At 33.3% G+C, this 72,089-nt stretch overlaps 2 protein-coding genes and 4 long non-coding RNA genes across 8 annotated transcripts in view; 4 read left to right on the top strand and 2 right to left on the bottom strand.

The window, feature by feature from the left end:
- Positions 1-1,877, bottom strand: part of LOC109183312 (xyloglucan endotransglucosylase/hydrolase protein 31-like) — a 3,757-nt gene extending 1,880 nt beyond the window's left edge. The window contains exons 1-3 of the mRNA XM_019333400.1: positions 1,610-1,877; positions 263-363; positions 1-84 (exon numbers count right to left, since the gene is read on the bottom strand). The exon at positions 1-84 is cut by the window's left edge and continues 137 nt beyond it. Coding sequence (XP_019188945.1) covers positions 1-84; positions 263-363; positions 1,610-1,871 — 447 coding nt within the window. The 5' untranslated portion in view covers positions 1,872-1,877. The remainder of the gene's footprint in view (positions 85-262; positions 364-1,609) is intronic.
- Positions 1,878-21,295: 19,418 nt separating this feature from the next.
- LOC109183313 lies at positions 21,296-23,629 on the top strand. 2 transcript variants are annotated; one of them, XR_002054516.1, is made up of 3 exons: positions 21,296-21,509; positions 22,082-22,438; positions 23,396-23,629. It is a non-coding gene; the product is annotated as an uncharacterized LOC109183313 (long non-coding RNA). The 2 variants fall into 2 exon arrangements; XR_002054515.1 differs by having other exon boundaries at positions 22,069-22,438.
- A 2,292-nt stretch (positions 23,630-25,921) lies between these two features.
- LOC109183347 lies at positions 25,922-42,768 on the top strand. Its single transcript, XR_002054523.1, has 3 exons — positions 25,922-25,932; positions 31,457-31,458; positions 42,527-42,768. It is a non-coding gene; the product is annotated as an uncharacterized LOC109183347 (long non-coding RNA).
- Positions 42,769-48,171: 5,403 nt separating this feature from the next.
- Positions 48,172-48,822, top strand: LOC109183331 (protein starmaker-like). Its single transcript, XM_019333417.1, has one exon. The coding sequence runs from the start codon at positions 48,172-48,174 to the stop codon at positions 48,820-48,822; it is 651 nt and encodes a 216-aa protein (XP_019188962.1).
- A 5,488-nt stretch (positions 48,823-54,310) lies between these two features.
- On the bottom strand, positions 54,311-54,827 carry LOC109183351. The gene is made up of 3 exons (XR_002054527.1): positions 54,705-54,827; positions 54,484-54,564; positions 54,311-54,322 (listed from the first exon to the last, which is right to left on the bottom strand). It is a non-coding gene; the product is annotated as an uncharacterized LOC109183351 (long non-coding RNA).
- Positions 54,828-63,259: 8,432 nt separating this feature from the next.
- LOC109183319 lies at positions 63,260-65,616 on the top strand. 2 transcript variants are annotated; one of them, XR_002054518.1, is made up of 3 exons: positions 63,260-63,362; positions 63,616-63,695; positions 65,364-65,616. It is a non-coding gene; the product is annotated as an uncharacterized LOC109183319 (long non-coding RNA). The 2 variants fall into 2 exon arrangements; XR_002054519.1 differs by having other exon boundaries at positions 63,260-63,386.
- Positions 65,617-72,089: the final 6,473 nt, after the last annotated feature.

The following is a 72,089-nucleotide window of genomic DNA, read 5'->3' as shown; positions in this document are numbered from 1 at the left end:
GGTGTATGGCTTACCCGGCGTCGTTCCCAGGAACTCAATGTCTATTTCGTCATGCTCTTTTGGATGTTGTTCTATGTTCGAAAGCTGATCATGTTCAATTCGGCCACCATAAATATATGCATCATATATCATGTATGTATGTATGTATGTATTGCAAAAAGAAAATAATACATGCATGCATGCCTCACATGAATTGAAGGCGAATACAAATAGAAAAACTTTAATTTGAGTGGTACGGTCAAATTCTTTCTCACATACGTACATAGAGACATGTAATGACTCCAGCAGTATAACCAGCTTGGAGCTTGATGGAGGCACCAATATAACCAGAGCCATATGATTTGAGAGATTTAAAGCCACTCCCTGATCCAATTATTTATATTGTCAAAACAAAATAAAAATGATTATTATCATTATATAAAAGTGCTTATATATAATAATACAATTCGTCATTGTTGCCTACTGTAAACTTAAATGGATTAGTCCCATATTGCTAGTGCAGATAACGGCGCAATATGTAAAAAAAGAAGAGTAACAAAAGACTGGGCAAAACGTAAATGGATTAACCTCATCTCATGAGTGTAGATACCGATGTGATATGTAAAAAGAATAGGATAATAATGTATGACAGGACAAAACTTAAATGGATTAATCTTATTGTAAATGTACAAATGATACACATGTTTCTTGTATTAGATTGGCTAATTATTTATCAAAACATACTTTGGTTTATTTAGATTGTTTTAGGATCTGTCTTACAGTTTGGACCTACAACAGAAGCTGTGTGCTATGGTTAAGTCTGGATTTACATCAGTCTCTGAGTCAATGTGTACATCAGTTTGGGCGAAATTTTCTAACACATTTTAGTTAAGTGGATAAAATTTTCAGGCAGTTTTTAAATTGAATGGCAGTTCATTTTATGAGGATTTTCAGCAGCTAAAGTTTAGAGTTGATGGTTACAACTCTTATACATTATATAAAGGCGTGAAGAAGGAAGCTCAAATTGAACACACTTGCTCTAAATTATTCTACCTTCTACGAGTACTCTATGAAGGTTTTATATGATCATTACTTACTCTATTATTGGTGATATATGTTTATGGTGACTGAAGCTTGAAGGCTTATTGGCTTGCAATGTAGCAATTCAAGGGAGATGATGAAGATTGAGTTGGTTTAGGGCCATAGTGTGTATGGACGTGTTATTTCAACGTGTGTAATCTTTAGTGATCATCTAGTGGATTGGGTATACATTGAGTAGCCCGTTAACGTAGGAGAATTTTTCCGAACTGTGTGATCAATTCTTGTGTCCTAGTTCCTTTCTTTACTTGTCATTATTGTTATTATATTTTATCTCTGATACTGTCCATAAACCAGAATCTAATCCACATAACGAATTGAACTAAAATTGAGTAGGAACCTTTAAGGTAATCACTTGCATTCAAGATCCACAATCTTTTTCACTTATCTCGTAGGTACATATATATAATTGTGCCACATGTAAAAAAGAATATAATAACAAATGGCCGATTGAGACTTAATTGAATTAGTCTTACCTTGCAGATACAAATACCAGTATAATATGCAAAAAGAAGAGTAACATCAAACCAACCTCCATGAGTTTTATCAAGCCAGATTGACAATGTTCCTTGGTCGAGAGATTGATGCTCAGGACCCCAGAGGTTCCTAAAACCCTGGTTGAATCCTAGGGAACCAACCTTGGTGCTGGGGTAGTAGCCAGGTGAAGGTGGAGCTTGAGCATTATTGCTTGAAGTGAACAAGAAAATGATGGCAAGAGAAAGAAGAAGATGATGATGAAGATCCATATATGTTGAATAATGGTGGAAATTGAAAAGATGGAGAGCAGTGTACATGCAGTATAGTAGTGGATGGATATGATGATCAGGGCAAAAGAACAAAGGGTGTATAAATAAGAAGATTTGAGGGTCCCCATGGAGAAATGAATTGATCCATCGACAGAGACGTTGATGGGCGTTGGACATATGACCAAACTAACAAGAAACGGTTTGAAATCAAGTGTTCGTTGTTTGTGGGGCTTTACTTTATTCACTGTGAAAATTAAACTTTAGACACGTTAAAGATCAGAGCCCTTAGGAATAATATTAGAAAGATTCTTTAAGTTATGGATTCATAATAACTTAAATTGCCTCTAAATTAATCATTCAATGGAATTACGAAATACTGCAAATCCTCTCACAATAATACTACCAAAAGAATAGTTGATCAATAATTATTGATTTCTATTCTATTCTATTTCGAAAATGCTCTTTTTTGCCTTCTGATTTTCCATTTTTAAACTTTCTCATTAGACTTTCATTTATTGGGTGCCAATAAATTGGTTGACTATACTACTAATTCAAAAAAAAAAAAAAAAAACTTAACTACTAATAAAATAATACCACATCAAATAGAGAAATTTTTAGAGAAAATACTGGAAGGATTTATAGCCTTGTTTGTTTTATTTTATTTTTGTTTTCTTAACCGCAAAACCAGGCCTAACTTGTTTGGTGAAAAAAACTAGCCTTTAGACAAGTCATTGTGGAGTGTGATTCGGCGGCCATGGTCATTCGGTGGGTTTTGGGAGGTATGATGCCACGAAGTCGTATTATGAATTTATTGGAGGGATGCAAATTAAATGTACTATAATACTTAAGTTTGAAGGGTCAAGTCTAACATTATATCATCAAAATGTGATAATATTTTACCTTCTATAAAAGTATAAGAAATAAAGTTGTGTTTTTGTAATTAGTTATAACTTTTGACGTAGTAATAAATATTTAATTTAACAATTAGTACTAGAGTAGATCATGGGTTTATAAGTGTTGGAAGGGAGATTGTTGGATAGAGGAAAATCGGAAAGACCAAATCTAGTATCCAACTATATATCGAAAATCAACTTTGGCTATTATGTAAGTATGAAAAATAAAAATAAAATTGCGCTTATAATTTTCCGTGTAGTGATAAGGGCAAACTGAAGCATGTAATAGAAAATGAGAAAAAGTGATGTGGGTTAGATGAGCCTAGCTTCCTTCTCCCTTTACCAAATTTTAATGGAAGATTGAATGCGGCTCCTGCAATCAAGACAAGCATGTCACATGTGATGCGTAATTAAGTGTTCTGTTTTACCATAATCTATATATGCTATATATTGTATGTCTTGTATCTCATAAATACAAATTTTATATTAGGTCCAAAGTCTGATTAACTAACAACTTCTAATTATTTCGTTTAATCAAACAACTTAAGGTAACACTTGTGTGAAACCGTCTCACGGGTTTCAATTCGTGAGACGGGTCGGATCTTTGATTAATGAGTTGGATCTTTGACCTCATTAATCAAAGATCCGACCTGTCTCACGATCACTGATCTCACACAAATTTTTGCCAACAACTTAATAAGCTTAGTCAATTTACATCATTAAATTAAAACCTTTATATAATATATATTATACGAGAAAATCCAACAACACATACATGCGATGCATAATTAATTAGGCGTTTTTGTTTTGAGTTAGGCTCCTTCTTTCCTTTACCAAATTTTAACGGAAGATAGAATGGGACACCCACAACCAAGACATGCATGTGATGCACAATTAGGTGTTATTTTCTACTTTTAAAAAAAGAGAGTTGAATCAAGTCAAAATTTTTAAGACAAGCGGATAAAAATTACTATAAATTATTAATCATTTGACTACTATAAGGTATTTTTGTGGCGGGACGTATTTAAAAAGGAAGGTCATACAAAAGTGTATTACTATCTCATTAATAAACGTAACCTCAATCTTACACGCTTCACCTTTTTGGAAGCTGACCCCAGCGTTTCAATGATTTTGTTGAAAGATAGACAAAAAATGGTCATACCATAATAATATTAAGATAAAAAAGAAAAGAAAATACTACATAGTACATATACTCCCATCCTTTACTTCAAACTTTTACCAATTGTTATACCGTGCACCACGGCGCACATAGCACTGTGCGTCCCGCGCCTCCCAAAACAACGTCGTTTTGTTAAGTTAAAAAAAATTCTCAGTTTCGAATGCACATAAACTCATAACAAAATACACATAAACTCATAACAGAATACACATAATCTATCATAATACATAATACACATAAACTTTTAACTGAATGCACATAATGGAGTTTGGTTAACATAATACACATAAACTCTTACTGAATACACATAAACTCATAACACAATACACATAAACTTTTAACTGAATACAGATAATGGGGTTTAGTTAACATAACACACATAAACTCTTAACTGAATACACATTCATAACACAATACACATAAATTTTTAACTGAATACACATAATGGGATTTGGTCTGTTCGGACGAACGAAGTGACGTTAGCATGAAACGCGCCCGTTTTGTGCTTGGACACACATTGCTATGTGCGCCGTGGTGCACGATATAAATTGCCAACTTTTACTCCCACACATTGATGTAGACACTTTTACAGGGGCCCACATGAAGAAAACAGCCTATCAGAGCCCGCCACATCAGGGAGTAAATTTGAGAGAGTAAGATTTGGGAGTACATGTAGTAGAACTCAAAAAGAAATGTTCTAAAAAAAAAGACTAAAATTAAACTAGTGTCACCTATAAATTTAGAACAAAAAATAAAATTAACTCAATTACAACTGTAACGGTCTGACGAGAATTAATCACACATGTAATAGAACGAGAATTAATCACACATGTAACAGAACAAGGGAAAAGATTCCCTACCAATTATTTTATTTCATAAGTTTGAATTTCAAATTTAAAGACTTATACCGTTTTTTTTACCCGAGATTGATTGATAGAAGAGGTATTTAAGATCGTCCTGAATCAGGTGCGATATCATAAATATATTTGATACCACAACCCTTCAATTGTATAAAAAATAAATTGATTATGATTTTTTTAAAAAAAGAAGTGGTGGGTTAGTTTATAATATATTATTACAATTCATTAATATAATATAATATAGCCATAAATATATTTGATGCCATTAAAAAGAAAGGAAGAAACAAAGATATTCTCAAAAGAAAACTAAATACCGCACTAAAATTATTATACTTTTTGTCAAGGATCAAAACTTTGCCAAGTAGGACTTCGTAAAAGAAGAAATTAGGATTCAAAAAAGTAGTAATATAAGTTTATTGTTTGAAATGATAACTGTAAGTTAAAAGGTGTTAACTCAATTAGAAAGGCATTGAGTCGTTAAAGTATAAAATCGAAAATTTGAACTCGTGAACGTAAATGTGGATATCAATATATTTAGCATAAAAAATGATAATTATGTTGAAAAATAGCATAAAATGACATTATAAGTAGTTATTTTGTAGTACAAATATATGTGGATCTACTTCTAATTTGGGTGGATCAAAGTGAATTCGGGTTCTTCATAAAATGAAGAGATTGATATATTGTACTCTCAAATTGGATAATGGATAAATAAGAAATTGATTCTGAAAGTAGACACATATTGATGGGGATATGGGACCCTAGGGGTCCATTTTAATGGGAAAGTATTGACCCAAGTGGGGGTGGTGAAAGAAGGAGGTTGGACCAAGTCTTGTTGGGCTAGGAAGACAAGCACGCATGGTGGGCCAGGGTGAAGAACATGGACCGGAAGGCGGGAGGAAGTAGGTGCGGGAGGTAGGTACGACGTGAGGGGGGAGGTAGGTACGATATGAGGGGGGGAGGTAGGTACGGCGTGAGGGGGGAGGTAGGTACGGCATGAGGGGGTAGGTACGGCGTGAGGGGGTAAGTAGGTACGATATGAGGGGGGGAGGTAGGTACGGCGTGAGGGGGGAGGTAGGTACGACGTGAGGGGGGAGGTAGGTACGGCGTGAGGGGGTAGGTAGGTACGATATGAGGGGGGGAGGTAAGTACGACGTGAGGGGGGGAGGTAGGTACGGCGTGAGGGGGGAGGTAGGTACGGCGTGAGAGGGTAGGTAGGTACGGCTGAGGGGGGGAGGTAGGTGCGGCGTGCATGGTGGAGGATGCGGGAGTTGCGGGGATAGTGGCGACGTGACATGCATGGCGACAAACAAGCGGAGTGGGGGAGGAGCAACGTGGGACACGCGGACGCCAGAGGAGGAGGGGGGCTTGCTATAAATAGGGGCCCTGGATCTTTGGCTAAGGGGCAACTCAGACACGATAAGCACTACAGTCTAGTGGTTTTGGTCTTGTACTCTCAATCCAGTCATCTGGGTTCTATTCCTACCAGTAGCATAGTTCGTTATAGCCCATCCTGTGGGCCTTGTTCTTTGTAATTCGGCTGCCATTCTGGGCCTGTACCTCGGGCTTTTGTACGCATTGTTCTGGGCCTAGCACCCTACCCCCCGTCCTATGTTCCTATACCCTGTTTATGGTGGACCCGGTCCCAATAAAACCATCACATATTAATTGAAAAATGAAGGTAGAAAGGCTTGAAACAAACACTTGTCCACATTGGAAAAAGAAGAGGATTTACACCATTATATATACAAAAACACTTGTCCACATTGAAAAAAGAAGAGAATTTACACTATTATATATACAAAAACTTTTTACAAAAATATTGAATTGTAGAGCATACAGACTCTCTTTTGCACCCAAGAGGTAGGTGCAAATCAAATCAAATCTCAAAATAAACTATGATTCGTAGTACGCGTTGTTTTCTCAAAATTGTTATTTTTGTAGTAATCTTTCCAAGTTGTACCACTAAGAATGGACTAATTATTTCAATGAATAAGTAAATTCCTTTTTTCTCATGATGAAATTGGTCATGAGTTGCAACGAGGTGATCACACCGAGAGGTAAATTTAAGGAGAAAAATAACATTTTCAATGATAAATTGTTCGAGTATATCAATTAATTACAATATTACTGTATAATAAATGAACTACTTAACTATATATATAATGTGTATATGTAAAGTTTTTTGTTTTTTGTTATTTGTTATTTGTTATTTTTTTTTTTTTGGGTAAGATTTAAAAAACTATACTATATATGTTAATGAGATTTTCTAGCACCACCCTAGATTTAGGGTGTATTCAAGACTTTTGTAGAGTTTTAAAATTTTTTAAAATGATAGATTTTAATGATTGGAAAAGGTTTTCGTTAATGATCGTAACATCAGGATTACAGAGTATATCTAACTCTAACTAATCCTATCAAATAGCTAAACTAAGTCAAGCTATCTAAGCCACATAATATAAAACATACAAAGAAAATAATAATAATAATAACATTGAGCGACAACATTGAGCTTGTCACGCATGGCAGCAAACCGCGGAGCAGGTAGTGATTTCGTCAAGATATCTGCAAGCTGATCTGTCGTAGAAACATAATTAACGAGGAAGTCACCCGAAGCAACCTTGTCACGAATGAAATGGTAATCTATCTCCACATGTTTTGTACGAGCATGGAACACCGGATTGGCACATAGATACGTAGCCCCTAGATTGTCACACCAGAGCGTTGCAGGCTTCCCGGAATGTAACCCAAGCTCGCGCAGCAACGAAACGACCCAAGTGACCTCAGCGGAGACATCAGCTAAGGCCTTGTATTCAGCCTCAGTGGCGGACCTAGCTACAGTGTGCTGCTTCTTCGAGAGCCAAGAGATTAAATTATCACTTAGGTAGACAGCAAACCCGCTTGTGCTTTTCCTGTCCATAGGACAACCAGCCCAATCAGAGTCTGAATAAGTGTGAATATCAGATGATTGGAAAAGGTTTTCGTTAATGATCGTAACATCAGGATTACAGAGTATATCTAACCCTAACTAATCCTATCAAATAGCTAAACTAAGTCAAGCTATCTAAGCCACATAATATAAAACATACAAAGGAAATAATAATAATAATAACTTATACTAACATTAATAAACTTTGATTCACTTTCATAGAGTCGTTCAAGATTTTTTAAAACTTTATAAGACTCAAAGTCTATATAAAAAACATTCATACACTTTTATAACTTTTTGTTTTAAAAAGTTTACAAAAGTCATTGAAATTCTAAATTGAATACACCCTTACAAACTTTCAATGATTTAGATTCTTATCATTTTTAATTTTCTTACAAAACATTTATAATATATCATAAAATTCTTCTTATTATATAGTTCTTTCACTCACATCAGCATTCTCAACATTATTATTTTTATCCATAGTATGCTGAGACTTATATGTTAATTACTTTTATATATATATATATATATATATATATATATATATATATATATATATATATATATATATATATATATAAAATAAACAGCAACAAACAAATTATTTCATTAGAAATTCATAACAATATTGAACAATAAAATTTATAATAAAAGAATTGATCAAATAATGTATTTAAAAATATAATTACAAGTTGCAAAAAATAAAAAAATAAAAATCAAATATTAATAATATATATAAAAAATTATACTTTTATTGTTAGACATCACGCAAAGAAATATTATTTGCAATAGCAATTTGAGACTGTGAACAACAACAAGGTGGTACTATTTGCAACCCCAAATTGCTATTCTTAGTAACCTATTGTTAAAAAAAATGAAAAATATATATTACGAATATAAACATAAAAAGAATAAAAATCAAAATATATAAGTATTTATATGAATATTATAAAACATATACTAAAATTTGAGGATAAAAAAATTACTTTGTTCATGTATTTAGAGAGAATTAGAGAAAGTTAGGGATAAAAAAATCATAGAAAAAATAAAAATCAATATAAACAAACAATAATGAAGTAAAAATAATATTATTTCGAATTTTTAGATGAAGATTGTAAAGTGTAGGAGTGATAGAAAAATTTGTAGAGTTTAGGTATGATGAAAATATAGGATAATGAAGAAAAAAAATAATTTTATTGAATTTAGATACGTTTATAAATTTTAAATAGGGAGAAAAAATAGAGTTTAAATAGAGAGAGAAAATATTCAAAGTTGTTAGAAAGAAAATTTTGAAATCTTGGGGTTGATGATTGGATTTCAACTATTTATATTTGAGAAGGAAAAGTCTACAAAAGTCTTAAAATTAAAAAGTCTACAAAAGTTTATAACTTTTTGAATACCACACGACTTTTAAAGACTTTTTAAAAGTCTTAATCGAATACCACACGACTTTTAAAGACACTTTAAAAATCTTGATTAAATACCGCCTGACTTTTAAAGACTCTCTAAAAGTTTGAATTGAATACCTCCAAACTTTTAAAGTTCATCAAAGTCTTTAAAACTCTATGAAACTTATAATTGAATACACCCGGCCCCTTAATTACCTCAAAACAAACCAAAGAAAAGCCTTATATGAAACTATATATAATAAAAATAATAAATTACAACTTCACTAGTAACAATTACTTTTGGTGTAATAATAAACGCTTACATCCAACAACTAGTATTAGAGAGATGTTGTGGGTTTGGAATCTCCAAAACTGGTAGAGCTTATAGCTTATTTAATTTTAAGCTACAAATAAACTATAAAGTTCTGTTTTGTAAAATATGTGAAGCTTATAATATTAGTTTATTTTGAAACACTATCCAGGTAGCGTTTCAAAATAAGTTCTGGACTTTTTAATTTTTTTTTCTTTTTCTATCTTTATTAATTTACAAAAATGACATCATCTACTCTCCATTAATTAAAATCCTAATATCTTAGTTTATCCTTTTATGTCTTTTTATACTTATCAGTTAATTTAACAATTAATTTTACTAAACACTTTAATTTCAATTAGTTAGCTTATTAGCTACTAATTGTTCAGCTTTCAACTTTTAGTTAGACGTGCCCAATAGAGCCATTATGTGGCACAAAGATGCGGTAAACACTTAAAAATAGGTCAAAATATTACATGCCGGTACAATATTAATCATGCACTCAACATTTGTCATTAATTTTCAACACGCTATAAACTTATTTCTCTCTATGCCTATGTCAAATTATGATTTGTTGATGAGAAAAATGGGCACATATATATATATATATATATATATATATATATATATATATATATATATTATTGATCAATTAGATTAATTATGTTGGTCCATGACTTTGTTAATTATATTGATCTGAACGAAATGTACGTTTGAGACCAGGATTGATGACAACTCGTTCTCATCCTGAGGCACCATACACATCAGCTGCAACTACACACACACACACTATATATATATATATATATATATATATATATATATATATATATTTATTTATTTATTTATTGATCAATTAGATTAATTATGTTGGTCCATGACTTTGTTAATTATATTGATCTGAACGAAATGTACGTTTGAGACCAGGATTGATGACAACTCGTTCTCATCCTGAGGCACCATACACATCAGCTGCAACTACACACACACACACTCTCTATATATATATATATATATAGGCTTCGAATCCGGTGCACCCCCTATTATACATGAGTCCATGAGCTCTCATGATATCCATTGATTAATTTTCCATAAACGGTTAAGATTATAAGATATTTTGAAATTATTTAAGGACATATAGATGATGACAACTCGTTCTCATCCTGAGGCACCATACACATCAGCTGCAACTACACACACACACACACACACACACACACACACACACACATATATATATATATAGAAGAGCGCTCATATGCGGCGGGGTCTTACGGTGCGGCGGTGCGGTCAAATTCCAGAATACACCAACAGTGTTAACAATATGCACCAACAGTGTAATAAAAACACACCCCAATGAAATGTAATAAAACATAACAAAATACACCACAGACTCAAAAAAACACACCATATAACTCACCACGCCCAATGGTGTATTTCCGAACAGTGTATAGTGTTTTTTACTCACACCTAATGGTGTGTGTTTGGTGATGTAGTGCTCTGTTTACTCTGTTTTGTGTGGTGTATTTCCTAACGTTGATGGTGCATATTTGGTGAACTATTGGTGTTGCCGCACCGTAAGAAATAACCGCACCGTAAGACACTGCCGCACCTGAACCCGCCTATATATATATATATATATATATATATATATATATATATATATATATATATATATATATATATATATATATATATATATATATATATTAGGCTTCGAATCCGGTGCACCCCCTATTATACATGAGTCCATGAGCTCTCATGATATCCATTGATTAATTTCCCATAAACGGTTAAGATTATAAGAGCTTTTGAAATTAATTTCCCCCCGCCACACTACATCGAACCACAAACACACTCCCCCTGGCCACACCAACCTAAAAACAAAAACCCACCTAAAACTAAGAAGAAATAAGCAAAGGAGAAGAAAATACCTTGAGCAGCACCAGACGAAGAACCCTTCGGATGCTTCGACCGCCTGGACGAAGAGCCGGCCATGGAGAAACAAGAGCTGCAGTGACGAGATGAAGGAATGAAGATTGGTTCCAGAGTTCTTCTCTGCCGCGATGCTTCCAAGGAGATGAGAGTGCGTGACTCCAAATAAACCACACGCATTATGAAAAGAATCAATTTTAAACGGAAAGAAAATAAATGCATATTAGAAATTACAGCCTTACCCCCAATAGTATATCGGAATGGGTCTAATTACAACACCATCTGAAGCGTTAAAAAATCAAAATCAACAATCAGGGAGTGTGCTCACGGGCTCGACTTACTAGGGGGTGTGCACCAGATTCAAAATCTATATATATATATATATATATATATATATATATATATATATAAAATAGGTTAATGGATGAGATTTGATGCCACACTAGTGTATACTCCATGTTCAATCCCATCGGACGTTCAATTATGAGGTTACTTCCACTATATTTGCTTAAGTAATTCAAGGAATTCAATTCGAGTACAATAATTTCAATATACAAAAATAGCAGAGCAATATAATGGTCGGTTAAGTTGGCAAGAAATTGGCTCCCTGTCCCTGTCCAATACAAATTAGGATCTATTATTTATACACTAGTATTCTACCCGTGCGATGCACGGATTAAATATTTAAAATAGTATAGTTATGTTATATTATTAAAAATTAGTAATGTTAATAAATTTTATATAGAATTAATACCCAAAATTGTCCTCGACTATAGTGATTTTTCTCAATTTTGTCCTAAACGACTTTGGTGACCTAATATAGTCTCAGACTTTTGTGTTTCGCTCAATTTAGTCCTCCGTTTGTTATTCTGTCAAATTAGTGTTAAATAAAGGGACAATTCAATAATATCAATATTGACCTCTCTTTACTTTCAACCTGCGAAGTGAGAAATCTCTCTTTCTTACACGAATTACACCTAGAGTTACTCTCGAACCTACGAATCAAATTTTATATTCGCAGCTTTAGAAGTGATTCTGGGATTAATTCGTAAAAAAAGAGGGATTTCGTACTTCACATGTCTATGAATAAAGATATGCCAATGTTAAAATTACTGAATTGTCTATTTATTTAACAACAAATGGACGGAATAACAAATGGGGGACTAAATTGAACAAAAACACAAAAGTCTGGGACGAAATTGAGTAAAAACACAAAACTCTGGGACTACGTTAAGTCACCAAAGTCGTTTAGGACAAAATTGAGAAAAACCACTATAGTCGAAGACGATTTTGGGTATTAACTCATTATATATATAAAAAGTCAATATGAAGTTTGTTTTTTTCTTAAATACTTTATACATCTTTGTTGACTTGCTATAATAAAAATATGACCATAAAAATTTACAATTAAAATAAGAATTGATATTTAAGGTGCGTAATGATATTATGGGAGCACATATATCCACATTCTTGGTTATTAATATAAGTACTTAGTAAAAAAAAAATTACACAACATAGTATAAACATATATTCAATTCATATATTACAAAAATCATTAAAATATATTTGATTTAAAGTTTACGAAAAGTCAAAATATTAATACTTAAATTTATAAATTGTTAAAAATTTATTTGTGGACCACATTTTAGTTAAAGAAGAGTACTCTCTATTTTGACATGCAATAACAATTTTAGGGTTGCTAATTGTAGATAGAGTCACATAGAATTATTCATATACAAAGACAGATTTCTTTAAAAATAATTTTAGATTAAAAAGGCTTTGACCTTAGCTTTTATTTATTTTCATTACATAAGATAACATTTGAGAGAATTACCACATTCGTAAATTAATATACAAATGCATTACTCTTAATAATAATAATAATAATAATAATAATAATAATAATAATTGGCCAAGCCCAATTGAATTTGCAGCCCAAAATAAGAATGAAACCAATAATAATAATAATAATAATAATAATAATAATAATAATAATAATATTTGATCAAAATTATCAGGCCTCATTTAATGAAGCCTATTACAAAACTTTATTTAACTACAACCCAACAAAATTATGGCCCAAACTAACCAAACCCAACGCCCAACCTATATAAATTCTAAAATCTGAAAACCCTAATCCTCCATTCCTTCTTACTTCCACCCGTCTTCTTTCTTTTCATCAGCAGCGCACTACTTCCACCCCTTCATATGTTATCAACCAGAAATCCTAAAGTACCATTCATAAACCATTCTTCTGATTCTAATGCTTCTTTGTAAGCATCCTCCTTCATTATGTGACTATCTCAGGAAACATGAATAAAATTTATTATCTATAATTTATTATCTATAATAATATCCAAATTGGAAATAAACCTAATTCTAATAATTAGATTAGAATTATTACTATTGAAGATTCACGGTCATTAAGATTGTCAATAAAATATTTGAATATAATATAAAAATACAAATATTAAAAAAACAAAATAAAAATAAATGAATTACATTAATAAAAAACAAATTGTTAGGGATTTACAAATTACTAAAAATTCATTTATATACGATATTTTAGTTGTATTTAGAGACTATACATTATCTCCCCATATCAACCCTTTTAAATTCGTAGGATGACTTACCCTTGAAATTATTACGTACATTTAACCATTATTAAAAGTAATTCTAGTATTCCGCACTTGCGATGCACAATAATGCTTATAAAATATATGTTGTTCATCACAAATAAATGATCAAATCTATATACCTAAGTTTTGTTCAACATTCACAATCTTATGAGACTTAAATTCTATACTATATGTTCCATCATTTTTTAAAATTGTAAAAAGAAATATCAATTTAACCATATAGTCAAATGAAAATTTATCATATTGAACTAATAACACGAATATTGACATAATAATAATAATAATTATTAATAATAATAATAATAATTAAAAAGTTTATAACAATAATCTATATCTATATATATATATAAAAGTAAAATCCTCCTATTTCATTTTCCCGCCCAAATTTTTGTAGTCAAATTAATTAAATATTTTATATTTTATTGGTCAAATACTTAATAAAGCTTATTTGGTAAGCAAATAAAAAATGGAAATTTAGTAATATCAATATTATGAATTAATTAGGAATAAGATTAATTAGGAATATTAATATAATGAATTCATTAGGAATATCAATAAAATGAATTGATTAGGGCAATACCTTAAATAAATAAATACACTTTCTTTTTGAAAAAAAAAATTATAAATTTATGATTCTCATATTTTTCACCTATAAATACAATGAGTTGATGACTACAAAAATTATAAGTCTTCATTTTATATTGCATCCCTTTTTTCTCACTAGGTCTTCAGCCTTGATCATTCAGTTTAGCCGCGTTTCAAAATTAACGGTAGGTTTAGCATCCAAGTAGTTTGATTGGATTAGATACAATACGTTTTTCATGGTTGTATTGTCCAAATTTAATACTTTTTTTAGCGAAAAGCTATTCATATCATATGCCTAGATTATGATTTATTTTGAATATTTCTACGGTTACTCCAAGTCCATTTCATATATTGATTTTTTGTTTCTATTGAAGTTTCATTATCATTGATGAAAGGCAGCCTCATGTGAATCTCGCTTTGAGTGGTGCCTACTCCTGCCCGTTTAAAGGGATGCTGAGTGCTGACTCATCTAATCTCTCTCTTCATTTTTTTGCTATATTGTTATTGGTCAAGAATTTAAAGTGCCACAAAATAAAATGTGTGACTCACGGGTGATTGGAGAATGTGGAGTGGTTAAGTGTTTCTGTTGTAATATACACGACAAGATATAGCATGAATCGCCTTTAATACACCAATTGACTATTATTATATTCTTCTTAGTTCTTTGCATTGATTATTGAAGTAATCGGTTCTGAAGTTCTGATTTGTTAAGTTGTTTTATTCTCATGGTGTCGATTTTGAAAGTTATGAAGTCCATGCTCAATTCCTCATTGTATAGGTCAAAAGTGTATTTATTTTTTGGTGTAATTATGGGATTGCCATAATTACTCCGTAGTAGTAGTAGTAGTAGTAGTAGTAATAATAATAATAATAATAATAATAATAATAATAATAATAATAATAATAATAATAATAATAATAATAATAATAATAATAATAATAATAATAATAATAATAATAATAATATAATAATAATAATAATAATAATAATAATAATAATTGGTAATACTATTGTTCAAATATAATATTTAAAAAAAAAACCTAATTTTAATTGATAATCTATATTCTATATTAATCTATATTTATATTCTATATCTATATTAATTAATAAAAACAAATCCTCCTTTATAAGTTCCCGCCTAAACAATTAATAATAATATGAAAAAAATGAAAAAGAATGGAAGGAAGCCGTACGCCCAAACAATTAATAATAATATTGGGAGAAAATTAATAATAATATGGAAATACAGAAAATAATGGAAGGAAATATTAGCCATGTGAATGTTTTCTACACTCTGAAAAATGGAAAAGAATCAATAAGCCGTATAAGGAAAATAATCATTAAGATATTTTACTATTAAACTTTTATGGAAGATTTTGCATAAAAAATAGAATAGAATTGGTTATTAATAATTTAACCTTATTTTACTATTAACCTTTAAGAAAAATTCTGCGTAAAAAATGTAATAAAATCGGTTATTAATAATTTAGCTTTATTTTACTATATTAATCTTTAAGAAATATTCTGCGTAAAAAAATGTAATAGAATCGATTATTAATAATTTAGCTTTATTTTACTATTAATCTTTAAGGAAGATTTTGTTAAAAAAATAAAATAGAATTAATTATTAATAATTTAAATTTAAATTAAAGTACATATATTTTCCTATCCGTAATATAATTTTTACTTATTATTTTACAAAATATTCAAATAATAATTAGTAATATTATTGGTCAATTATAATAAAAACTTTAATTTTAATTGGTAATCTGTATCTATATTCTATATTAATTAATAAAAACAATATCTTCCTTTACAAGTTCCCGCCTAAACAATTAATAATAATATGAAAAAATAAAAATGAATGGAAGGAAGTCGTACGCCAAAACAATATAGAATAATATTGGGAAGGAAATTAATAATAATATGAAAAAATGGAAATGAATGGAAGGAAATGTTAGCCATGTGAAACTTTTCTACACTCTGACAAATGGAAAAGAATCAATAAGCAGTATAAGAAAAAGAATCATTAAGATTTTTACTATTAATCTTTTAGGAAAGATTTTGCATTAAAAATAGAATACAATTGGTTATTAATAATTTAGCCTTACTTTACTATTAATCTTTAAGAAAAATGCTGCGTAAAAAAATGTAATAGAATCGGTTATTAATAAGTTAGCTTTATTTTACTATTAATCTTTACGGAAGATTTTGCTTAAAAAATGAAATAGAATCAATCTATATATATATATATATATATATAATTAAAAACAAAATCATCCTAATTCATTTTCCCGTCCAAACTTTTGTAGTAAAGCTTATTTGGTAAGTAAATCTCAAATGGAAATTAAATAAAATCTATTAATTCGTAAATAATAATAATAACAACAACAATAATAATTCAAACAAAACTATGTAAAAATTAAAATTAAAATTAAAAAAAAAAAAAAAAAAAAAAAAAAAAAAAAAGAAGACAAAGGTGGCTCCCCTTTGTAAATGATGTGGGATCATTTTGATCCCACATTAAAAATATTTGGAAAGAGGAGCTCTTGAGCTCCTCTATATAAGAGGATCATTGCTCACCTTACAAATGTATAATTGCTTGCCCATCAATGTGGGCAAGTATTGAGAAGTCCAAAGATTTTATTTTATTTTATTTTATTTTATTTTATTATTTTTTTTTTTAGTACTATTGACCCGACAAATTATGTTGTGGCACCGTGTCCACCTTGCAAAGTAGACACCGTTCAAAAATTGTTCATAATTATAAATATATAGTTCTATAATTATAAACATAGTGTTGTGAACATAATTATAAACATATAGTTATGTAATTATGAATATAGAGATTCAATAATTGTGAATATGAAATTAAAAAATTATGAATATATATCCAAACAAAATGATATACAAACATTTATTACAACAACAACAACAACAACAACAACAACAACAACAACAATAATAATAATAATAATAATAATAATAATAATAATAATAATAATAATAATAATAATAATAATCCAAACAAAACGATATACAAAATAAAATTAAAATTAAAAGAAAAATAATAAGAAGATAAAAAGGAGCCATGGGCTCTCCTACATTGAAAATGTTTGGAAAATGAGCTTTTGAGTTCCTCTGTATAAGATGAGCAATTCTCTTCTTACAAATATAATTGTTTGTCCATCAATGTGGACAAGTATTGAGAAGTCCAAAGACAAATATTTTATTTTTTTTGAGTACTATTGATACGTCAAATTATGCTGTGGAATCGTGTCCACCTAGCAAGGTAGACACGATTCTAAAATTGCTCATAATTATGAATATATAGTTCAAAAATTATGAATATATAGTTCTAAAATTATGAACATAGTGTTGTGAACATAATTATGAACATATAATTATGTAATTATGAATATAGAGATTCAATAATTGTGAATATGAAGTTTAAAAATTATGAATATATAGCTTTATAATTATGAACATATAGTTTAGTAATTATGAACATAGAGTTTTGTAGTTGTGAATATAGAGTTCAATAATTATGAATATGAAGTTCAAAGATTATGAATATTTAGCTTTATAATTATGAACATGTAGTACAGTAATTATGAACATAGAACTGTGTCTACCTTGCAAAGTGGACACGGTTCCACAGCATAACTATTCGATTCACCGTGTTACATGTAGTATCTGTTCATAGAAACTTTCTCAACCTATTGAAGCTCAATGTTTCAAAAGGCTCTTATTTAAGAAACCTTATTTTAATGGCTTCTTATTTTAGTTTTTTTTTTTAAAAAAAAATTATTAGGGGGTTTGGCTAAGATTAACCCAAAATGTATATGTGTTGTTTTAGTTTTTAGCAGTTTGGAGCAAATTGCTAAATTATTAAATAATATTTTTGATGTTTTGATTAAATATAAAATGTTAAAAGATGAATTTTTTAAAATTTTGGAGAATTCTCCAAATAATCAAATAACAACAACAACAACAACAATAACAACAACAACAACAACAACAACAACAACAATAATAATAATAATAATAATAATAATAATAATAATAATAATAATAATCCAAACAAAATTATATTCAAAATAAAATTAATTTAAAAAAAAAAAAAAAAAAAAAAAAAAAAAAACAAAGAGGAGTCACAGACTCTTTTTGTAAATGATATGGGATCATTTTTATCACACATTGAAAATGTTTGAAAAGAGTGCTCCTCTTACAAACATAATTACTTGCACATCAATGTGCGCGAGTATTGAGAAGTCAAAAGGTTCTTATTTAAGAAACCTTAGCTTTGTCTTATTATTTTAGTTTTATTTATTTATTATTTATTATTTATTAGTGGGGTTAGGAAAGATTAACCCAAAATGTATGTGTTGTTTTAGTTTTTAGTAGTTTGGAGCAAATTACTTAGTTATTAAATAATATTTTTGGTGTTTTGACTAAAGATATATTGTTAAAATGGCGAATTTGTCAATAATCAAATAATAATAATAATAATAATAATAATAATAATAATAATAATAATAATAATAATAATAATAATAATAATAATAATAATAATAATAATAATAATAATAATCCAAACAAAATGATATACAAAATAAATTTATAATTTAAAAAAAAATAAGAAGAAGACAAAATGGAGTCACGGGCTCCCTTTGTAAATGATGTGGGATCATTTTGATCTCACATTGAAAATGTTTGAAAACAGGAGCAATGCTCCTCTTACAAACATAATTGCTTTCCCATCAATGTAGGCAAGTAACTTGGAGGGTGTGGTTGAGTATAAGGGACTCATTTATCCTTAACCAAAGGTCAAGGGTTCGATCCTTGGATTTGGGAATGGAGCAGCCTTAAATCTTTAAGTCAATTTAGCGAGGGGAGTAGTCACCGTGTCCGACAGTGAAAACCCTTTGTTTACGCGGAAAATTAAAAATGGAAAGAAAATATTTCAATAATAATATTTTACATCATCAAATAGTAAAGACATATTTTAAAAAATAGTAAAGATAAATTAAAAATGAAACGAAAATATTTCATTAATAATATTCGAGCAGCCTTAAATCTTTAAAAGTCAATTTAGCGAGGGGATTAGTCACCGTGTCCGACAGTGAAAACCCTGTGTTTATCCGGAAAATTAAAAATGGAAAGAAAATATTTCAATAATAATATTTTACATCATCAAATAGTAAAGACATATTTTAAAAAATAGTAAAGATAAATTAAAAATGAAACGAAAATATTTCATTAATAATATTCTACATCATCAAATTAAAATGGAACGAAAATTAGGTAAAAATATCAGTGCATATATATTCTAATTGACTAATTGATGGGAAATAAAAAAGAATATTTTTAAAAAATAGTAAAGATAAATTAAAAATGAAACGAAAATATTTCATTAATAATATTCTACATCATCAAATTAAAATGGAACGAAAATTAGGTAAAAATATCACTGCATATATATTCTAATTGACTAATTGATTGGAAATAAAAAAAGAATAATTGACTGAAAATGAATATAATATTACTAATTGACTGAAAATATAAAAGGAAATGAATATTAATAATTGACTGCAAATAAAAAATGATCTATAATTGACTAAAAAATGTCAGAAAATTGCATTTTAATTAAAAAATGGCGAGCACATTTGTCTAATTATGAAAATACTAAACAATGATAAATAAAATTTTCAAAATTATAGGACTGCATGCGTACATCTAGACATTAGTTATTAATTTGAGTAATTATTTGCACAAATTCAAGCAATGATAACATCAAAAAAAAAAAAAAAAAAAAAAAAAAATATATATATATATATATATATATATATATATATATATATATATATATATATATATATATATATATATATATATATATATATATATATATATAAACGATTCAAATCATATCTTTAATTGCACTATATAATATTTGATGTTCTAATTTAAATAATTATATATCGATTTATATATTTTTAATATATTACAACAAATCCATTCTGTGCATCGCACGGGTGCAAATACTAGTAATAATAATAATAATATACTTGTTTCAACGCAATCTTTGTAAGTAGTCCAATACCCATCTATAGCCAAAGTATAAATAATCCCCAACGTGTTTCAACCCAAACCATTTTACTTATTTCATTTCTCTTCTTTCTCTCGCCTTCCAAAATAATCTTTCCCCCTCCCACCATTTTAGACTGCGAACTTCGTTTGCTACACTGAAAAAAACTTCAAAGAAAACCACTCAACAATAGCATAGAGGTGAAAATAGTCCAAAAATACATATATAAAATAACCCTTTTTTTTTTTTATATTTTGTTAAGACTACATATAAATACCTAAGTTTAAATTAATAATATCAAGTTTATTACATTTGTTAAACCCAAACAAAAACATTTTTCCAACATGATACATGTATATGTAATTTATTGAAATAAATTAGAAATTGGATTTTTTATATCATACAAAAATTAAATTCATACAATAAATAAATAAATAAATGTGTGTGTGTATTATATATATATATATATATATATATATATATATATATATATATATTAAAATGATAACCCAATAGACATTCAATCTGTTAAGTTAAATCCACAAAAGGCCTCAAATTCCATTTACAATGCTTAGCCCAACCCATCTTATTATCTTGGCCTACGTATAAAAACTCATACCAAAATCCAACTTCCGACATCTAGTCATCCAAACCACTCTTCTCTCTCTCTCTCTCTCTTCTTTCTGGAAGCGACGCTTACATCTCCGACCAACACAATGAACAAAGCTTCGATTATCCGGCCATCTCCCTCCAAATCGCCGCCAAAATAAACATGAAGGAGCTCCTTTCATACTCGTCTTCCTAATAATCTAACCTTCGAAGGTTGTCCGAAAACTCAAATCGACGATCCATACACCGCAATGACGGAATTGGTGAGACGAATACGTACTACAAAGGTACCGTAATTTTCATTTTTCTTTTATGTAATCTTCAGTTTTCTCCGTGTAAATAGATTGGGTTTCATTTGTATATACACAACCTACAAAGTGGCCAAAAACCGAAGCCCAAACACCCGCCATATAAAAACCAAAACCACCAGATTCAATCCGACTCCCTTCTCCCATTTTTCCGTCGATCGCTCTGGTGCCCAAAACCCTATCTCCCTCTACAGACATGGAAGCCAAGATCTCAATCCCAATCCATGCTCCATAACACCAAAACTACTTAGAATATGTTTGAAATTCCCTGATTTCAACATCGCAAAGCCATCACAGAACATATCCATATCGTTCTAGCAGTAAACTGTTCGATTAACAGATATCATCTTCTATGGCTACGGATGATAGATTCTACAGTATTAGGTAATTTACACTCTACCAAATATAATTACACTTTTACCTCATTAGCTAGAAACCCTAACTAACTTGTTTATATATCAGATCCAACTATAACTAAATATCAAGAGAGGAATATAACTGTAGAAAAATATAGAGAGAAAATCCAGGTGTGCATGCATAGAGATTTTGAAGAGTACAAACCAATTTCAAAGGGATATGAACGATCTGATAAAGATAAGTACCCTATTAGCCCAAAATTATAGGAGTCTAGCTAAAACACTAATGAGATTAATTGTGAAAATCATAGAATTAGAAAAAAAAAACATGCTTTAATATTTCCATACTATTTATCCTCCAAAGTATATATACTGATTAATGTTTATATACCACTTGAAATTTTTAATCCCATTAACTTTGAAGGCTTAACATTTTTTTTTCTGAATATGATTGGCACATATTGAAAGAAAAGCACAAAATTATGGAAAAAGACCTGCATTATAAGAAGTTTAAAGCATGAACAACAGGTATTGAATGGTACCTCTATCTTCAACAGTTTATTTTCTTTTGCCTCCGACCCCTTCAACTTTCTCATTGTTCTTTACTCTGTTAAGTATTATCTTCAAAAAGTTCATCCTTTAGTATGAATATACATTGAACTTGTTCCTCTGTTAAATGACTTCGATCTATATATATATATATATATATAAGCCTCTAGATTACTTTATTCTGATTATCGATGCAATGATTACTACATGGCAATTTAATTTTTTTTTGTTTGTTTTATGTTGTATCAAATTTTATATTGTATAAATACAATTTCTTTACTACAATGTAAATTTGTCAAAATAAATACATTGCATTGAATGCATAAAAAACTGAATTTGGTATTTAAGTGGTAGTCTACTGACTACTAACAAATAAGCAAAACATTTTTCATTGTTGCATGACTTACCTCTTCATCATGAAACAAACATTCTTGACTGTTAATAGTGATTTTCTTGTTCTGCTTTCAGTGGCCAAATAGGTTCGAACTAAGCAAATAGCCTTGGTGGTCTAGTGAGGGTGAATCAGCCAGTAGACTAAGAAAATAGCCTTGGTGGTCTGGTGAGTTTTTTCTCCTTTACGTGTGAAGTTAAACCATTTGAAAATATACATTTTTGGTTTATTTATAAAACTAAATCATGCTTCTATACATTAGCAAATAAGGATAATGACAGATTGGCATGCTAAAAAATATATTAGATCCATTTGAATGTTCAGTACTCTACTACTCTAAAAGTTAAAGTTAAAGTTTTACTATACATATTTATATTTATTTTATCAATAGTTGATATCTTAATTAAACTTAAAAACTCACTTGGATTTGAATTTTTCTACTTTTATGATCATACTTTACTCTTGATATTTTCAGGTCTCAATGGCATTGAGAAATAGGTTACTTGGTATGCTGTTCAAACTCCTAAAAAAGGATTTTCTTATAGTTGGCATTGAGAAGGAGGTTGCTTGGTATGCTGTTGAAACCCCTTGAAAAAGGGGTTCTAATAGTTTGCAAAAGGAACAAATGAGAAACACAAACATTTATCAAAATCTCACTCCATAATATTAAAAATGGAGGAAGTTCATACATTAAAGCCTATACAATTAATTCAACTCTTCATTAGATAGAGAAGGGTTTAAAAATGATAGACAGGAAAATATCACCTTTGTTTCTTGAAGCTTCATGAGATAGAGCTGCTCAATGTGAATGTGGGTTGCACCATGTATACAATATGTACTATTTATAGATAATTTTTCACCAAAATTTAGTTTCAAAATTATGTACTTGTTGAACACCATGCTTTGCTTCTGCTGTAAGTTTGGAAATTAATGTATCTGTCGTACCTCTCAACTATTTATTGGAAAATGGACAACAGCTGTAAGTCAATGCAGCAGTAATTAAATTTGTCAGACTAAGAAATATATTTTGAAGAAGAAATTTAGAATTTAGAATTAAAAAAAGGCAGAATAATTTGGGCGGGAAAATGGAGCTTTCTTATTGGCTGAAATTTAGTGACTTTTATATGTATATAGATGATCTGAATTGCCTAGAGAGCGCGATTAAACTTGATAATATTGAAACAGTATTTGTTAGGATCAAATACTTACCATTATTTCAAAAGTTTTATTTAAGAAAAAATTTCAATTTTGGTCACATGACTATAGGGGCATTGTTAATTTTAGCACCTGACTTTTAAAAGTGTCAATTTAGTACCTTGACTATGTAATTTTTGTCAATTTTGGTCACTCCGGCCGAATTGACGGTCAAATTTGGCCGGAAAAATTTAATCAAACATTTAGTCTATAATCTGAGGGGCAAAATCGTCTTTTGATCCTTTCTAGACTAAATGTTGGATTAAACTTTTCCGGCCAAATTTGACCGTCAATTTGGCCGGAGTGACCAAAATTGACAAAAATTACATAGTCAATGGACTAAATTGACATTTTTAAAAGTCAGGTGTTGAAATTAACAATGCCCCTATAGTCATGTGACCAAAATTGAAATTTTCTCTTTTATTTAATAACAAAGTCGTAACTTTATTTTTTTATATACTTGTGACAAAAGGTGGAATTGCCCATTGTCCCAGGTGCCTCCACACCGCAGCTTGACAGTTTGTGGAGGGATAAATCATGGTGACTCAACTGAACAACAGATGATTGACTTTTGCTCATATGCACAAGGAGCCCCTCCCGCACTGCTGATGGTGAGACTCGATCCTTGGTTTATTATGTTTATTTCTTTATACTTACGTAACAATCATCGCCACATTTTGATGACAAAATATTAGATTCAACCTTTCAAACCTCCGTTCAACAATTCTTCCCCAATAGTTGTTCGCCTTAATTGTATAACATGACGGGTCAAATAGTGTTTACCACTACACTAATTAGGGTGTGTTTGGTTGGTGGGTTTTGCCCATAGGAATGGGTATGAAAGTGATTGTTGTTGTTTGGTTGATAGGTTTTTAGAACACCACTATGGGTTTCGAATACCTCATCAATTGAAAAACCCATACCCAAATAGAATAAGGGTTTCATTCCCTTATTCATTTTCAAGCACTACTATTAGTAACCATTCTCATTCCACCATACTACCAAACATGTTAAATACTTTCACCAAAACCCATTACCATTATTACCAAGTATTTGATATCCATTTCGATTCCGATTCCTATGTGCGAACCAAACACACCCTAAGAGTTAAAGTAACTAATGAAGCTAGAACCAACTTCATTTTTATATACTTTCATAGTAACTATTATTACATTTTAATATATGCCTGAACTTGTCCCTATAGTCCTCCACCCAACAACTTCTCACGTATCTTGTACTGTAGTAGCGGCAACAAGTTGCGCAGTGCTCACACATAGTGGCTCGATCGTCGTTAATTCTGTATGAAGCATACACAAGACTACAAGAGAAGTGGACTTTAAGGACTTAAGGCGAACCATAGTAGATGGATAATTATTTAAAGTGACTTAATTTCACATGAGATCCACTGAATATAATGATTTTGCTACGTTTAGTCCTAAATTTTTAAATTGATCATTTGTGATCTTTTGACTTTCAAATTTAACCAGTCGTGGTTCAAGTTAACCATTCATGGTCCTTCAACTTTCAAAATTTAACCACCCGTGGTCCTCTTGAAAGGATCATGGTTGGTTAAATTTCAAAAGTTGGAGGACCATGGATGATTGACTTGAATCACGAATGGTTAAATTTAAAAGTCGAAGGACCACAAATGATCAATTTGAAATTTTTTGACTAAACGTGATAAAATCATTATACTCGGAGGACCTCATATGGTAATAACTCTTATTTAAAGTGAGTTCGTAGATTGAAGTGGGCATAATTATCCCAACAATGCCCATAAAATTTTTCAAAATAATCCTAGCCTACCTGAAGTTGCAAAAAAAAAATCCATAATTCTTATCCCAAATTCACATATATAAATAAATCACATCCAATAGTCAAATCATCAGTTGTAATATCAGGGTCCACCTTATAAGGTGGACCCTAGTTCTAAATTGTGTATTTTTAGTATTGGAATTGTGAACATTTATAATATAAATTGTGTTTTTAAGTTTTGAGAATTTGTGAATACAATAAGGATCATCATAAATTGTGAATTTTTAAAAGATAAATTGTGAAGTTAACATTTAGTAGTTAAATTGTGTATCTTTGAACCTAGATCCATCTTATAAGGTAGACTCGAATCCACAAAATAATTTGCCTCAGACCATATTTCACAAACGCAAAAAGAAGAAAAAAAAAAAAGAAGAAAAAAAGATCGATTCTAAAACAAAATTCAGGATATAATGTAGTAATCCCTAGTTGGTAGTTCATACATGTATGTTTTGGCGGGCATGGAATAACGTTAATTAGCGAATAGATGTTTAATTTTGTACTTTTATGCTGTTGCGTAACTTTAATTCTTTAATTAAAATTTGTTGTCTCAAATATTAAAACCCTGCTACCTCTTGATAACGATTTTCATTTTATCCTCATACACTCATCAGATAAAAAACACATTAGTTCTGTTTTAGATAGGCATGCAATATAGGGGAGGGTAACATCTCTTTGATAAAAATGTGGACATACTCACACCCTTCATTTTGAAAAGTTAAAAATTAAGACAACTTTCAAGTTTGCAATAATTATAAAATGAATCTTGCTCTTAAATTTTTTAATAATTATAAAATTGACTATTTTTGTTTTCAAAAACCCTTAATCATTGATGAACCCTAATGAATAGTTGAGATCAGTCCTCACATTTTACTATATATATGAGGGTTCAGGACTTCCGGTGATGAGGACATGTTTATGGACTGATATGATTAAACTATTTGGATAGATCAACAATTGAGGATTGCTAAAAAAAAAGTGGAGTCAGTTTTATAAATATTAGGAAAAATGGTCAAATATGCCCTCAAACTTTTGTTAAAGAGTCAATTAGCCCCTCCAACTTTTTGATGCAATGAAACTCAAAGACAGGTAAATGACCTGATATCAAAGGTCATTCAAGATCCGGCATATTTCTGATGTATTTCCGACATATTTTCCGACAAAAATGACCGGCGTTCGGTCGCCGGTCACTCTCCGGCGATCGCCTTCTCCGGTTGAGAAAGCCACCACAATGGTGGCCTTCTCAACTGGAGAAGGCAACCAGATCTGGGTTGCCTTTTCCAATTGAGAAGGCAACCCAGATCTGGGTTGCCTTTTCCGGTAGAGAAGGCGATTGTCGGAGAGTGACCAACGATCGGTCGTCGGTTATTTTTACTGGAAAATACGTCAGAAATACGCCGGATCTTGAATGACTTTTGATAGCAGGTCATTTACCTGTATATTGGGCTTCATTGCATCAAAATTGATTGTTTATGGGTGTAATTGCACCTTTAAAAAGTTGAAGGGGCTAATTGACTCATTAACAAAAGTTTGAGGGCCTATTTGACCATTTTCCCTAAATATTATAAAGAGTTAATTCTATTTTTGGTATTAGATTTATAGGTGACATTACACATTTAATTTTTTTTTTTTTTAAAACATCCACTTTTGGTCCTAGTATTATTGTGGCATACCATTTTTAGCCACCTATCAACAAAATAATTTAAATGTCATTAAATACAATGGCATTTCGATTTTCAATCATGAATTTTTTTTTTTAAAACATAAACATAAACAAAAAAATATAGCGAGTTAACTTACTTTGTATAAAAAAAAGATCAAAATGTCTTTGTATTTAACGGTATTTCAACGATTTTGTTGATGGGAGACAAAAAATGATTATGTCACAATAATATTAGGACCAAATGAGGATATTTTGATAAAAAATGACTAAAAGTGAACTGCAACATATAAATTATAATGGAATTAACTCATATTATAAACTTTAAAACTTTACAATATTTGTAAAATTGATCCATATTTATTTTAAACTAAAATCATCAACGATGAACCTAATGAGTAACTGTGATCTGTCCTTACTTTTTTCAGGAAGATATTATTCTTATTTGAATATGTCCCTATTTATTCTCGTTTCCTTGTGCAATCCATCAAAATTTGTTGCCATCCAAGCCATGCAACTACTGATGTTTAGTGTGATGAGCTTATGTAACGTACTCTCATCTATGGTTATCTTCTTAAAGACCACCTCTAAATCGCTCTCGCAATTTGAAACCACCATTATCAACTATTATATTATCTTTTCAATTTGGGGAATTCTACAAGCGATAGAGATAAGTAGATAAGCCTAAATAATAAAGATAATTAAACTTGGGGTGTGTTTGGTTGGTGGGTTTTGCACATAGGAATGGGTATGAAAGTGATTGTTGTTGTTTGGTTGATAGGTTTTTAGAACGCTACTATGAGTTTCGAATACCCCATCAATTGAAAAACACATACCCAAATACAATAAGGGTTTCATTCCCTTATTCATTTTCAAGCACTACTATTAGTAACCATTCTCATTCCACCCTACTACCAAACATGTTAAATACTTTCACCAAATCCCATTACCATTACCAAGTATTTGATACCCATTCTGATTCCGATTCCTATGTGCGAACCAAACACACCCTTGGATCATATCGCCAGCTCCTTAATCTATCACTGCCAAATCTTAATATCATTTCGTGAGGTGAATGCATGCGTATTTAACTTGACTACTTAGCTTTTGTATCAACAATTATTTTTCTAAAAAAAATAAATAAAATGAATATTTTCTTCCGTGGATATATATTCCCTAGCTGCTCATTAAATAGGTAACCATCATTAAGACAAAAAGAAACGTAGTTTTATTTGTCTCGGATAGCATTTTATATTGTTTTTAATTGAGCAACTTTCACTTTTAGTCCTGCACTATTGTGATATTGTCACATATAGTTATACTCTTTTAGTTTTGTCACATATACACATGGACCGGGCCGGAAATTCTGTTGAGCGGGGGCGAAGAAGCAGGGATAGGTCCATAATTTTTTTCGAATGAAGGAAAAACATGAAAACAAAAAGAGGTGAAGGCAAAACATGAAAACAAAAGAGATAACTTAAAAAAAAAAAAAAAAACATTACGCAAGAAATTTAGGTGTGTGTGTGTGCGCGTGTGGGGAGGGGGGGGGGGGGGGGGAAGAGGGGTTGTGTGTGTGCGTGTGTTATAAAAGCTATTAAAGGAGCCAAGAGAAACTGTGATATTATAAAAGCTATTAAAGGAGCCAAGAGAAACTGTGAAACTGTCAATAAAGGATTCAAAACTTGAACCTTCATTTTAACCAAACATGTGCTCTACCAACTAATCTAACTCACTTCTTATTAACATTCAATTCATTTGTTTATTTATACTAATACTAAAACTTGTACTATATATACATATATACCATACAAAGGTTATATATGAGTTAGAGGTGGGGGAGGCCGGAGGTGACCACCCCCCCCCCCCCGCCCCCCCGCGCCCCACCTTGGCTCCGTCCATGATTATATACATCTTTGACTTTGATTTCCTAGCCACATTTAATTATCATTTTAAAATTTTGTTATTTCATCATTTAATAAATATGACAAATATGGAATTTCATCATTTAATTAAAAGAGTTTACAATATATGGTGACTACGTAACAATCTTATTTTTGTAAAACAGAAAAAATTATCTATAGTGTGTTGGTAATTGAAAGAACAATTATTTTCGTTTATATGTTTACATATTATTAGTCAAATCATTTTTTATATTATAGTTTTATATACTAAAGCAATAATATTTCTAAGAGCATTCGAAACATTCCTATTAGCATATTGTCAAAACTTCATTAGTTTACAAAAATTAAATATTATTTTATTTTATTCTAGCGGATTGAATGTTAAAAAAAAAAATGGTCTCTTATATACCATCATAATTCAATATTTTGATTAGTTATATGATATCCCAAAATTTAAGAATTTAAAAAATAAAATACATACAATAACAATTAAAAAAGTTTTTTTTTCCTCAAAATACACTGCTGAAAATTATGAAATTTCCGACCACCTGAAAATGATCTTAAATCAAGTTGAAAGCCTTGTTCCGGCCACTTTTGGTATCCGGAAAAACCTTTATTGCTATTTCCGACCACTTTTTGCTTTCGACTTGATATAAGATCACTTTCAGGTGGTCGAAAATTTCATAATTTCCAGTAGTGATATAATTTAAATTAAATACATAATTAAAAAACTTTTGATAATTATAAATACCATTGAATTATAAATTTGAAAGTGAAATGTAAGGTTAATATAAAAGGTTAATTATGTATGCGTCTATAATGAAAATGATAGAATATATAATGAATTTATGTATGCAAAACGAATAAAACTAAATTTTCCTTCTAATTTTGCCACATAATATTCACATTTTGATGTCTATAATATATATATATATATATATATATATATATATATATATATATATATATATATATATATGTTGGGAAGAAAGCTCGCAAGAATATATAATTAGCACAATGAAAATAAATAAACGGCACCAAGAATTTTAACGTGGAAAAACCTCCTCAAGGCAAGGAGTAAAAAACCACGGGCACAAGCCAGTAAACCTTCCACTATATAGATAATGGGTACAACAGAGGAGGCTTCTCTAATTCAACGATTAGAGGCAACACAAAATACAAGAGAAAATAACATACCCCGAGGCACAAGAATTTCTACGAAATCCACCAACTTCTTCTCGGCTAATTTTCTCACACTTGTATATCTCAACAAATTTTCTCTCCTCTCTTTTTCTTCTTCTTGAACTCTCTCATATCCAAGGTAGCCAAATCCATGGCCTTTATATAGGCTTTACAAAGCCAACTCTTTTGTCTTTTCATTTGCCCACTTTAATCTCCCATTAAGTGGACATGAAGGAAGTCATTAATCAAAAAACCTTTCACTTCATCTTCCAAGCTTAATTGTTAAGCTTTTGGTCACCACCCTACCCACATTGGTGGGACCATCTAGCAACAAACTCCCCCTCACGCCAATGTGGGAGGGACTTGCATCCCTGCAGCTGAACGACATATCTCAAGCTTTTCCCTTGGTAATGACTTTGTTAACATGTCAGACCCATTTTCATCTGTATGGATCTTTACAAGTTGTAACTGGTTCATCTCCAAAACATCTCGTATCCAGTGATATCTTACATCGATATGTTTCGATCTTGAATGGAAAGAGGAATTCTTACCAAGGTGTATAGCACTCTGACTATCACAAAATAACTCATATTTGTCTTGTTTGATCCCGAGTTCTTGAAGAAATTTCTTCATCCATAGCAACTATTTACAAGCTTCAGTTGCTGCAATAAACTCAGCCTCTGTGGTAGAAAGTGCAACACACTTTTGTAACTTAGACTGCCATGATACTGCTCCCTCTGCAAATGTTATTAGATATCCCGAAGTCGACTTTCTAGAGTCAATGTCACCTGCCATGTCTGCATCTGTGTATCCAACCAACATAGACTTACTAGAACCAAAACATAAGCATAATTTAGAAGTACCTCTAAGATATCTGAAAATCCATTTAACAGCCATCCAATGTTCCTTGCCAGGATTAGAAAGGAACCTACTGACAACGCCAACTGCATGAGCAATATCTGGCCTTGTACATACCATAGCATACATTAAACTACCAACTGCTGAATTGTAAGGGACTTGTTGCATACTTGCCTTTTCTTCCTCTGTAGAAGGACTTTGCTTACTACTTAATTTAAAGTGATTAGCAAGAGGAGAACTAACCGCTTTAGCATTGTCCATGTTAAACCTACAAAGTATTTTCTCAATGTACTTTTCCTGAGACAACCACAACTTTCTGGCATTCCTGTCTCGTGTAATTCTTATCCCAAGAATCTGTTTTGCTGGCCCCAAGTCTTTCATAGCAAAAGACTTGCTCAACTGTTCCTTTAGTTGCTTAATTCTAGAAGCACTCTTGCCGAAGATCAACATATCATCAACGTACAACAGGAGAATAATAAAATCATCATCAGAGAGTTTTTGAAAGAACACACAATGGTCAGAAGTAGTCTTCATGTAACCTTGCTTCGCCATAACTGACTCAAACTTCTTGTACCACTGCCTTGGTGCCTGTTTTAAGCCATATAGACTCTTCTTTAGCTTACAGACATAGTCCTCTTTTCCCTTGACTTCAAAACCTTCTGGTTGCTCCATGTATATTTCTTCATCCAAATCACCATGAAGAAAAGCAGTCTTTACATCCATTTGCTCAATTTCTAAATCTAGGCTGGCTGCTAGTCCAAGAACAACACGGATGGAAGACATTTTAACAACTGGAGAAAATATCTCATCAAAGTCAATACCTTTTCTCTGGTTGAATCCCTTGACAACCAGTCTAGCTTTGTACCTTGGTCGTGAGGAGTGTTCTTCCTGCTTCACTCTGTACACCCACTTGTTTGTCAAAGCTCTCTTACCTTTAGGTAGCTTTACTAACTCAAATGTATTATTCTCATACAAGGATTTCATCTCATCTTTCATGGCTTCAATCCACTTTTCCTTGTGTTCATCCTCCACAGCTTCTGCATAACATTCTGGTTCACCATTATCAAAAAAATTAATTTCATAAATATCAGAAGAGTACCTTGTGGAAGGCTGTCTAACTCTTGAACTTCTTCGAAGCTGAGGTGGAGTTGAAGCTTCTGGAACTGGGAGTTCATCATCATTAATGGAAGCATCAGTAACATCTTGCTGCTCAATTTGGTCATCCTCTCCAACCTCTTCAGGAACCACTGTTGGAGGTACTATCTCAGTATCAACTGAATCACCGTTATGAGATCCCAATTCTTTAACCCGGTCAATATCCTCTATGGTTTGATTATCCACGAACACAGCATCTCGACTTCTCACAAGCTTCTTTTCAACTGGATCATAAAATCTGTAACCAAAGTCATCTAGACAATAGCCAATAAAGACACACTGTCGTGTCTTAACATCAAGTTTCGATCTTTCATCTTTCGGAATGTGCACAAATGCTTTGCACCTGAAGACACGTAGATAATCATAGGAAACATCATTTCCTGTCCATACCCGATTTGGTATGTCAAACCTTAAAGGAGCACATGGTGAGAGATTCAACACATGCGCAACAGTACTTAGTGCCTCAGCCCAGAATGTCTTTGGTAACTTTGCATGTGCCAAAAAACATCTAACTCTCTCAATCAAAGTCCTGTTCATCCTCTCAGCAACACCATTTAACTGATGAGTCTTTGGTGGTGTTTTCTTATGGCGAATACCCTGCTCTACGCAATACCTATTGAGTGGCCCAATATACTCTCCTCCATTATCTGACTTTATGCATTTTAGCTTCTTCCCAGTCTGTCTCTCAACTAGGGCATGAAATTGCTTGAATATGTCCACAACTTGACTTTTATGCCTCAAAGAAAACCCATAATTTCCTTGAGTAGTCATCAATGAAGGTAACAAAATAGCGAGCACCACCAAGTGACCTAGTTTTGAAAGGTCCACACACATCAGAGTGTATCAGTTCCAATACCTCTGGTTTCTTCTTAGTCTTAGCAGAACTTTTAAAGGATACTCGGTTCTGCTTCCCTGCTAGACAATGAGCACACCTCTTCAAATGAACATTGTTCAACCCAGCTAAGCTCTTTTTTCTGACCAGCATGGACATCCTCTCCTCAGATATATGTGCAAGCCTCTTATGCCATATATCATTCGTATCATCGTTCTCAACCGTATTGACAATATTTCCTGAGATCTTGGCCTGTAAAACATAAAGTGTAGAACACTTTGTGCCTCGAGCCACAACTAGAGAACCTCTTGTGAGTTTCCATTGGCCATTTTGGAAAGTATTACAATACCCTTCATCATCTAATTTTCCAGCAGAAATTAAATTATACCTGATATCTGGAACATGCTAACTTGGTGCCATTGTTGGTTTCTAACTGAACATCGCCAACACCAACAATCTTTGCATTGCCATCATTGCCCATTTTCACAACTCCAAAATCACCTGTTGCATAACTAACAAAAAAATCCTTTCGAGCTGTAGCATGAATGGATGCACCACTATCAATTACCCAGTTTGTATCATGACTTGCCAAATTAATGGCATCTGTGTCACCATCATAGAAGATAAGAAAATCATGTTCAACTGTAGCAGCTACACTATCATCATCACTACCATTATTCTTTTCAGAGTCTTTATTTTTCTGATTTTCTTTCTTCCGTAGTCGGCAAAATTTCTTAATATGCCCCTTTTTGTGACAATGATAACATTCAACATTAGCAAATTTATTAGATTTACCTCTACTGTTATCTCTGTTTTTATCTTTACTCCTTGGACCCTTGCTTTGACTTCTCCCCCTATTTGTTGTAGCCAAGACCTCTGAATGTTGAGAGGAAGTACCTTGTGACCTTCGTCTCATCTCTTCATTCAGGACACCACTTTTAACAAGTTCCATCGTTACAACACCGTTAGGAGCAGAATTAGTCAAAGAAATTTTTAAAGTTTCCCAAGAATCCGGCAATGATGCTAGTACCATAAGAGCAAGGACCTCATCATCAAAATTTACTCCCATACCTAACAATTGATCAACAATCCCTTGAAAATCATTCAAGTGATCCGCAACAGAACTACCCTCGTTATATCTCAACTGCACCAATTTTGTGAGATAAAACAGTTTGTTGTTGCCAGTCTTTGAAGCATATAAATCTTCAAGTTTACTCCACAGTGTCCTTGCGTGGGTTTCACTACAAATATGATTATACACATTATCTTCAACAAATTGCCGAATAAAACCAAATACCTGTTCATGCTCAAAGGCCCACTCTTCATCTGATTTATTTTCAGGTTTCTGGGTAGCAAACACGTGTAAATGCAACTTCATCACATATAGTAGATCTTTTATCTTATTTCTCCATATGTGATAATTTGTGCCATTCAAACTTGTAATTCTATTGAACTTTCCTTCCATAGCTTCGCACTTGAACAAGGCTCTGATACCAGTTGTTGGGAAGAAAGCTCGCAAGAATATATAATTAGCACAATGAAAATAAATAAACGGCACCAAGAATTTTAACGTGGAAAAACCTCCTCAAGGCAAGGAGTAAAAAACCACGGGCACAAGCCAGTAAACCTTCCACTATATAGATAATGGGTACAACAGAGGAGGCTTCTCTAATTCAACGATTAGAGGCAACACAAAATACAAGAGAAAATAACATACCCCGAGGCACAAGAATTTCTACGAAATCCACCAACTTCTTCTCGGCTAATTTTCTCACACTTGTATATCTCAACAAATTTTCTCTCCTCTCTTTTTCTTCTTCTTGAACTCTCTCATATCCAAGGTAGCCAAATCCATGGCCTTTATATAGGCTTTACAAAGCCAACTCTTTTGTCTTTTCATTTGCCCACTTTAATCTCCCATTAAGTGGACATGAATGAAGCCATTAATCAAAAAACCTTTCACTTCATCTTCCAAGCTTAATTGTTAAGCTTTTGGTCACCACCCTACCCACATTGGTGGGACCATCTAGCAACAATATATATATATATATATATATATATATATATATATATATATATATATATATATATATATATATATAAAAGCTACCATGAATTGTCCAACTCCATCCAGCATTAAAAACAAAACTTATTAATTAAATATAAAATAAATTAATGAAATATTACCATGTTAGGAGGTGAAATAGGAGAGAAATGAAGCACTATAACATTCATGCATATTTTCAAAAAATAAAATAAAATTTATTTGCATAAGTGTATACATTATATGTGTTATCAATCATGAATAATATTGTGGGGTGGACATTTTTGTAAGTTTTTGTAGAGGTTTCTTCAAAAAAAAAAAAAAAAGGTTTTTTTTTAGAGGTAAGGCATTATATTCTAAATCATTATGAGTACAATATTTTTTTTGGGAGGGGAGAATGGGGACCCCAAAAGCTCAATCGTTATGCTGTGTAACTGTGTGCACCATGTATGGTGCACACGGTTGTGAACGACGCCGTTTTACTATGGTGGAGTAACGGTGCTGGCACCGTTTAATTCCACCAATTAATTTTTTGTTTTTGTGTTTTTTAAACTCCACCAATCAGAATATATAGTTCACTAATTCTGGATATATAGTTCACTAATTCTGGATATATAGTTCACTAATTCTGGATATATAGTTCATTAATTCTGTATGTATAGTTCATTAATTTTGGATATATAGTTCACTAATTCTGAATTTATAGTTCATTAATTCTGAATATATAGTTTACTCATTCTGAATACACAGACGCATCGAAATGCCATAAGTCAAAACAGAGTACCAGTAACCGGTGTAGATATATAATTCACTAGTTCTGGATATATAGTTCATTAATTCTGGATATATATTTCAAATTATGCACAGCATAACGCCGTTAACGGCAATCAAAAATGATTTTTTTTTAAAAGTCGGACGGAGTCGTTTTTAATCAAAACGACACTGTTTTACAACCATGTGCATCATGCATGATGCACACGGTTGCACATCATAATTTGCACCAAATGCTTGACTAGTTTGAAGCTCTCATAATGTTCCAATCTTTCACAAGGTTCTCAAGGACATCACTCGGTGGCCTCTCGAACTCAATCCAATCGCATCGCTTTTTTATGACATGTTTAGCAAGAGTATCAGCCACACAATTATGCTCACGGGGATATGGGAAATTTTTATTTCCCAATCCCTGCTTATCTAACTTTTACATGCATGGATGATATTCCTACAGGGGCCACTCAGATTATTATCACCATTCTTATTGATCCAACCAACCACCTCTTTAGCATCACTTTTGATCCACACTTTAGTAATACTTTTAAGAGTTAATTCCAGCAATGGTCCTTTGACTATAGTGATTTTCCAAATTTAGTCCTTGTCTTTTAATTTGGACGAATTAAACCCTTGACTATCAAAATCGTTCCACTATTAGTCCTTCCGTGAACTTACCGTTAGTTAGATGTTAAAAGCAGGGATAAAAACGTCTATTCATATGATGGGTCTCTTCTTCCCATTCGTTTCAATGGCGTTAATGGTTCTAAAAGCAGGATTTTGAGTTCAAGTATTTGAATGCAGCATAAGAGCTCCTTAAGGAGGTAGATATTGTCACCAAAGGAATAAAAACTAACGCTGAATCAACCAAAGGTGCTGATTCTCAAGACAAAGTATTGACCGAAGGGTCTTACAACTCTAACACAGGTGGCCGCCGCTGCCGCACAAGCGGTGGATATCAGCTAGACCCAGTTCAGCATTTCGTCCAGCCACCACTAATCATCCGTAGGCCCAACAAAATAGAAGAGAGAAAAAAGGAAACCAGTCTCTTGATCTTGAAATTGAGTAAAAGTAACACCAAAAAAGAAGAAAGAAAAAACGAAACCTCAGTACACGCGTCTTGATCAAGGGAACACATTAGTGGGTTTTAGACTTCTTAAGAGACCGGAGATGCTCTACTGGAAAAGATATTGCAAAGAAGTTTGGATTGTGGCACGTTAGATACCGAGATGATGGCCATATCGAGTGGATCTGTAGGAGGCACATGCACATGCACATGGTAAACCAAAATTACTTCATTTGCTCTCATGTGCATGTTGAAGTAGCAATTTGAAGATATGTTGTAGTGTTAGGAACATATGTATTAGGATTTTGATGATACCAATGTAACTTAGAAGTAGACCCCTAAATTCTTATCATTTATTTAGCTACCTTCGTCTTAGACGAAAGGTACCATAATTTACTATGTAATTCGTGTTAAGTTAGTCAAACACACGAAACCGATGGGTCCAAGACAGTCAAGACCGCGAAATGGTTTCGCAAGGAGTTAGGCAAAATGATGTCAATGAGAACTGTGGAGGGCAAGGACGTGAAGGGAAAAGCAAAGAAATAACTTTCTTTCGTTTAATGTTTTTCAATGTACTCTCATATGATGTTTCTCTCTAATCATCATCAATAAATATCCTCTCATTGCATCTTGCCGAAACTTTACTTGTTTCGTCTTTTATCTAACTCAAAATGGTGCCAAGCGAAATGACAAAACGAGAGAAGTAAATCTTTATTTGATTTACTTTATCTTTTGAGCATGCTATGTCACATCTATCTCATTTCGTCAGTAATCTTCTTCCGAAACATTGGAACTCTATATCTTTGTGTGTCTAGTCTTTCACACATGGGATATGTGTCAGACCTCGGTATGAACGGCCATTCTTGCCTATAAATAGACACATCTTGCAATAGAATGACCATTCCATTTCTTGACAATGGATAAGGGAAAGAAAAAGATCTCCTCCTCTGTATCCTTGCCGAAGAAAGACCTGAAAGAAGTTCAAGATATGTTCAAATCTCTTAGCCTATCTACTGAGCATGGAGAAAGCTCTCATGGATCGACTGCCAAAAAGCTTCACTTGACTATTCTGCAGAATGTTCGTCCTCCACTTGGTCCATCCAATCTTACGATGGATGCTTTTAAGGAAGATCCATCTTACATCATGTGGAAGAATTTCTGTGAAGAGGAGACCCATGAAACTGAGGAAGATCCGCTCAAAAAGAAAGTGAGAAGGACTTAAGCGTCACATTGTTCTATGTAATGATGTAGGACGAGAGATGATTGTAACTATGTCTATGTTCGTCTGTGTAATAATTCATCCCTATGTTTCGTGTGCTCTCTCTCTACAAATGAATCGTGGTCACGAAACTGTCTTAACCGAGACTTTCTACAGTTGGTCACATCATGAAAATCTTTATTTGACTCTCGTGACAAATCACATGTCTCTTAGACGATAAATGCACTGACGGTTACTTGGAAATGAGAGGTTATACCCTAACCATTCGATGGAGTTGATCGAAGTGATCGTGTGGCGACAAAACTCGGCCCACTACCCCATGCCCTTCTGTCAGTCGATGCGACAGGCATTTAATGCGGGTGTTTTGCACTCAAGTGCTTTTCTCTCTCATATTTAATTGGGAATGATCAAAATTGATCTGATACTGGCCTTATCAGAATCACTTACCATATCAGAATACCTTATTGGTAGAATGAGAAGAGTCACTCTCATTCAAATTCAAATACAGGCCGGGTTACCTGGGTAAATATCTTGGCCCATGCGAAAACCCATTGAAAAATCCTCCCCTTGATAACCTAAACCATCATCTCCCTATCACTTTTCCAAACCTTTACGAAAATTCTCCAATACTCTAAGTCTACAATCCTCTCCGTGATCATCCACTCTCCCTCCCAAACCTAGAAAACACATACCTCCATATCTTACACCATGGCAAAGAAATCCAAAGCTTCAGTATCGGATGTTGAACAGGAAACGCCGACAACAATGGTGATACCCAGCTTTCCAACTCCGACATCAACTTTATTGAGTCAAGGGTTCCATTCATCATAGGCGGGTGTATGTGGGATGCTCATGGTTTTCTTGAGTATGTCCTTGACAGATCATTTGGAGAGAACGTCATTCATCTCTTGAAAGAGAGTGGGTTGTACAACTTTGTAACCCACCTATATACGTACTGGTTTCCGGTGGACGTCGCTCAGTTCTACTTGAACGATAGAGTATCCGCCGATGGTTCTGAAATCTCATCGGAAGTCAATCGCACCGCCATAACACTAACCGTTGAAGACGCGAGGAAGTCTTTTAACTTCCTGGACCGTGATGAGACATACCATTCTGACTTCTCTGGTTATTACTACGAACAGAATGCATTTTATGAGAAGATCAAAAATAAACAAGGACCAACCAAGATCACCTGGCCCTTAAAGAAGAAATGGTTTCGCTTAGACTACGAATTCACTGTTGACATATTCAACAAAATCGTAGAACACAAGACTTCGGGGACAGACGATGTAACCAAGGACAAGTTGAAAATGCTACACCGCCTTTCTTGGGGAATACAAAGTGGACTGGTTGAAAGTTGTCTTTAATCAACTTCGCCACGTCATCATCTATGGTCGATCATCACCAGGAGACATTACAAAGAAAATTGGCTATGGCTTTCTGGTAAGCCATCTTCTCGCCACTAAGAAAGTTCCCCTACGCGCTGGAGTCTCCCCTGGACGAAAGGTATGTCACATGAAATCCAAACCGTCTGGATATGACAAGCAGAAAGCACTGGAACTAGGATTACTGTTGGAATCGGTGAAAAAGGAACGTAAGTCCAAAAGAGCCAAAGAAGCTGATGATGATCTGCCCAAGGCCAAGAAACCGAAGAAAGATAAAGTCTCCCTCGCACAGTCAACGAAAGTTCCATCTGACGCTCTGCCAATTCCCGAGACCACAAAACCAGAACCTCCAGCTGATACCAAGAAAGAAAATCTTCAAAAGACACCCCAAATTTCGTCAACAGAAACCTATTGTTATTGATGATTCTTCCGAAGGAGAAGATGTCGCTCTATCCAGCCCTGTACAAGCATCGAAAGGTCATCCTCCTACGTCCAGCTTGAGAGAAAAGTTGAAAAAGAAGTCTGCATCTTCTCAGGGGGAAGAAAAGAAACAAGATCCATCTCGAAAAACCTCGAAGAAGCGACAGACGAGATCTGAAAGTGCAGAGAGCTTGAGGCAGATTCCCTTACCACAAGAACCCATCTCGGCAGAGCAACTCAACACGAGTTTGACACAAGAACCTGCTGAGGTGGAAAAGGATGCTCGTGAACCTCCAGTTCCCACTGACCACTTAAGTCTCCCACAAGAACCTGGCTTGCCAGAAGAGACGAGAGAAGTGGTCAATGATCAAGTTGTTCTATCAACACCTGTTGCCGAAACTTCCCTCCCACAAGAACCTACCCGTGCAGAGTAGATAGCTCTTATTCTGACACAAGAACCTGCTATGGTAGACGAGGACGAAAGTGTGCCACAATCTTCAAATCACTTAAGTCTCCCACAAGAACCCGGTCAGCCAGCCGAGACGAGAGAAGTGATTCCACAACCTGAAACCAATCCAAAAGAAGCAATACCTGGACCTGAAGCTATTCCACAGCCTGCCTTATACGAAGAGACGAGCAATTGTACCTGTGACAGAAGCTGCTCAAGACCCTCCTCCATCAAGAGACCAACTGCTTCAACTCTCAATTGAAACTGACTTCAAGAAAGTCATGTAGTGGCAAAAATGGCGAACTTCACCTCTGCAAACATTCCTTGAAACTTTTGACGAAGAAGATTTTGCTCTTGACTGGCTTGGCACATGATTGTAGCAAAAATGAGTGATGGTGAGTGTACGGGTGTGTAATGTCGTCCTCAGGGATTGGGGGTTATGGCACGCAATATGCAATCACAATAAACTAGGCACTAGCATAAAAAAACCGACAAGAAGCTAAGCAAACCATAACAAGGTTGAGACTACGGTAACTAAACAAAGTAATACAAACACATATTAACAAGATATAAACACGGAACAAAGAAATAGGACTCAAGCTAGGGAGCATTATCATCTAGATGCTTCAACAACCTATGGATTAGGGAGAACAAATAACAAAGAGTCAAGTGGGAAATGCACGTAGGTATCCTAGTCTACGAACCATTCTCGTGATTAATAAACAAGGATTAGAACAAGGAATTTCCCTACTTTCGTGGTGAATCAATTCCAAGTCCATCAAGCACACAAAGCATCTAAAGCCCCCCAATTTCCCCTATTTTCGTAGGAAGAAATCGGGTCTATGCAAGGGGTGGCTTGGATTCATCACTCAACTCTCGTTGAGGCAAGGAATCCTCCAAAAACAAGCTAATGAATGTTTACATCAAACATTAACAAGATATCAATACAAAACCTTCACAAACACATGAACCCTAGGTTAGAGTTCTTCCCCTTTTTTGCAATAATCACAAATCAAGCATCAAGATAGATAATACAACCCTAACTCAAGTTCATAAACTAACTACTCATGATTAAATAGCATAAAGAACACAAAAACACAAGCATTAAACATAAATCTAGCAAAAGAAAGAGATAAAAGGAAGAAAGCTTCTCTATTGAAAATGGATGGTGGAATCTTGAAATGTTGGAATCCAAGCTTCAAATCCAAGATTACAAGCTTCAAAAGTGTTAAGAAACATAAATCTAAGCCTAATCTAACCTAAAAATATGAAGGGAAGTAAATGAGAGTGTCTAGGGTTCTAACAAGAGTCAAAACCAAGTAGAAATGACTAAAATCGCGCCTATATAGTGGACAGAGCATAGTGGGACGCCCTCAGGGATGGGCGTACGCTAGGGGGTACGATTTTTGGTGCATTTCCAGTGAAAACTGGATCAGGGAGAAGAGATGCGTACTGGCATGCGTACGGGCGTACGAGGCTGCTGAAAACAGAATTCTGTGCACTTGTCTTAACTTCTAGGCTATTTTTCTCATCTAAAACCATTTTATTGGTACTTATGGTATTCAACAAAGTTGTATCCCTTTAAGTTTTCTTTCCAATGGTGCAATAATCACTCCATTTGGACATATCTAGGCCGAGATATGGTAAAAAAACCAAACAGTGTCCGAAATGAGCGAAAATTACAATGTCTTGATCTTTTGCTCCTCTTTTGTTTTGATTTGCCCAAATGACTAAGACCATTGAATACACCACTCTTAGGCTCCCTTGGAAGTATTTTGTCCATCCTCTTAACTTCTCATTGGCTCCCATGGACTCCTAATGCATCCAAAATGCTCCATTTGACTCCAATGTCCACCAAAATGCCTGAAAATACTCATCTTTGTTTCCAAACAAAACTCCTAGCAAAATAACACAATTTAATCATAATCTCATGAAATTTAGAATGACCTATAAGCAAAATGACTTAGTGAAAGGGAGGAAAATATAGACAAATAAGCACTTATCAACTCCCCCACACTTAAACATTTGTTTGTCCTCAAGCAAAGACAAGAAATAAATCATCATCCTAGCAATGAAATTGATCATATTCCCAATTTGCACAACCAATCAAACCACAATTCAACTTGTTACAACACAACTTGTTTCAAGAATCACCTTAGCTTGGCACACAAGTTCCATTCTCAAGCCAATAACCAAGCACCAAAACCATTAAAGTACGTGAGGATCAAGTGTGCACAAATGCTAAGTTGAGATTATGCAAAACTTGGCTTTGAATGAGATTCCATAGGCTTGCCCTTCATACTCCTACTAGTTCAACTCCAAGATTGCATGCTAAGATCAAGTAGGACTTTTATTTGGCTTGTAATGGGGCTAAGGGTGAAAGGTTAACAAAAAAGGGGCAAGGAAAATAAACAAAAGGAGAGAACTTCACATTTATTCACAATTGGGGCTAGAAGAGATATGACATTTATGGACAAAGGAGAAATTTACAATTGACACAAAGCAACACTCTAAAGAGGTGGGGGTTGAGTACAACTTTCAACACAAACTAGAATCATGCTTCAAACTTTTATTCTTCTTCATTTTCTTTTTATTTTTCTCCTTTCATCACTTTTTCAACACTTTTTTTTCTCAATTTTCTCAACATCATTTTTTCATTTTTTTTTTCAAATCAACCAACAAACTTATTCAATGAATCAAGACCCCCCACACTTAGACAAAAATTATCAAGAGGATTGCTAACAAAACAAGCTCCAATAAAGATCTCTTCAAAGACAAAGAATAAATGCTCTATTCTCTCAAGGGTGAAGGAAATATTTTTGGCTAAGGGTTGAAGGTTAAAAGATGAGGGTTAACACAAGGAAAAACAAACACAAAGAAGGGACAAGTGCTTAGCACTTATTAAACAAACACAAAAGGCTCAACGGGGACAACTAGAGGTAAACACATCTGTAAAGGTTAGGCTCGAAAGGCTCGGGCTAAACAAAAATGGCCTAAATCATTTCTAAACATGCAAATCTTAGACTTCACTTGAAGAGTAATGAGGCAAGTTCTAGCAAAACAACCATGACCGGAATCTCACATAAGCCATCACTAGCAATGCATAACACACAAGATCAAGAATTGATTCAATTATTAAGTGGTTAACAAGGTTATTGGCAAGAGAATAGATCAACCATGTATTACCCCTTGGCTCATTAATCACAAGTTGAATTGCAACAAGTTCCACCAAAACAAACCACCAACCAACAAAGAGGGAGTAATCACTACTTCAAGCAAGGAAAGACAATTTATTCAATATTATGCACAATGAGTCATCCAAGCAAAGTTTTTTTTTTTAAATCAATTTTTTTTATAGAAAACACCCAAATTATCCCCTCCCCCACACTTAAAGGATACATCGTCCTCGATGTGAAAGACAACAAAGAACAAGGGGGGAAGGATAGCACAATAAGCACAAGGAGCACAATCTCTACTATCTACACCAAGTAAGGCACTATACACAATTAAAGAAAGTAGAGAAGGTAGATGAGACTCCCCTAATGAATCTTCTTGTGTCAAAGAATCATCATGAAGCCTTCTTGGAATTGAGCATACTCCTTGGTGTCATTCATAGAGTCAAGAGCATATAGACATGAAAGCACAAGTGAAAGCAAGATATATCAAAAATAAAAGTGTAAAGAAAAATAAAGAAGAAATTAAAGTGCAATAAAATTAAAGATAACATGGGGTGCCTCCCATGAAGCGCTAAGTTTAACGTCGCTAGCTCGACTCAACCTCTCAAGGAACTATCCATGGATGAACGGATGAAGATGAGTTCCTTTTCTCCATCCACTTTCTCTTCAATAAATGTCATTAAATGTCGGGCATTAAGGAACTCCTTTAAGCTCAAAAGTAGCATATTCTCCTCAAAGAAATTGCAATGATCCACTTCCAAGAATATGCTATCTTCTTCAATTTTCACCTCTTTTTCTTCTACATTTTCTTCAACCTTTTTCTTCCAAATAGCACTTCAAGTGGTGGCCACCAATATGTTCCCTTAAGCTCAACATCACCACTTCAAAACTTAAGCATTGATGTTTCTTGAACTCAAAATTCAATCTTACTCTTTCCTCAAACCCATTTTTAATCCATAAGTCAACCAATGATTTCTTTCTAAACTTTGGATCTAGATAGTATCCATGAGCTTGATCATTTCCTTGGTCTCCACTTCTTTTCTCTTCTTGACTTTCCTTTTCATTGGCAAGTAAGGAGATTCTTGGGTCTTTCTCATGCACCAATAAGAAGTTGCAATCCTTTGATTCAAATATTGGCCAATGTGGGCCAAAACTCTCAAGAACATTGACACCTCCCGGTTCCCAAACTCTTGAAAAATTCTCACCGAAGAAGGAGTTTTCATCAATTGAAGGAGTTTCCTCAATCACTTCATGTATTCTATCAATCACAATCTCCTCTTCTACCGGGGGATTTTGGAGTTATTCATTGCCCCCATTTTCAACTTCCTCCTTACCACCATTCCCTTGCAACTCTCCATTTTCTCCCCAACTTGGTGTCTCCATCTCAATGCATTGGTCATATACCTCATCATCTTCATCTTCACCATCAATGTCCTCACCTCGCTTTTTATTTTCTTCAACCACATGACCTTCATTTGGCAAGAGCAACTCTTGTAGAACATCTACATTGGAAGACAATTCTTGAACGGGTTCTTGAGTTGTCAAACCTTGTATTTGAGCCATCATGTTGTCTAGTTGAACTTGTTTCTCATTCAATTGCATAAGCATGTTGGCCATCATCAACTTCATCTCGGGATCTTGATCAAATGGTTGGCATTCTTGTTGAGGTTCTTGATATAGTAGCTCTTGAGGTTCCCATTGATTATTGGCATACTCTTCTTCACTCGGTCTCATGGGATAGCCCTCATCCTCAATGTCACCATCGGGTACAATAGTGACTCCCCAACGCCTAGCCAATGCTAAGGTCTCCTCATCTAATTCATACCTTCCAACACTTGGTGAGTGGGTGTGATGATCATATGGGGGTTGAGTGTCTTGGGGGTATGGTGTGTAATGAATGGGTGAAGGGTATGGATTTGGAGAGTAATCTTGTGGTGGGAAAAGATGTTGAGGTGGATTGTAGTCTTGTGAACATTGAGGGTATTGATCATTAAAAGCATATTGAGGATCTTGGTTTGTTGAGGATAAAAATTATGGTATAGAGGTTGGGAATGACAAGGTAAGTCTTGGTAGGATTGTGATGGGCAAGGATTTTGGAATTGAGCATCATGGTAGCTATTTGGAGGTGGGGCTTGAGGTGTACAAGGATTAACGGATGGAACATTATAGTATCCTTGTTGAGGCATGTAGTCTCCAAAGCCTCCATAAGATTGAGAGTTGTAATATCCTCCTTGATCCATCTTGAAAAATTTCTTTCAATCAAACTTAAAGATATAGACTTGTAAGCACTTAATCACAACACAAATAAACAAAACAAAAATTAAAAGCTTAGTCTCCTAAAATTCCCTAAACTCCAATTCTAGTAAAACAAGCAATCACATAAAACCACCAAATTGCCATTCCCCAGCAACGGCGCCAATTTTTTTATTGTAGCAAAAATGAGTGATGGTGAGTGCACGGGTGTGTAATGTCGTCCTCAGGGGATTAGGGTTATGGCACGCAATATGCAATCACAATAAACTAGGCACTAGCATAAGGAAACCAACAAGAAGCTAAGCAAACCATAACAAGGTTGAGACTACGGTAACTAAACAAAGTAATACAAACACATATTAACAAGATATAAACACGAAACAAAGAAATAGGACTCAAGCTAGGGAGCATTATCATCTAGATGCTTCAACAACCTATGGATTAGGGAGAACAAATAACATAGAGTCAAGTGGGAATTGCACGTAGGTATCCTAGTCTACGAACCATTCTCGTGATTAATAAACAAGGATTAGAACAAGGAATTTCCCCACTTTCGTGGTGAATCAATTCCAAGTCCATCAAGCACACAAAGCATCTAAAGCCCCCCAATTTCCCCTATTTTCGTAGGAAGAAATCGGGTCTATGCAAGGGGTGGCTTGGATTCATCACCCACCTATCGTTGAGGCAAGGAATCCTCCAAAAACAAGCTAATGAATGTTTACATCAAACATTAACAAGATATCAATACAAAACCTTCACAAACACATGAACCCTAGGTTAGAGTTCTTCCCCTTTTTTGCAATAATCACAAATCAAGCATCAAGATAGATAATACAACCCTAACTCAAGTCCATAAACTAACTACTCATGATTAAATAGCATAAAGAACACAAAAACACAAGTATTAAACATAAATCTAGCAAAAGAAAGAGATAAAAGGAAGAAAGCTTCTCTATTGAAAATGGATGGTGGAATCTTGAAATGTTGGAATCCAAGCTTCAAATCCAAGATTACAAGCTTCAAAAGTGTTAAGAAAAACAAATCTAAGCCTAATCTAACCTAAATATATGAAGGGAAGTAAATGAGAGTGTCTAGGGTTCTAACAAGAGTCAAAACCAAGTAGAAATGACTAAAATCGCGCCTATATAGTGGACAGAGCATAGTGGGACGCCCTCAGGGATGGGCGTACGCCAGGGGCTACGATTTTTGGTGCATTTCCAGTGAAAACTGGATCAGGGAGAAGAGATGCGTACTGGCATGCGTACGGGCGTACGAGGCTGCTGAAAACAGAATTCTGCGCACTTGTCTTGACTTCTAGGCTATATTTCCCATCTAAAACCATTTTATTTGCACTTCTGGTCTTCAACAAAGTTGTAGCTCTTTAAGTTGTCTTTCCAATGGTGCAAGAATCACTCCATTTGGACATTTCTAGGCCGAGATATGGTCAAAAAACCGAACAGTGTCCGAAATGAGCGAAAATTACAATGTCTTGATCTTTTACTCCTCTTTTGTTTTGATTTGCCCAAATGACTAAGACCATTGAATACACCACTCTTAGGCTCCCTTGGAAGTATTTTGTCTATCCTCTTAACTTCTCATTGGCTCCCATGGACTCCTAATGCATCCAAAATGCTCCATTTGACTCCAATGTCCACAAAATGCCTAAATACTCATCTTTGTTTCCAAACAAAACTCCTAGCAAAATAACACAATTTAATCATAATCTCATGAAATTTGGAATGATCTATAAGCAAAATGACTTAGTGAAACGGAGAAAAATATAGACAAATAAGCACTTATCAGCACACGAGACGTTTACAATGCCATACGCCTCGAAACCATCAACTGGGTGTATTCTTACAAAGTGACCAACCGCTCTCTTGGAAAAGACAAAGTTCATCTCTGCATTGAACTAAATAAGCCACCTTTGGATCCAGCTTTTGAAGAAGAAATGAAAGAGTTCAGATATGTTCTTTTCTTATCCAAAGTAAAAACGGAGTTAGAAAGGACTCATCAGAATGATCCTGCCTGCAATGTTAGCGGATCCAAGGATGACGAAGGAAAAGAAATTGAAGATGTTGTTGAAGACGAAAGAACAAATGCAGAAAATGAAAGCAGTGAGACTAATTCTGAAGAGTCTCCCAATGACGAAAACAATGATGGTGACAATGGTAGCGGAGACGACAAAGATGATGAAAGTGATGATGAAGATGACGCTGATGAAGAAGATGATGAGAAGAAGGACGACGATGATGAACATGATGATGATGATTCAAGTAATGATGATGACGATGATGGCAATTCGGGCTATGATAGCGAATCTCCTATCATTGGCAACATCGAATACATACCTGATAGATCCGCCGCTCCTTGCTCATCTCCACCCAAGGACAATCCCCCTTGTGATCCGTCTCACTCTATGCCTCCACCAAGACACAGTGAAGCTGTTGCAAATCAAGCTCGTGATGATAAAATGGAAGCATCACCTCGTGATGAAACACTGGAAGCATCACCTCGAGCAATGCCGTTTGTCTTTGAACATAGAAGTGCTCTTCGAAGACCTATGCTCCTTTTTCCCGAAAGAGGTCCCACTCTCGAGTAGCTTGATCTCGAGAACATTATGCATCAGATGCTGAACACAGTCCGTCAGGCCGAACTTATACATCAGCAATACCTAATTCATCGAGAGCATGACGCCCTAACCTTAGCCAGATTGTGTGATAAGATGGACAAATGAAAACAAACTCTCAGCAACAAACGAGCTCGTCTACTGTCGATTTCCAAGAGAAGATAACACAGGACCTCCATCGTCAAAGTGATCTTCTCGACAAGATTGCAAAAGAACAGCACGCTCTTAAACTCTCCCAATTCGGCCTCAAAGAGAGAGTTGACCTTGCCTGCACAAAGGTCGACTTAGGGCATGACAACATGTTTCGGATGGGAGAATATCAGCTCACTATGCTCGAGTATGTCAAGGATGTCCTTAATGCGGTTAACAGTCTAACCAGGTTTTCTGCCTCCCCGTGTGCTGATGCCAAAAAAGGGGAAAAGAAAAGAAAGGATGACGATAAGGACGAAGACAGAAATAGATCACCACCTCGTCCCGGTGAATCTAGGAGAAACAGTGAAGGAAGAACCACGAGACATGAAGAAAGAAGAAGCTCACCAAGACATGAAGAAAGAAGAAGCTCACCAAGAAACACGAGATCGTCGCCTCCAGCATCCAGATCTCGACAACAACATTCTTCAAGATCCAGACAACATCCCATCAAACCTCGTCAATCTTTCGGATCCATCTCTGAGTTCTCATTCTTCGGGAAAACGAACAGAGAGAAAAAGAACCTTCGCCAAAGGCTGATGCGAAAGGACACTGTAACCATAAACGCCACAGGAAACTTCCTTATTTACCAACCGTATGAAGAAGGAAGTGGAAAACGCTTTGAAGGGTACAACATACCTGTGTGGATGAAGAAGAGAGACAACTACTTTAGGCAAGTCCATCAGAGCCAAAGGAATGAAGAAATCAAGAAAGCAAATCTTGAGCTATGGAATAAGCAAGAAGAGGCGAGACTTGCCAGAGAAAAGGAGATGATTGAGCGAGAAAGGATAAAGGAGAACATAAAGGATGTAACGAAAGTCAAGAAAGATGCTGAATCAGGAGTCAAATATAATGCTGCATTCAAGATCCACACAGAATCAGGGAAGAACTACACCGAAGGGATGCACTCGTTTGAGCTCATTGTCTGGTGGATCTCGGCATTATTGAAGGAGAAAACATCCTCGAAGCATACAATAACTATGTGAGTTGCAACATTAAAGGAAAATATAAAGACCTCGTCAGAGAGAATCCAATCTGAAAATTCAGAGAGCACATAAACCGAGAAATTGACATGGACAGAATGCTCAAGCAACAAAAGGAAAGAGATGACAATGAACGAAAGGAGGCCCAGCTACAGAAGGCGAAACTTTTAGATATGTAAAAGTTTTCTCAACCACATGCCTTTGACAATATTTTATAAGTGCTTTTGATCTTTATAAAAGTCATCTTTTGGTTCTATCTATCGTGTCTCTATCTAAGTTACCTGTTATATTTATTTGTATTTTTAATAATTCTTAGAAACTGAATGTAAACTCTTCTGTTTGTCTATTTTGAAATGAAAAATCTCTTATGGGACAATTATTGGCCTTATAAGCAGAGTATAGGTTTTGGCATCATCAAAAAGTGGGAAATTGTTAGGAACATATGTATTAGGATTTTGATGATACCAATGTAACTTAGAAGTAGACCCCTAACTTTTTTTCATTTATTTAGCTACCTTCGTCTTAGACGAAAGGTACCATAACTCACTATGTAATTCGTGTTAAGTTAGTCAAACACACGAAACCGAGTTATGATCTTTTAGTTAGGACGAAAGAAGAGCTGTTTAATGAAGCAGAACCACATCTCAGACGGACCACGAATGAACAGATGATCCCTTACAATCGAAAGCAGAAACCGAAAGAAATCTTCCGACCAGAGACATTATATCTAAAGTTCAGACTACCAAGACAGTCCATCTTCTCTCAACTCAAGAAGAATGTTGTCAAATGTCTCAGCTGATGGATCATCCTAGGAATAAGTATTCCAAGAATGAGAGCACGCTTATCTAGGTGCATTAAATGCCATAGTACCACTTTTCAGAACTAAAAGACAAAACATGCAGGAGTTATTGTCTCCAACGTCTATATGGTACAGCTGCATTTAATGAAGCAATAAATGCACCAGGCTCTCCAGTCTTTAACCATTGGATAATAGGTTTGAAATATCATCTCCCTCCAACAGATGGATATTTTCTCTCCTATAAATACCCATTTTCTCCATGATAGAAGGTGCAGGTTTTTATTACAACTGATCATACATTTTCAAGAGCTCCTTATACAAGTTCACTCTCTCAAGCTTTTGAAAACCAGTGTTTTAAGGTGTGAAGCTTCCAAGAAGAATTATCAGATTTCATCTTCACAACCTTGAAGAAGTCTTGCTTTTTGTATACGTTGATCATCCAACATCCAACCAACCAGCCAAGACTTCAACCAGTTGGAGAAACACGCAAATCCTTTCTACCAACCCTCAACTATAAAGAAGACGTTGATAGAGGCGGAGTAAACTCTAGGAGTTGAAAAACCTACAAGTAGCTGTCCGGCTTAGTGATCAAGGAAGCTAGTTTGGTGTAAATTGTACTAGGAGTGATAGTGCAACCTTTCACAAGTTGTGAAAGAAGAGTGGAGTAGGCACAGTTGGCTGAACCACTATAAAAGTCTCGTTACTCTCTCTTTACTTTTCTGTACTTTACTTTCGTACATTGCATATCATACGACCCTAACCGAAAGTTTTCTTAAAGCAACAAACAATGCAAAACAACCTAAAATTCGTATAACATATCCGCTGCGTAATAACCCCGAAAGGAGTTATTTTCGACAAAACGAGTTGAGTCTATTCACCCCCCCCCCCCCCCCCCCCTCGACTCTCCTTTCGACCCTACCGGGACCAACATGTAGGAAACATGGTTTTTGCATGGGCAGACAGCTTTGTAATTCTTTCCAAAAACTTTAGTTATGCAATACAGATATGATGATACACTAATGTATATTTTGAAAACAATAAGGATAGGTATAAGCGAGAAGAGAAAGAAACACAGTGAAGAAGCGACATAAACCTAAGCTAGACGAGCAAGAAGAGAAACAATGGAGTCTAGGGATCTCATCTCCACTGCATGTAATGTATACATATACTCTGATGAAGAGCTAGTTGTAAGAAGCTGAAAACTATAAAGATTAGTGATTGCAATATCGTTCTCTTTGGCGCACATAGCTAGTTGTTAGAAGCTGAACACTGAAAAAGGCAGAGCATCTCCAATTAAATTGAAAAATTGTAAAATTTTCATCGAATAAATTAAGGGAAAATGGCACTTTTTCCCCCTGAGTTATATACTTATAGCACTTTTCCCCCCTTAATTATTTAGGTAAGTACATTAGCCCCCTCAATTATTCTAAAAGTGGTGGTTTTTCCCCCTAATATATTAAATTGACATTTCTACCCTTAAAGTAAACATTTTATTTATTTTACTTCTCCAACAAATTATTGCGTATACGTAGGGATCACCACTTCGGTTCGAACTGAACCAGACACTATAGTAATCGAATTAAAAGTTTCTGATTATGATTCAGATCGAGAACCCAATATTTGGATTTCAATTTATTAAAATTATGAATCAAAAAAATTGGATCCTAAACCGTGAATCAGCGGTTTCGGATCCGGTTCGCGATTTTGAACCGTCTTTATTTTAAAATTTTATTTTTTATTTTAAAATAGTCTAACTTCAACAATAAATGTATTTTATTTTTTTCAGTTCGGAACATGAACCGTCCGTTCCAGTTCGCGATTTTGATAAACTCTAAATATCGAGTTTCGATTCTAAATTGTAATTGAAATATTTCGGTTTGGTTGCTATAGTGCTTGTTTGGTTTGAACCAAATTATGATCATAATTTGTTGAAGATGAAAAATAAATGAAATATTTATTTTAAGGATAAATATGTCCATTTAACATTTTAGGGGGGGAAACAACCACTTGAATAATTAAGGGGAAAAAAGTGCTATAAGTATATAACTCAGGGGGAAAAAGTGTCATTCTCCCATAAATTAATTATTCGTAATCTAGATAGTTAGTTTAGTTTACTGTGACTTTCAAAAAAAAGAAAGTTTAGTTTATTGTTAGTTTGGTAAAACTTAATGAAATGTTGATAGTATATATAGGTAGCAATAAATGTACGTACATCAAGGATTTATCATAATCCTCAAAATAAGGAAGAAAATCAGTCATGATTACAGACAATTGTGCAGTTTTGGAGCTCCAAGGAAGTTTTTGATCAAGACACAATTCGTGCATTTGAAAATGATGAGATGATTGGTGGGCTCCGTGCAAATTCTTTTGGACATCCTCGGCGTGACTTGCAAACTCGTGATGCAGATCCCTCTGCGGCTCTAATCTGCTGCTACATGTATTCAGGAAAGACCAAGAGATCAAGAAGAAGAAACTCAGCAGAGAAAATGACCTTTTTAACCTTTCACTAATGTCAATTTAACTCTTAGTTAACGGAAGGACCAATGGCAGAACAATTCTAATAGTCAAGGGTTTATTTTGTCCAAATTAAAAGACGAGGACCAAATTTGAAAAATCACAATAGTCAGAGGACTATTGTTGGACTTAACTCTACTTTTAATTTACTCCAAGCCCACTGTGAGGCCATGTACATAGCCCAAGCTTCTCCCTCTTGGCAAATTATTGTGTGGACCATAGTCCACACAATTGTGTGGATCATAAATATCATGTACATTATTTTTGTACTGGAGGTACATTATTTTTGTACTGGAGGTACGTTATATAAAATAATGTACCCTTAATATATTAAAAATGTACTTTCAAAAAATGTACCTTACGTACATAAATAATGTACCATTAGTATATTAAAAATGTACTTTTTGTTTATGGTTCATACAATTATGTGGACCATAGTCCATGCAATAATGATTGTGCATAGAGCTAAACCATATCACTAGTACAGAAACAGTCATTCGCGTTCAAAATTAAGGCTAATACACGTCCAAAGTTACTTGGACGTGTATGTGGGAGACGCTGATTGTATGTACAATCAGCGTCCAAAGTTGCGCAAAAAACTGCAATACGCGTCTTAAGTTCAAGAACTTTGGACGCGTATTGTATTTTAAAAAAAAACTACTTTACGCGTCCAAAGATCAAGAACTTTAGACGCGTAATGTTTTTATTTTTTTTTTAAATACAATATTTGTTTTTATTGATATTCCTCCTGCTCCATCTTGAATACATGCTGGAAAATTCCAGTAAAAAGAGTAAAACAGGATTAGTGACGATCAAGCATACTGGAATATTCACTTATCGAAAACACTTGCATTTATAATCAAGCAAAAGATTCAATTCTCAGGTTACTAGAGGTCATCTCAGCTGAGTTTAATAGGAAGTTCAATTCAGATATTTAAAGTTTAATCTTAAAAATGATCATTACCTTCCAGAAGCCTCTCACCAAAATCTGCAAAAGTTCAACAAGAATAAGGAAATTTAGCAACATATTGAAAGAAATTTTTTTATTTACTCTCAATACATATAGCATCATAGCAGAGCACATGAATTCCTGAAATTTCCAAAAGACCAAAACATATTTTAAAGCAAAATAAATTCTCAATTTTTTACCTTCCTCCAAGGCTTCTATTTAATGCTCTCAAAAGCCATGGTTGAAGCCTTTGAGACTCCTCTGCCCAACAGTTTTGAAACCTACGAAAAAGTTGAACCATAATGTCTATTTTGACATAAAATACTAGTTCTTTTAAGATAAATGTTATTCTATATGAAATGAATTATAATGGAAACAATTTAAAGAGAAAATGGGGATAAATAGGGTCGCAACCCCTTACGCATTGTTAAGTGTTACTGTCCTATCCAAAACATCCAGTTTCCATACATCCTTTTCTGTAAGAGGCCTCTTATAAACTTGCTGCATAAGAGGGTTCATCCATGAAAAAATAACTCATGTAGAAGGGAAAAAGTGGCAAACATTAGTTAAATGAGTGTAACAAAATGCTAAGTCTCTTAGCCATATACTAATCATAGAACAAGTAAATGTTTGATGATACCAACCTTCTAGTCTCAGGATTAAAAGCAGAATGTTTGAGTTATCAAGAAATTCTTGAAAAACCATGTTGTACTTACTACATAGATATGTATAAATACGTACTGGACAATATGTTGGCATGCCTCTCAGGACAAATCTCCTCTGCCTCAGGGAGTTTTTCATAAGCTGTGTTGTCAATAGATTCAGTCCGAACCGGAGAGTAGCCTGTAAGATGCATCATTTCAAAATTAAAAATTGATTTTCAAATAAAATAAAAATAAAAATGAAACGATTAAAAAAAAAACACTTACCGATCGGAGGAGGCCGGCGTGGTTGCGGCGAGGAGCTTGGACACCGGCGGCAGCGGCGAGGACGGCAGATGAGCGGCGGTGGCGAGGACACCCGTGGTGGCGGCAGGGGCGACGTTGGCGACCTTGGAGGAAGAAGACGAGGATGACCTTGGCGACCGGTGGCGGCAGCGGCGAGGACACAGACGAGTGGCGGAGGCGACGGAGAGAAGTTACGTACTTTGGGGCAGCGGCAGTGGAGAAGTCGCGAGCAGAACAACGAGGTGAGTGTAAGAAGAAAACTGAGGAAGAAGAGATATGATTTAATTCGTAACCCTAATAATAGGGCGTCCAAAGTTACGTACTTTGGATGCCTATTATATGGATGGGTTATCAATAGGCGTCCAAAGTTACGTACTTTGGACGCCTATTCTTTTTAATTTAAAAAAAATTATATAGAGGCATTTTAATTATAAAAATGCCACCGCTTTACACTTTAGGTGTCCAAAGTTCTAAAGTTGGACGCCTATTCTTAGATTTCTTTGAATTTTTTGTACTAGTGTATTGCAGAGGGAGACACATATATCAAAGCTTTAATTTACACAACTCTCACTCTATATATATGTGTGTGCACGCGTGATTTACAATATAGTTTGCACATGCACTATATGGTACATTTTTTTTCCCAATAACTACAACCTAATATATAGATAATATCTGCTCAACATGATTGATGATGGTTGTATTGTAGATAACAAGCTGTTAAGCCCATTTCTTTGTTCTCAGTTGATGAAACACAGGCAGGGATGGAAGGAATGTAATGGCTTCCTTATCATATCATACCTTCTTTATATGAAGGGCATCACGAACACTTCCATTACCAATCAATATGCATATCTCATGACAGGTGATTGATATTAATTAATTTCTTGTCAATCAATGAATGTCTTTTTTAGTTCAACCGTAATAATTAGCATTGAAAAAGAGAAAGTAGCTGTAATACAACATCCAATGAGTACAATATTTTACAAAGCTAAATCTCCTACATTGTTTTAAGAAAATCTTACATGCCCACTAATGAGGTGGATGTTATGTGTGTGTGAATAATGTCAATAAAAGTTTGATAGGTAAAAATGTGCACACAGTAGTATACTAAGGAATGATTATGAAAATATTGTAAAATCTAAGCTTCAGGACGGTTTCGGGCTTCAAGACGGTTCAGCTATCATGATGTTCTTGTTGGTTGCAACTCCAACACTTTCTTTTTCCCTTAACAGCTTGTTCTGATGCAGCCTCTTTTAATAATTTCATTAGCTTTCCTGGCCCTTTGTTCTTAAGTTACGTATCATACCGCCCTTCGCTTCTCTTGTTTCATCTTGTGGCATGCTTTCCACTTACTTATCCTTGTGTGCATTTAGTAGTTGTGCTAGTTCTGTTAGGCTTTCGTGGTTGCCATATGCTTGACCAACACACTTGTCCATAGCTAAATTTCCACCTCCCACTACTACAAAATTTGGAATACAAGTTTCACTTTCCAGAACACCTTTAAGGTGAAGGTGTTGTGGAAAGAAAAAGGGAGAACTTTTCGAGACACCAATTAAGAAAGGATATCTTGAAAATTTTATTATTATTATTACTAGTAGTTGCACCCGTGCGATGCACGGCTATATTATAGTATATAGAATATACAGTATAATATAATTAGATGAAAAAATATACACTTTGAAAACTTAATAAATTTGAAATAATAAACTTTGTAATTTTATGATCATTCATGTATTGATTAATGCTATCTACCACATCCAATGTTGGAGCCAAAATAACACTGTTCTTAAGATATGACAGATCACCTATACCGCGCCGAAACAAAGGGAATGTGCTATCAACAATTGCAGCAATAGGATCATCGTCGCACTTGAGCAATAAGTGATCTGGAATTGTAATATCTGCTTCACTATTTGAATTACCAACTACTCCATCACGTATATTAGCTATCCATTTTGCAAACTCTTCAATCTCTTTAGCTTCGACATCTGATTGTACACCACTTAGGCGTAGATTCTTAGTTAGCCTAAATACTTTATAGGATCTCCAAAGATATGAGGAATTTATGTTTGCCCCAACAATATCTTGATGTGTCGTGCCCTTTAGAATTACTTGTAGAATTTGCCTGAAATCGCCACAAAAAAACAATTGTTTTACCACCAAAGGTCATATCATAACTATTCGGATTTCTGGAGCGTAACAAATCCTTCATTGTCAGGTCTAAAGCTTCATAGCAAAATTTGTGCATCATTGGACCTTCATCCCATATTATCAATTTGCTTTGCAAAAAATGGAATGTATCCCATAACCAAAACCCAATAAAAGGAATATTCTCAGTATATTTTTACATCAAATTATTTCCATCTCCAACCCATTACACCAATGTTATTTTATAATATTTAATAAACAAATATACTAAATATAATAAATTCTTGGGTCAAACTTTATTTCTATCATTTTTTTCTTCTAAATAATCTGACCCAAAACTAACCCAATAATGTAGCCCATAACCCGAACCCAATAAAACAATTAATAAAATGCGGCAAATTATGCTGTGCATCCGTATGCACTATGCATGGTGCATACGGATGCAAAAACGACGTCGTTTTATTAAAAACGCGTGTCTCCTCTTAAAAAAAATCAGGTTCGATTCCCAACAACAACATATGAACTAAAATTCCAGAATCGATGAACTATAATTCCAGAATTGATGAACTATAATTCCAGAATCTATGAACTATAATTCCAGAATCTATGAACTATAATTCCAGAATCTAATGTATGAACTAAAAATTCCATAATGAATGAACTATAATTCCAGAATCAATGAACTAAAATTCCATAATCTATGAACTAAAATTCCAGAATGAATGAACAACATAATGTTGTTGCTGGGAATCGAACATGATTTTTTTTTTTAAGGGGAGACGCGCGTTTTTAATAAAACGACGTCATTTTTGCATTCATATGCACCATGCATGGTGCATACGGATGCACAGCATAACTACTCATAAAATGCTTTCTCCTAACCCTAAGACTATCTCTAGGCAAATTATTGTGTGGACCATGGTCCACATAGTGCTGTATGGACCATAAAAGAAAGTACATTTTTAATATATTAAAACGTACATTATTTTTGTACCGAATGTACATTATAAAAATAATATATTTGTAGTATTCAAATAATGTAATTTCTCTAAATACAAAGTACATTTTTAATATTCTAAAAGTACATTATTTTTGTACTAAATATACATTATTTTATAACATACAAAATATGATCCACAAAAGTCCACACAATAACGATTGTCATCTCTAAGCCTCTGCACCAAATTTTACACCATAGGGAATATTCCTTGTATATTCTTATAATCATTTTTTTTTCTATCTCCAACCCATTACACCAAATTTTATTTCTTTACTAAAACAATTTATTTTTTCATAAATTAAAACTTTGTATTATAACCTTTAATATTTTAATATAAAATATGATTATAATGTAAATATTATTTTACTCCAAAACAATAAATCATAGAACATCCATTAAACCATTCAAGATTATTACCTCTTCGTTATTTGTTAATCTATTAAGTTTAATTTAACAAACTGTCAAAAGTTATTCTTAAAACCAAGAGTTATTTCAGCTAAGCCTCCTCAGAATCTGCAACCAAGAGTGTGAATAGCATTTAATACGACTGTAATTGTCCTATGGCTCTAAATGGCATCCTTTTATTTGGGCGGTAAATTCATTTGCAAGAAGTTGTTGCTTTATTATAGACCTAGTAGTTGCACCCGTGTGATGCACGGCTATATATATAGTATATAAAATATACAATATAATATAATAAAATGAAAAAATATGCAGTTTGAAAACGTAATAAATTTGAAATGATAAACTTTGTAATTTTATTAAACATTGTTGAATTTTGAGGATTAATGCTTAATTGCATTCTATCTATAAGATGCACCGCATAAAACTTAAATAATTTTATTGTCAAATCACGTGTTAAAAATGATTGATTAAGCATTAATCCTCAAAGTTCATTGCGAATTAATCCTCAAAATTATACATTAATTTTATAATATCAAAAACATTAATTATAGTTTGAATAAACTATATAATATTAACTGAAATGTATAAACTATGAATAATACACTACATGTTAATACTAATAATAATAAAAATAAAAATAATACAATAGTAACATCACTAATAATCCAGCTGATTTACATTTTATACTATGATTCAATCCACATGACATAAGTAATTATCCTATTATTAGACAACCTAAGTTTGTAAGTTAAAAAAATCAGTCCAGTCCACATAACATAACTAATTATTATAGGCTTATATATATTCATTTGTACAGCCCAAATTAGAAGAACAGATTCAGGCCCATAACCGAGATGATGCAGCCTGATCCAAATGCATAGATGCGACCCGACCCAATTAATTTTCATATGCAGTGACATTGAAGATTATTACCTCTTCATTCTTGTTAATCTATTAAGTTTAACAAATAGCCAAACAATTGTTTTATATACATATGTGTGTGTGTGTGGGGTGAGGACGTGATGACTAATCTTGTGCATTCTTTATTTTAATTTGAATGGTCTAGATTTGATTATATTATATTATATATATAGTAACTTATTTATCTGTATTATTTAGGTTATTATACAAATAAATATACACTTTCTAGCTCCTTTACATTTTATATTCTGATCCAACCCAAAACACATACATAATTTAAACTTTATATTAAGTACAAAATATTTTTAAGCCCAACCAAAGCTAGGGTTAAAGCTCATCCCGTATGTCTATCCCTAAACCTATGTAGAAAAGGCGCAAAATGCTGTGCCTTCATCATTTTTCGCTCCAAGATGCGCAGCTATCTCCTCTCCCGTATGTTGCTTCGTCTCTAAACCCTAGAATGATACATGTGTGATGCACAAACTATTTATTAATAATATTATTGTGAAATTTTATATGGAACAAAATATCTTTTAAAAATATAAATTGAAATTTATATGTTCAAAATGTAATTTTATATATGTTTAATACTTTTTTAAAAGAATTGACATCTAAATGCAAAGCAATTAATACGCAATTACCAGATCAGTTCGCAGAAGTATTATAAATTTACAAATTATTGATTAGTTGTTGATATAAAACTTGTACATATATTTATAACTAGTATATTTTTATGCGCGATGCGCAAAAAATAGGTGCCCAATATTAATACATTATATTAAAATTTTAAATTTATTTAAATTTTAGATATTTAAATTATTCTAAATAATAATAATAATAATGTAAATCATTTTTATAAATTTGATATTTATATTTTATGTAATAATTAACATATAACTCAAATATATAATGTTTATATATTATTATTAATGAAGAAGATAAGAAAATATATGGTGAATGCATGTGCATGGTAATAATAGTGGAAAAGATAACGGAAGTTATAACGGTAGGGGTATGTTTGTCCAAAATATTTTAATGTACAACCTTTATAGCATAATGTACAAAAAAACTTAACGGAAAAAACGGACATAAATCAGGGGTATAACTTTCATTCACACTTATTATGTTTTTAGATTTTAGATATTATATACATATATTTAATATCAAGTATTATGCAATTTTATTTTCCAATATATATTAAAAATATTATAGTAATTTATTTATCAAAACATTTATACTTTACCAACTATTTATTGAACTAATTTATATAATTAGTACATACAAAAAAAAATATTATCATTAAAAATATGATTTACTATTAATATAATATAATTGTATTTATGTAATATAATAATATATTTTCAGTATAATTATAATTATAATTTTATAATTATAATTTTATAATTATAATTATAATGTTTATAATAATCTCTATCTCTATCTCTTCTCTATATATATATTAAAGCAAAATGATTGGCACAAAAATTTTCCCCCCAAAAATTTAGTGGCATTTTTGTAAAACCAAACTAATAATAATAATAATAATAATAATAATAATAATAATAATAATAATAATAATAATAATAATAATAATAATAATAATAATAATAATAATAATAATAATAATAAGAAGAAGAAGAAGAAGAAGAAGGTGGTAATATTAAATCTGGGTTCATACGAGTGTGAGGATGCAAGGTGGTATAGAGCTACTCTCGCAGTCACTAACACTGATGAATATCCACTCTTGTGCGATAATCACGCAATAAAACAAAAACAAGCATCATAAATTCCTAACTACTGTCATCTCTCAAACTGGCAATAATCAAGAATTAAACTCCCTAAATAGATTACCCTTTCTCAAGGTGCAACAATTAGGTGCAATTATGTGCGCCCTAAATTATGCCCAACTCTCATTGTGACACAAAGAAAGCAAACGAAGCAAGTAACTATGACCACTAATTACAAGCATCAAACAATATAATCACAATTGCAACACAAGTATTAAATCCAAATAATAATATATTAAAGAATTTGAGAGCTCAGGCACATAGGTTCATAAACACTTTTACCCAAGAATCTCTAATGGAATTTAGTCAAGCATGGCTAAATTATACATAGCAGATAATAATAAATACAAATTATCGAAAGAGTACAAGAATGAACCAAACGATTCTCTCAAATCTCCCTAGTCTTCTCTTGCTTCCCAAGATAACTTGTGGCTCTTGATTCATCTCCTTCTTGTCTCCAAAGATCTCTGAATAATTTTTAGAGTTGGGGAATGTGGGATTTTATAGTAGAAGCCTTGAAACAATCTCGATGAAAATAGGAATTCTATGCAAAATTAGACTGAAAGTGCATATGGGGTCGAAATCGTAATTTCCTAATTAATTATGAGAGCAAATACCAATTTTGGTCCCACGAGTATTAGTAAAATGACAGTTTTGGTCCACATGTTTAATTCTTACCAATTTTCATCCACGACTATTGTTTTAGTACCAATTTTCATCCACAAATATTGTTTTAGTGCCAAAATTCATCACGCCAGTTACTCCTTCGTTTAAGACATGCCGGAATATGAAATTATTAAAGGTAGTTTCGTGCTTTTCAAATTAGGATTCATATTTGAGCATGAATAAAGGGATTTAAGCCCTAAGATCTATCCCAATTCGCAGTTTTCCTCCTCAAATTAATGTATGATGAGGAGGAGAACTGCGAATTGGGATCAATCTTTGGGCTTAAATTCATTTATTTATGCTCAAATTAGAATATTAAGTTAAATAGGACAAAAATGCCCTTAAACTTTTTAGATTTTGGGATGTTTTAAATAGATGGGTGACCGACGTGATGAATTTTGGTACTAAAATAATAACCGTGAATTAAAATTGGTACAAAAATAATAATCGTGAATGAAAATTGGTAAGAATTAAACATGTGGACTAAAACCGTCATTTTACTAATACTCGTGGTACTAAAATTGGTATTTGCTCTAATTATGATATGCCGCCTTTAATTTTCTTTTGGAATATGACAATTTTTATAATCTTGAGACATGCCTTAATGTCCTTGGAATCAACGCCACTTTGAATTAAATTTGGAAGCATGAAATCTGCCATTTTATTTTTGCACTTCAGCGCCGTCTTCCGTAATTAGCGTGCGTCCTTCTAGACTGAAACATCTACCGGAAAATTTGGAGGCGTCCAGCCTTCGAACATGCTGTGCACGTGTTTTTTGTCCATTTTGATTCCAAATTTATCCTAGAGATTCCCTTGCTCATGACATATAATGATTCAAAAACACTCACAAATATCGTAAAACATTTAAAACAAGTGTAAACCATAACTAAATAATAAAACAAAGGAATATGTAATTAAATTACCAAAATCATAAACTCAAACCTGACAAATATAATTAAATTAATACTAGAAATGTGCACAATTGGAGTCACATCAGCTAGCCTCCACCACTGCCACCAGTAACCCTTCAAATTTTTTGTTATTTATTTCTTCTCCTAAGTGGCTCAGATCATGCTCTTTGTTCCGGTGACGGCTCAGATCTGGGCAACTTCGCTTTCTTTTCGCTCAAAATATACGATTGACGAGGAAATGGAGACAGAGACCAGTAAGAGTAAACATTGACGAAAAGAAGATGGAGACCGGTAAGAGTAACGACGACATTGACAGTAAGAGATTTATATCATATATTTTCACTCCTTCATTTTGTTTGATTATTAATTAATGAATTCTTCTGTTTCAATTCGTTGCTTTTCTAACGGGCATTAAATGCATCACTTTGAAGCCTTTTAGTATCTCCATAAAGAAATCAAATTGTGGTTTGAATTCTTAGAAACTTCCTCTTGAATGGAGATAGTAATCCTTGTTCCTTGTGGTTTTCACTCCATGTTTTTATAGATCTCAAGTCTTGCCAAATCAGTTCAGTGTGCTTGCAGAGTTGCAGAGATGGATGAGGCAATTGGTCGTATTTTAAAGAGGTACATAATATGAAGTTCAATATATATTCTGTGAAAAGAGTTTGGGTTGTTCAGCCATTAAAAGTTTAAAACTATGGATTTGATTGCTTCAGAATTGACAGTATATGGTTCTGTAGACTTGGAGTATCTTAGCATTTAGTTGAAGATTATTGAATTGAAGTAACATAATCTAATTGTGTGGAATTCCTGTGAAGTTCAATATTTTTTTTTGTTTGTGTTTGCCGTATTCTTGTCTGCCACTTAGGTTGCAATAACCAGACTATGGATGTGCATGATTAGTTGCTTATGAGTTAGTTGTTAAGCTATAAACTCTAGACACAATACACTAACTTATGAGCTTTCTTAAGTTATAAATTGTGCTTAGCTCATTACATTAACTAATGGATGTCTGGTAGATCTTATTTAAGCTATAAACCAAGCAAAGTGTAAATGGTTCACTTAACCACTTGGTGTTTTAGGTTCTGCCTATCTTAGAGCCATGATATAGGGAATTCCTTGCAAATTCTTTGAAAAACATTGAAGCATATTGCATACATTTTTTTTATTATTTAATATGATGTGAGTTGTGACAACAGGATATGTTATATGTTACTTGAATTTTTTTATTTTTTATTTTACTTTACATGTGTTTTACTAAGGGATTGCTGCTACTTTGAGTCTTTTGTGTGTCTTCATGCATGGTATATGTGCATTTCAAATTTGTTGATACACACTGTTTGGCATGGTCGACTCATTTGCTATGTGTAATCTGTTTTTGTATATGTACTCCACTACCAGCAAAAAATTAAGAAATACATAGGAAACAGATATTACCTATTGCCTTTTCCTCTCAAGTCTTGTTTGTGTTTTCATATTGAGTTTGGAATGTGCTGATAAAACAAATTTCTCTGGTATCTATAGGAATGCTACATTGCAACACATGAGCAAGAGGGTACCTAGAAATAAAGTTGAGCTGACAGAGGTCAATGGCATTGGCAAATAAGTTTGTAGACACTTATTTTGTTTAGGGGAAAATGCAATATTAGCCTCTAGCTATTTGTGCGTTTGGAAACCGGGAAAATATTTTCCGAGTTTTCAGTGTTTGGAAAGAGGGGGAAAAATGAGGTCAATGGAAAATGATGCCTTAGTCAAAGGAAAATAGGTATGTTTTGGGGAAAAATGATTTCCCTTTTTTTTTTTGGGGAAGTCATTTTTCAAGGGATGCACATGCAAAATTTTTCGGGCCTAATTTTTGCGGGCTTTTGCGAGTCGACCCACCAAACTCGCAAGCTAGGGTTCATGCAACGATAGCCTGCCCCATGCGGGTTAGCGAGCCCGTGAGTTCAGAAAAGTAAATAAAATCTACAAATAATATATATATATATATATATATATATATATATATATATATATATATATATATATATATATAGATTTTGAATCCGGTGCACACCCCCTAGTTAGCCGAGCCCGTGAGCACACTCTCTGATCGTTGATTTGGATTTTTTAACATTCAGATCTTGTGGTATTTAAACCCACGTGCAATGGGTGTGTAGATAGGTAGGGGTGATTTTGTAATTTCTATTTGTCTTTAATATGGCAAGACTATTTTTTCGCCGCTGTACTTGCGTGTGTATTGAGTTATAATAAGTTAAGATTTTCTTTTTGTTTCTCTCCCCTTGATCTCAGTTACCATTCCATTCTCTAAGCCTCCTCGCTAGTGCCGTCTCAATCCCCTCCGTTCGTCTCCTTCTTCAGCAACACCGTTGATCCGAGCGTTTTTTATGACTGGCGAGTGAAGAGTACTCGAAGAAATCAAATCTAAACTCCATTGATTTAATCTTCTCTCTTCTCAATTTCTCATCTCTTCCCATGTACAATTTTTCTATTCATTCAAAGCGAGGTAAATCTGGTATTTAGATGCATAATGTTGGTTTTATGTATGTTTAGAATGAATTAACTGTAGTTGTTTTTTTAAAAATTCAACATGAAGCACAGTTATTTTCATACTTCATCTGGATTTTGAAATATTATATCCATTGTTTTAGAACTTGCTGTCTTGCTGGAGAATTGTCATTAATTTGGGTGGATTATTTGTAATTCATACGGATGGCTAACATTTATTATTTACAAAGCATTAATAATACTGATGAATGATACTACCATACTGTTAGCCGATAATATGCTTCGCCGATTCCGGTTGTTGTCCACGTCGGCGACCACGGTAGATGGCTGGAGTGACTCTTCGCTGTCTCCCTTCGGATGAGTCATCACTGTGGCGCCGGTTCTTCTGGTGAAGACGAAAGGCCGGATCGAACGACGCATGAATCACCGAATTCAGTTCGCCGGTGCCTTTTTTGGTTATAGTCGACGCGCCGCCAGCATTTGTTGACGACGCTGGACAGCTTTGGCATTTGTTAATTAAATCTAACATGTTTAATCTACGATATTTGTACTAGCCGCACGTAGGAACTCTTTTCATTGTTTAACATTTGATTTGTAAACTAGATTTGGATTTAAAACTGATCGATGGAGTAGATCAATGCGTGTTGGAGAAGAAGGAAAGCAATCATGAATTCTGGAGTTTCTGTGAAACTATTTTGGCGATTTGAATTAGTTCAAGTTGATGAATCACAATAGGGACTGATGGGTGATCAAATTAGTGACTTTTTTTTTTTTAGTTGGAGAGGCTTGGGCTTTGAACATTTTCTATTATCTTTTCCAAATTAGTCTTGTTTAATTCCAGCTTCATAGCAGCTTTCTTGACTATCTTAAGGTAGTGTATTGCAGATAATGGAGGAATGATGAATACTTTTACATTATACTGAAGGAGAATTCTCACTTTTTGAACATATTTTACTATGACTCAATCTCTTAGTGAAAATGAGCAGAATAGAGTTGTTCATTAGGATTTACATGCAAAAACATGTCTTATTATAATATAATATATGCGTTGTAGTAGTTTGTCGTTTGCAGACTACTGGCATTGAATATTTCATCATGTGTTGTTTTTTGTGGGATGTGGGATTTCGGTTTGGGTACCGGTTTTTTTTTTTTTTTTTTTTTTTTTTTTTTTAATTTTAATTATTCTTAAACTTTTGTACTAGTTTAATTACATGATTGTCAAATTAATTGAAATATGTCTTTAATTATGTTTTTAATTAATTTAAATTTTATTAAAAAGTTTAAAAATTTATTATTGATAGCGATATGAAACTTAAGATTATATTAGCATTCTTTTAGCATTTTTCATGTTCTGCAAATGATTTTGCAAAACTTCCTGTTTGAACTTTGTATGTGCGTAAGTTTCGGATGGCGTGTGCATTTTGTGAACTTTGGTGGGTGGATAGGTGTGGTATGACATGTGCATTTATTTTAAAATGTTTGTTGGTGGTGTTCTAAACTTGAATTAATGAATAAATGTAATATTTTAGCAGCATTGACACTTCTATATAGGAATTTTCAACAAAGTCATACTACTGCAGACGATAGTCTTGTTTGTTCTTGGTGTTTTGTTACTGTGGTAGTGTATGCATTGAAGTGTTATATGTCTGTGCGAATGGTGTTCTAAACTTGAATTAATGTTAAATGTTTGTTGGTACTGTTTTTTTTTTTTTTTCCTTAAACTTTTGTAATAGTTTAATTACATGCTTGTCAAATTAATTGAAATATGTCTTTAATTAATTTAAATTTTATTAAAAAATTTAAAAATTTATTATTGATAGCGATATGAAACTTAAGATTATATTAGCAATCTTTTAGCATTTTTCATGTTCTGCAAATGATTTTGCAAAACTTCCTGTTTGAACTTTGTATGTGCGTAAGTTTGGGATGGTGTGTGCATTTTGTGAACTTTGGTGGGTGGATATGTGTGGTATGACGTGTGCATTTATTTTAAAATGTTTGTTGGTGGTGTTCTAAACTTGAGTTAATGAATAAATATAATATTTTAGCAGCATTGGCACTTCTATATAGGAATTTTCAACTAAGTCATGCTACTGCAGACGATAGTCTTGTTTGTTCTTGGTGTTTTGTTACTGTAGGTAGTTTGTGCATTGTAGTGTTATATGTCTGTGCGGATGATGTAGTTATCTTCCCAATTATGAAGACTCATGCATCTCCAAAGCATTTAGTTGCACATACATGAATACATGATCACACCAAATAACAATTTCATATGATTTTATTTAGAAAATAATAATAACAATAATAACGAGTAGTTTTTGACCGCGGCTCAGTAACTTGCACAAGCCCAACAACATCCATGCACACATGATTAATAATAACAATTTTATATGATTTTATTTAGAAAATAATAATAATAACAACAACTAGTTTTTGCCCACGGCTTAGTTACTTGCACAAGCCCAGCAACACCCATGCACTCATCACCGTAAAGAAATAATTTCGGTTCAAGAAAATAACCCAACGCCACTTAATTTTATAATCTTTTCTTTACAAAAAAAAACATCGTGAATGCACACACACATGCAATTACAATTTCCGTAAAATATAAAACAAGAAACGGTTGAGTTGACCATGCACACATCACCATAAGTAAACAATTTTGGAACATAAAGACAACCCAACGCCACCTAATTTTATAATATTTTTTAATAAAAAATCGTGAATGCACACACACATGTAATTAGAGTTTCCGTAAAAAATTTAAACAAAAAATGATTGCATTGACTACAATTTTGTAATATGCACACGCCTTTCCACAAGTACGCACACACTTTCGTCAAACTAACACGCCCATTGCTTTTGTATTTTTAAAATAAATTTTAACATAACGTAAAACGTTGATCATTCGTGCTCACTCTGAATACCAATTATTTTAATACAAAACCCAAAATAAAAAAAAACAAAAATATTGTTATAACATCGTCATTCCTAGACCACATTACAATAACTCGCACACGTTATTACACATATACGCACACCTTTGCACATGCCAAAGCACAAAATCGCACAGACCACCGTAAGTTACAACTCCGGTGAACAAAAAAAATAAACAACACATAGTACCCTTACAATCTTCTTCTTAAAAAACAAACTAACAACATGAATTTACACACATACATAATAAATATTTGCATAAAAACAAAAAATAACCCCCATCCAGAGAATTTGCACACACCAGCTCACATACACGCACACACCAACGTAAAATAATTAGTTTACGTTGTTTCTACATTCTTAAATTAAGTATTAGTATATAAAAAAACATGGATCATTCATGGTTATACTTAGTAACAATTACTTTTACCCAAAACCCAAATTCAATGAATAAAAACAAAATTATAATAACACCGTCATATCAAGACCGTTTTTAAATAACTCGCACCCGCTATTGCACATACACGCCTATTATTAATGTTTGTTTTTTGTTTTTGTTTTGTTTTTGTTTTTTTTTTTTGTTTAAACAATGCTCCCATCACTAAGCTTTGCACACGCCAGAGTACATATTCGCACACCTCCGTAAGTTCATCTCCGGTGTCCAAAAAAAAAAAAAACTACACATACTACTCTTACAATCCTCTTCTTTAAAACCAACCCATATACATAAATTCACGCACACACATATAAACTATTTTCGTAAAATTACCAAAAAAAAAAAAAAAACTCATCCATACGATTTGCACACGCCATACTACATACACGCACACACCGTTGTACATAATCAACTAAAAATATCAGCTCTCAATATAAATTATTACTCGTTATTACCTTTAATATTCTACCTAATATTATGCTCAAGATTACAATTTAATACTAACCAAAAATAAACTCAATACTAGAATTACTTTTAAATCCTTATGTTTTAAAAATGTCCATAACTAGTTTAAATGAACCGTTCAATCTCAACCATCCATGGAAAATGAATCAATGGATATCATAAGATCTTATGATCTCATGTATCATAGGGTTGCACCGGATTCAAAGCCTATATATATATATATATATATATATATATATATATATATATATATATGGTCAGGTTCCTGTGTATAACATATATACTTACTATATATATATGCTATATATGCTATATATAGCATATATGCTATATATACTGTGTAGTCTTTATATACTACACAGTGTGTGTGTGTATATATATATATATATATATATATATATATATATATATATATATATATATATATATATATATAGGGTCAGGTTCCTTTGAGGTCAGGTCATCCCTGCGGTCAGTGCAGCATACACCATTAGGTATGCATAAATGCACCACACAGTGTTCGTAATACACTATATGTGGTGTATTTTTTTTTTTTTTTTTTTTTTTTTGTGTAGTGCATTTTTTTGGCATTTTATTTTGGTGTATTTTCAAACACTGTATGGTGCATTTATGCATACCTAATGGTGTATGTCGCACTGACCGCACGGGAAGATCTGACCTCACTGGAACCAAAATATATATATATATATATATATATATATATATATATATATATATATATATATATATATATATATATATATATATATATATATATATATATATATATATATATTCACAAAAGCATTTTATCAAAAGTATCAAACAATTAAAATTTTGAAGTATTCAATTCTTTTCATTTTCCTACTCATTTTCTGGAAAATGAACCAAACACATAAAAGACAGTTTTCCATTGTGTAGCCAAACACTGGAAAGGAAAATGTTTTCTGAAAAATAACTCATTTTCCAGAAAACAGTTTCTGGGCTTCCAAACGCGTTAGTCGTTTTAGTCTCTTACAATTGCTTGTATTTTTCTTTAAGTTGAACTATCACATCAAGTGTTTTCCTGGAATTTGATAACTTTTCCTAATATTGTTTGCCCGGCTTGGTATGTTTGTGATTGGATATTGTGTGTGATTATCGGCAGAAGGTAACCAAGTCATTGAGTATCTTCAAGGCGATTACTATAGAGGATGAAGAGATTGTTACATGTTTTGCTTTTTCTTTGTTGATAATCTAATCTATGCCCTTGAATACTGCAGTTCGTTAATATTAATTAATATAATTTATTGCAGATTTCATTCTTTGTCTGAATTTGATGAGGGAAAACGGAGCTGCAGAAAACGTCTGGATGGTCACAACAAGCGACGAAGGATGCCTCAGCCAGACAATCTCAACAAAAGTTCAGGAATACTTTTCCTACTTTTGTCATTAAGATGGGATACTTAAGCATTTTTGAGAGGTTATGTAATCTTTTCGTTGAATGAGTATGCACTATTATCTACTATTTTAGCTTTAAGGATTATTGAGAAGGAATATTAGTTTTGGAGGTTTTTATGTGAATTTAGTTCTATAAAATTCGCTTTATATGTATGTGTGTGTGAAAAAAATATATAATTTTTGTTGTGGTTGTGAAAGCTACTAAATAAATAAATATATATATATATATATATATATATATATATATATATATATATATATATATATAAAGGGGGTTTCACGACACCCAGTGAAAGGTGGGTGTCGGGGGAAAAAAATTAATAAAATAAAATAAAAGACTTTACGAGGCACCTGTGACGTAGCATGTGCCTCGGAAAGTCTCTCTTAAAAAAAAATTCTTATTTAGCTTTCCGCGACACCTTATACGGGTACTTCTGGAATCCGAGTCACATGTACAGGTGACTCGAAAAACGTTTTAAAGGTGACTAGCAAAGTGTTTTTTGTACTAGTGATCGTTTGTTGGTGTAGTGTCCAAGTCGGCGTTTGCAGTAACATGTGCGTGTTGCCAATATGTATTGCATGTCCATTATGGTAAGATGTACCGTCTTGGTATTCTGTTCAAACGTGTATCCTTAAATGTCAAGAACACAAGCCTACACAGCAGCCCAATCCTATGAAACATATTACATGTGCACTTTATAGTTTCATCTGAGTATTGTACTTTGTTGGAGAATATTCGCAACGTCAACGCGTAGGCTGAAAACCTTTTAAGAAGCACGGACACAACGGGTGTATGGTAGAAGGGAAATCTGTGTTGTGTTATAATAACACTACCTTAAAAGCGTTATTTGCCCGGTAACGATGCAGTTAGAACCCTGGCACGATTTCGACAGGCTACACAGACCTACTACGGATAGCTTGCACTAGCAACCACGTAGGCGAACCTGACTATATATATGCTCAGACTAGAGGGTATGCACAAAGTGAAGAAAAGCCAAAAAAGGAAACTTTCTTTTTGAGTGCTTTATGAATACTGAAGGACACAACTTTTATACTCATTGAGCTCTAAACACAGCCATGCATTCATGTAAAAGTAGGAAACTTAGACCTTGACTTTGTTTCCTCATTCCACGTTCACACAAATTGTGTGGATAGCAACCATTAGCACCCATGAAATTAGGACAAGGAAAAGAGCTTCAGCTTTGACCGTACTTTTCCCAACAATCCCCCAC

This window comes from Ipomoea nil, unplaced genomic scaffold (genome assembly GCF_001879475.1).
Source record: "Ipomoea nil cultivar Tokyo-kokei standard unplaced genomic scaffold, Asagao_1.1 scaffold1110, whole genome shotgun sequence".
Taxonomy (NCBI): Eukaryota; Viridiplantae; Streptophyta; class Magnoliopsida; order Solanales; family Convolvulaceae; genus Ipomoea; species Ipomoea nil.
This window is presented reverse-complemented; position numbering and strand designations above follow the sequence as displayed.

Excerpts from the sequence above, each read along its gene's own strand:
- LOC109183331 (XM_019333417.1), top strand. The coding sequence starts at position 48,172 with ATGAAAGAGTTCAGATATGTTCTTTTCTTATCCAAAGTAAAAACGGAG.